The sequence below is a fragment of the Bubalus kerabau genome, chromosome 17 (genome assembly GCF_029407905.1).
Source record: "Bubalus kerabau isolate K-KA32 ecotype Philippines breed swamp buffalo chromosome 17, PCC_UOA_SB_1v2, whole genome shotgun sequence".
In the NCBI taxonomy this organism is placed as follows: Eukaryota; Metazoa; Chordata; class Mammalia; order Artiodactyla; family Bovidae; genus Bubalus; species Bubalus kerabau.
Genome location: NC_073640.1, coordinates 54,414,909 through 54,479,909, shown reverse-complemented (window position 1 = coordinate 54,479,909; position 65,001 = coordinate 54,414,909). Strand labels below are relative to the sequence as shown.

Genomic DNA, 65,001 nt, shown 5'->3' with positions numbered 1-65,001 from the left:
TGGTTGCTAGGCAACCCCATCCCAGGCCTCACTTGCCACCTTCCTGACGTCCCTGGTTCCCACAATCCCACGGGGAGAGGAGCCTGGACATCCGGGGTCTGGAGGGGAAAGTATCCGGGAGTTAAGAAACTTGGGAAGAGAAAGACACATGGAGACACACAGATGGAGACAGATGGGAAGATCCAAGGCACCTAAGGGGCTAAAAAAGAAAAAAGGGGGAAAAAAAGAGTAATGAGGGAGAAAGACAAAAACAGACAGAGAGAAAGAAAAGAGGCTGGGGGTGGCAGAGATATGAAGAAACTCAAGAAAGGAAAAAGGGAAAATAGGCCAAAATATAAGGGAACAGAAAGATGATGTGAAGACAAGAGAATTGGGAGAAACAATGGAGAGAAACATTTCTCTCGTAATGGGAAGAAACAGAGAAGGAGAGTTGTAGGAAGAAGAGGACAGGACTAGGAAAGAGAAAGAAGGAGAAGACAGAAGACAGGAAGACATGGAGACAGAGAGAGCACGGGCAGGGCAAGGAGAGGAAGAGAGTGGGCAGGTAGAAGAGAGGGAAATCAAGACACAGGAGGGGACTTCCCTGGTGGTCCAGTGGTTAGGACTCCAGGCTCCCAGTGTAAGGGGCACAGGGGAACTAAGATTCCACATGCCAAGCAGTGTGACACACACAAAAAAGACACAGGAGGGACACGGCATAGAACACGAAGACAGAATGGAGAGAAGACACAAATCTACTCGAGATGCCACCAGTAAGCTGGATGGAAGGAGTGAATAAAGCGGGGGGAGGGCACTATCTGCTGAATCGCGTGCCAAACTATGGCACCCCCCCGCTCTAGGGAGCTGAAGACTAGTGGGAGCCAGTGAGTCTCTGCTTCCCACAATTGCTCCAGTGCCCTTGCCTTCTGCAGGGGGACCACTGGGCAGGGATGAGTCTGGCCAATTGCATGGCTCCCCTGGTCAAGGGCCGGGCCCCATGGGAAAGGACACTTGGGTTTCCATGGGAAAGGGTTCCTAAGAGGCCTGGAGTGGGGTGATGTGAGCCTGGGGGACTCGCCACACCCCACTCATTCCCATGGGAGGAGGGCTTAGGCTGGGGAGATGGCAGAATGAGACCCACCAATGGAGGAGGCAGAAGCACACGGCAACACTTCACATCATCCCTTGTAGCCAGAAAAACCTAGGCCAGGGCCGCCAGAGACTCCCTGGGTCCCTGCTCTGCCGCCACCTCCCAGGTGACCTTGAACAGGTCCCTCTCTCTCAGGACCTCTGGGAAAGACAGGCTGGGGGTAGGAGGGCCTGCTGGACCACCTGGGGCCTCTGGACTATAATCTGCATCGAAGGTGAAGGCCTGTCAAGGGTGCAGGACCGAAAGAGGCAGGGTGAACCCAGAAGAACTCACAGGGACAGGGGTGTGCAGGGCGGGGCTAGGAGAGCGGTGCAAGTGAGGGGTCATCCTGAGCTCCAGGGGCTTCTGGGGACAAATCAGGGAGGAGACTAGAAACATAAAGACCAAGAAAGAGCCAGGGGCCAGAAGGGCAGGGACCCGCAGATGGCAGACACCGGTGGGAGCTGAAAGAGACAGTCAAGAGACTTGGCTGGGGCAGCAGATGGACACAGAGGCACAGGAAGGCACAGACAGAAAGACAGACAAACCAAAGGGAAGTGAGTGGGGCTCAATGAGGGAGAAGGACACACAGACATCACCTAGAAGTGAGACACCAAAGGGGACAGAGACAAGAGGGAGAGCACAGAGAGAGAGGAGGGCAGGGAATCGGGCCCAGAGACTTAAGCAGAGCCAGATAAAGATGGAAACACAGCAGCTGAGTGAGCGGAACGGGCCCTGCCAGGAGAGGAAGACAGACAAGTGGGCAAGTGAGAAATATAGCAAAGGAGAGAGGGCAAATGGGGTGAGGGATAGAGAAAAAAGATGAACAGGTACAGGAACAGAGGGGAGGAGAGAAATCACCAAACTCTGACAAGGAGGGCTAGTCGGAAAGAGAGAGATGGAGAGAAAAGGTCTATGAGCCACACAGCTTCTCTAGAGAAGAGGAAAGACCAAGTGGGAGAGACAGACACAAGATTGAGAGACAGACTCCCCAGCATGGAGAGAGGAGAAAGGAGAGTCAAGGAGGGAGACGGAGGGAGGGAAGAAGAGTGAGTGACCTGGAGGGGCACAGGCAGGGGATAAGCACCCACACATCCATCCATCCGCACAGAGGAGCATCTTGGAATCAGGTCAACCCTAGAGACTGCAAGCCCCAAGGCAAGGGGAGGACTCAGAAGGGGAAGAGAGAAAAGGGGGCCTGGGAGATCATCACGGAAAAGACAAAGTGGACCGCAAAGCAGGGCAGTGGCTAGGGAGTGAGGGATGGAGGAGACAGGATGAGGAGTGGATCTGGGGGAAGAAAGCAGAAAGTAAGAGAAGGAAGACGGCCTCCAAGCCCAGAGGTGGAGACAGAGGCAGACAGGTGAGGAGAGGCCCCAGCAAAGTGAACAGTGGACAGAGGGCAGTGGGGAGAGGGTGAGACCAGGCAGAGGATCCTCCCAGACAGAGAGGAGACAGGAGAGTTTTGAGAGACAGGAGGGAGGGGAGGGAGACCGGGAGATCCATAGAGACACACCAAGAAAAGGCTGGGCTCACCGCAAAGAGAAAGAAGTTGGACAGAGTCAGAGAGAGGTCCAACAGACACATGAAATGGGAGATTCAAAAACGGAGAAAAGACACTTTCAGGAGACAGAGACCGGCTGGGATGGGGCCCACGGTAGGTGGAGAGGATGAGGCTCAGGGGAAAGGAGAGAGAGAAGGGAGCAGAGTGAGAGAGCACAGCCGGGCAACGCGGACCGAGGCTGGAGCTAGCAGGGGCGGAGACCAGCCAGGAGTCCCGGAGGCGGAGTGAGGCCGCGAGTCAGAGCCAAATCAGCCCCTCAGGAGCCCAGCAGCTGGGGGGCTGAGGGGCAGGGCTGAGCTGGGCAATGAAAAGAAGGGGTGAGGAGAGGCTGAGGGGAAAGGAGGTGGGGAGATGGAGGGTGCAGGGCAGGCCCTTGGTGGGGGAGGGTGTCTGCCGGTCGGGGGGATAAGGGGGATGTGGGCCCCCCACCAGCCGCCGGCAGTGAGCCCAGCCTTCCAGGCCCAGGCCCAACCCGCACCCTGCAGACACTCACGGATCCTGGTGGGACGGAGGGCTGGGCTCCCTCGAGGCCCAAGGATTGGATCGACAAGGGGGAGATGCTCCGGCGCTGGGCGGCGTGGTTGGGGCGGGGGGGAGAGGGCAGTCCACAGGGCCCCCTCCCCCGCCTCTGGCGGTGGCCCCCAACTAATCCCAAACAGGGGGCTCCCCGGGGGGCAAGGAGGAAGGACAGGTGGAAGAGAAGAGGGCGGGCAGGGAGGGGAGGAAGGGGAAAGGAGAAAATGGAGGAGGGAAGGGGAGAGAGGAGAGGGAAAGGAGGCAGGAAGGTGAAAACGCAAGGGAGGGGGCACAGGCAGAGCCGGGGGAGGGGGAAGCCGGCCCAGGCAAGGGCCCCCGCCCCCTCCCCTAGCCGGGCCGGCCTGGGGGGGCCACGGGGGGCGAGGCCTGGGTGGCGACAGGGAAGCCGGCCATCAGGAGAGGTGGGGGAGGGGAGGGCTGGCTGGGGGGGGAGGGGGGCACCCCTTCCCCCCTCCCCCCTGGAGCCCGGGCCGGCCCTGGATGAGGAGGCTGGGGCCTGGAGTCCTCAAGCCCTCAGCCCGCGCCGGGAAGGCATGCTGGGGGCGGGGAGAGGCGGACGAGTGGCGGGGCCGGGGGAGGAGGGGGTGCTGGGAGACCCCGAGAAGAGCCGCCGCCGACGAGCCGGGCCGGAGAGGTGGAGAGATGGAGAAGAGGAGGGAGGGGAGGATGGAGAGGAGCAGGTGGAAGAGGAAGGCGGAGGAGGGTGGGGTGTCCCGGGGCGCCCAGCGCAGGGCCTCGGCGGGAGGGCCTGGCCACGGACTCCTGGTCCCTTGCGAGGAGCAGCCGCCGGCTCCGGGCTCCCAGCTGGGCCTCCCTCCCCGCCGCCGCCGCCACTTCTTCTCCCCTCCGAGGCCGCCGCCTGCCTGCCCGCCTGCCGCCCGCGCTGGGTCCTGGAGCGCAGGGGGGCGGGGGGAGAGAGGAGGGAGCGAGGGAGGGAGACAGGGAGGAGAGCGGGCAGGAGGAAGGGAGGGAGGCAGGCGGAGATAGAGAGAGAGGAAGACGGAGAGAGAGGGAGAGATCGGAGAGAGGGGAGTCGGGGGAGGGGGAGCCCGTTGGTCCGGCTGGGGGGCCCCCGCGAGGAGAATGCTGATGAGGGCAAGGCGCTGCATTGGACAGAGGGCCCACCCCTCGGGCCACCTCCTCCACCACACCATGCCACCGCCCTGCCCGGGCAGCCCTTGGGCACAGGCGCCCACAGGAGACAGAGACTGAGAGGCAGGGAGACCTGGGGAGAACGCCATGCAGCTGGGGGAGAGGGCTACGGAGATGAAGAAAAATGCAGAGAAACGGCAAGACAGCCATCAACAGCCACAGAGGTGGACCAGGGTCCACAAAGCCCACAAGGACAAGGACAGGAAGAAGCCCAGCGCAAAGAAAGGGCCATCGAGACAAGGGAGCAGACCACAGAGACAAGCTAAGGACCTCGGAGGCAAGGGCAGCTGGTGGACCCAGAGAGCCCCTCGTGAAGAGGCGGACAGAGGGAAGCTGGTAGACTGAGGCCCTAGGGCACAGAAGACATGGGGAGTGGTCTGGGGTGACCGGAGAAGAGGCCCACAGAAACTGGAACAAGGACGCACATCACAGAGACTGGGAGGAGGGCCAGGGAAAGGGGGAGTGGGTCATGGACCTGGAGGGAGGCCCACAGGGGCCAGAAAATCCAGAAAGGCAGAATGAGGACCCAAAAGACCCGCTGAGGCAGGCACATCGGGCCTGTGGGAAAGAGGGAGTAGCCCCTAGAAACAGGAATGCAGGGATGGGTGGTGAGTAGGGGAATTCTCCATGAAGCAGAGAAATCCCGGGGACCTGAGTGGGTGGGGAGGAGAGTCACCCACCCGAGCATAGAGGCAGTGGGCAAGGGCAGGGAGCTGGAGGGCAGAGCCCACAGAAGTGGGAGACTCCCTCCCTCTGGGAGAGAGCTGAGCAGGGCAGGGGGATGGCAGAGAGAAGCAGGAGTGGGGGTGGGTGGTGCACGGCTGGGTGGGGGGTGAAATTTGGGGGGAAGGAACATGACAGTTGGCGCTGAAGGCTGAGTCTGTGACTCACCACCACCCCCAATGCTCGTGATGGGGAGGAGACACTAACGCAGTCACTCACGTGCAGCCCCCAGCACACGTGACTGCATGCCTCGCGAGAAGGCACACAGTCGGCACGTGGCAACTCTCACATCGGCCTGGCACAGAAGTCCCTCGGCAGCTGGCATGTGGGGTGGCCCCAACATACATCTGACACATATATTTGACCCTGAAGGACCTCTGACTTTGCATGCCCCTCCTCACGTGATTTAAGGAACCCCAACACCCACTCTCAGCTCCAGCTAGGTCTGAAAGCCCAGATTTACAGTGGCCTCCAGGCCATTGCTTATGCAGGGATCCCAGCATAGAATGATATTCTCTCTAAGCTGATCCTGTCCCAGATGCCCTAGTCCCGTGCCACCACCTCCAGAAAAACTGATGCAGGCCTCAGCTTACTCCTGCATCATCTGAAGTGAAGCGACCTAGTCAATCCAGATAAACTGGGAATTCCAAGCTGAAGGTATAAGCAGAAAGATAAGTCAAGCTGGACCCTTCCGTTTTCAAGTGGGGAAAAGAGGCCGCTGAAGAGTGAGAATCTGCCCAAGAGCATGGAACCCCAAAGGCTGAGTCTAGCTTCCAGGTTATCTGGTTCCTGCCCCTGGTGCTTTCACCCTGTAGGCAATAATGGATTCATCTGGACTTCCCAGATGGTGCTAGTGGTAAAGAACTCTCCTGCCAATTCAGGAGATGTAAGAGACATTGGTTCGATTCCTGGTTCGGGAAGATCCCCTGGAGGAGGTGCATGGCAACCCACTCCAGTATCTTGCCTGGGAAATCACATGGACAGAGGAGCCTGGTGGGCTACAGTCCATAGGATCACAAGAGTCCGATACGACTTAATGACTAAACAACAACCATCTAAGGTTCATCCAACATCCCTTCTACCCTGAATCCACAGCCAAAGTTCCCTCTATGTTCTACACCCCAAACACTGTTCCTCTGTTGCATTTACTGGCTCTCTTTCTTCCCTTTTCTTTCTCCTTATACATGCATGTATCTCCAGGCTGGGAGGCGGGCAGAATCTTGTTTTTACCTGCCCAGTGCCCATCCCCATGGCAGAACTTGAACTTTCCCTCAGAGAACCACATGGTTCCCAGAACTGATTGATTCCTGACCCAGGATCAGAGAACCACATCGTCCTGGCCACAGGGATCAGTTCAGAGATGGGGAGGCGCTCAAACTAGGCCTTTGAGAGCCTTCTCCATAGGGTGGCAGAGTCAGACACGACTGAAGTGACTTAGCACACATGCAGTGCATGCATCCATTTGGTATGAGGCTCTGGATGTCCCACCTGAGTGGGACCTAAGACTGTAGATCTTGGAGTGCACTCCTGTGTTAGAATCCTGGTTGTGTCTCTTCCTAATTATGAGACATGTTATTTAATTTCTCTGAGCATCATTTTCTCTGTAGAGTGAGAACATTAGTTCCTCCCTCCTTTCTAGAGTTATTGAGAGGATTATGTTGGAAAATGCACGGAAAGCACAGAGCATAGGGACTTCCCTGGTGGTCTAGTGGTTAAGACTCAACGCTTCCAATGCATGGGGTATGAGTTCTATCCTTAGGGTTGGAAACTAAGGTCCTGCATGCTGCACAGCCAAAATAAATTGTTTTAAAAAGGAAGCACTTGAGATCCTAATAAAAATAAATCTTACACAACTTTTAAAAATTTTTAAAAAATTTTTTATTACAGTTGATTTACAATGTTGTTAATTTTTGCTGTACAGCAAAGTGATTCAGATATACATATATATGCTTTAATATTCTTAGTATTTATTATTATATATCTGGCTATGTTGGGTTTTAGTTGCAGCATGCAGGATCTTTCGTTTGCAGCGTATGGACTCTATAGTTGTGGTGCATGGGCTTAGATGCCCCAAGGTGTGTGGGATCTTAACTCCCCGACCAGGGATTGAACCTGCATGCCCTGCATTGGAAGGCAGATTCTTAACCACTGGACCACCAGAGAAGTCCCATCATATTCTTTTCCATTATGCTTTATCACAGGATATTGATATAGTTTTTATCTGCTAACTCCAGGCTCCCAATCTTTCACTCTCCCACCCCACCTGCTTGGCAACCACAGGTCTGTTCTCTGTATCTGTTAGCCTGTTTGCTTCATGGATATCTTCTGTTGTGTCATGTTTTAGATTCTATGTATAAGTTGTATCATATGGCATTTATCTTCCTCTTAGTTGACTTACTATGATAAACTCTAATTCCATACATATTGCTGCAAATTGACATTATTTCATTTTTTACGGCTGAGTAGTATTCCATTGTGTATATATACCACATCTTCTTTATCCATTCATCTATTGGTGGACATTTAGCAATGGAGGGAGGGGAAGCAATTAGAACAATTGAATCTCTTGCAGGTCCCCTCCTGTCCTTGGGGAGTAGAGCAGCTCTGGCAACTGCAGTGCTGGTTGGGGGGCAACTTGCTTCCAAGGCCCTGAGGGCCATCCATAAGGGGATGTGAGTAGTCCAGAGCTCCTCAAACATATGGGGATTCCAGCCTTCCTGAGCTTCTGGGCCATCAGCCTGGAAAAAGAGCACCCTAGAAGAAAGTGGAATACAGTCCAGACACTACAGGGTCACCACCTTCAGGTTCTCACCCTGGTTGTCTTTCAGGTCATCTACCCTCTACACATGGAGAAGGCAATGGCACCCCACTCCAGTACTCTTTCCTGGAAAATCCCATGGATGGAGGAGCCTGGTAGGCTGCAGTCCATGGGGTCGCTAACAGTCGGACATGACTGAGCCACTTGACTTTCACTTTTCACTTTCATGCATTGGAGAAAGAAATGGCAATCTACTCCAGTGTTCTTGCCTGGAGAATCCCAGGCACGGGGAAGCCTGGTGGGCTGCTGTCTATGGGGTCACACAGAGTCGGACACGACTGAAGCGACTTAGCAGCAGCAGCAGCAGCAGCAGCAGCAACCCCCTACACATCTTGTTTCTTCAAATGGAATTGCCAGAGCTAGCTGGCCTGGCCTGACACCTTAGTGACTCTTCAGTATGGGAGGTGGAGTGGGGGCCAGATTTCCCAAAAGGTAGGAATTCAGACCTCTGGCCTGGGCTAGAGGAAGCCTAGGGGTATCATGGCAGGGAGAGAAGGGGGCCCAGGAGATTCCCATTGCCATCTCCTCTCTCCTGGCTCTGAAAGCCTTGATAATGAAGGCAGGAACATCACTGTCCTGGACTTGGTTTACTTTGAAATTCTCCTGGACCAGAGCCTGAGTTGAAAGGAGTTTGGGGAAAAATGAGGATCCATCTGGGTACCTTTCCCACCCTGACAGCAGTCTCCTTCCTGGCTCCTTCCTGTCATTCCTCAGTGACCTCAGAGAGAGGCCCCCCTGCCATCCAAGATCAGTCCATGTCCTCTGTCCCCCTGCTTTATTTTCTTTACAACTACCGTCACTGGCTGTCTACAGCTACTTGTGTACCCTGATCTTTTCTTTTCTTACAGTATTTATTTTTGGCTGCACTTGGCTTTACTATATGTGGGCTTTCTCTAGTTGGAGGGAGCAGGGGCTACTCTCTATTTGCAGTACACAGGCGTCTCTTTGTGGTAGCTTCCCTTGGGGCAGAACACAGGCTCTGTAGTTGCTGTCCTCTGGCCTACCTGCCCCGATGCATGTGGGACATTCTCAGATCAGGAATGCAACGGGTGTCTCCTGCACTGGTAGGCGGATTCTTAACCACTGGTTGAGCCACCAAGGAAGCCCTGAACCTGATACTTTTATATTCTCAGAAATTAAAATCCAGGAGGGCACAGACTTTTCCTGTTCCTTCTCTATCCCTACAAAGATTAACCTTGACTTGGCATATTGCATCCGCTTATTAAATATTCACGATAGGAAACAAAACAAATGCCCCTCCTGGATTTTACTGTTTCTCCTTCCAACTTCCATTTCCTCCCTTACCCTTCAGATCTTTCTGGCTCGCTCAGATTTTCTATTCGTGCTTTTCCTCCGACATTTCTTCCTCCCCCTTCCGTCAAGGGTCCCTCGGTTTTTCTTCCCTTCTTTCTTTCTGCCTTTATTCTTCTCTAACAAAGTCTAGAGCCCTGATTTCCCCTTTTTCTCCTTCCCTTCGCGCTGACCAGAGCTTCGCTCTCTCCTTTCGCTCTTCAGGGATTCCTAAGCCTCAGCTCCCCAACCTCCGCCGTCCTCCTGGTGTTTGTGCCTCAACTTCCCCTACTTTCCCCTTGGAGAACCACCCACCTCCCGCCCAGCGGCCCCAAGATGGCGCCAGAAGCGTCGCTCCGCCGCCTGACGTCATCGCGCCGCCCTCCCTTCTCGAGCCGTCAAGAGGGGTCGAGGAGGAGGTGGAGGAGGAACATCCTTCAGAGGGCGTAAGGAGGCGGGCCCTATCAGTCGGAGGCGGGCCAGTGAGAAAACGTCGCTGGAGGATTGGTTGGGTGCTGCGGAGGGAGCCCAACGCCCGATACTATTGGTCCAGGGCTCGGAGACGTGAGCGTCGATTGGCCCAACGGCAGAGGCCAGACGGGCGATGATTGGGCGCACTCGGCCATCCGCGCGGCGGCCAAGGAGGAAGGTGGGAGGGGCGTTGCTGCGGGCGATCGGGGGCTAGAGCGAGGCTGCGGAGCAGGCGAGAGGTGACGGCGGGAGCTAGAGAGGGCGCAGCGCTAGGGTGGCCGCGCAAGGGGAGCTGCGGCCCGGGTCCGGGTCTGGCCCCGGGGCGTGCGAGACGGCGGAGGCGGGTACGTGCGAGCGGGCGCGTGAAGGGCCGGCCGGGCTCCCCACCCTGCCCGTGCGGCCTTCTCTCGCCACCTCGCCTGCGCACTGAGGACCGGAGGGGGGGCGCGCGCCGGGAGGTGGGGCGGAGCGGTACCAACGGCCCGCGGGGTGCGCGTGAGACCGGGCCGGGGCGGCGGGTCGGAAGGGGGCGAGAGTCGTGGGAAGGGCTGATTGAGGAGGGACGGGGCTCGGGCTGGGCGCTATCGGGTACTTGGGTGGGAAGGGAGGCGTTCGAGTGTCCCCGGGAGGGTCTCTAAGACTCCAGGGAGTACGCGGATAGGGGCTTGGCTGTGGGACAACCCAGGACGAAGGCTGGACGGTTAAAGGACAGCTGGGTGCCCGGGGAGGGGTTCCGGCCGTGAGAACGGAGGTGGTTAAGTTGACGTAAAGCGAAAATCTAGTTATGCCTGGAGAGTTAGGCTCATGAGTTAGGTCTTCAGTGTGAAAAGATACCAGGAAATGGATATGCCTGGTATCTTAGGGCGAGGTGGAGGTCCCAGTGTGAAGGATGAGGATGAGTTACATTAATGTGAAGAGTTAAACCAAAGTATGTGGGGCGGGAGGGCGAGCGGGGAGCGTTGGGCACTCTTGGAATGGGTTGAGACCTGAGAATGGGTCTCTGTGTAAAGAAGTTTTATCTTATATGAAACTGTGGTCTTCGTGTTTATCGAGTAACTTGAGAAGTAGTCTTTTTGGAAAGTACCAGGAATTAGGTCAAGGTGAAGAGTAGGAATTGGGGGTCCCTTGAGGATTTTAGGGTGGTGAGAACGATCTGTGTGTCTAGGGTGGGTCAGGGGGTCTGGGTAGCCCCCCAGGGATAATAGGCTGATGAGAGGGGCTTGGGTTGTTAGGAAGGAGGATCTGGCTGGCTATCAGGGTTAGGGTGCTGATGCAAGGTTTAGGTATTCTTAATGAGATTTGGACAGTGGGAGGAGTATGTGGGAAAGGAATCTAAGCCATTATGAAGGGTAGTCTGGATATTCTTGGATTGGATAGAGTATGTGTGGGATCTTTTTGCAGAAAAGAGGAATTTGGGTATCAAGAGGGGATCTGAGCATCCCTGGAGTGGGTTAGGGTGGGGTTGGGTCTTTCTGCGGAAAAGAGGGGCTTAGATTGATAGGAAGAAGGGTGTCTGGGCGTTCCTAGAATGGGTTAGGGCGGGAGGAAGCTGGTCTTTCTGCAAGGAAGAAAAGGTTAGATTAGTAATGTGTGTGTGTGTGGCTGAGGGGGGGGGGGGTCTGTCCCTGGAATGGATTAGGGTGAGGGTGGGTCTTTTTTAAAGAAGGATCTGGGTATCCCAAGAATAAGTTAGGATGGGAAGGGTCTTTTTTGTGAAGAAGAATATGTGGAGAGAGGTTCTGGGAATCCCTCAATTGTCCAGGGTGGTTGTCTATGAAGAAGTGGGGCTTAAGTCAGTACGAAGAGGGGGCTGGGTACCTCAGAGGGACTTAGAATTGTGGATGAGGTCTCAGTGCACAGAAGAGGTAGAGGATTAATGGGAAGAGTGTCTGGGTGCTCTGGAGACATGCGTTAGGGTGGTGGGAGGGGTCTAAGTGTGAAGAAAGTTCTGGCTGTCTTTTGTGATGATGAGTCTAGAAGTTCTGGGTAGGCTATTAGGATTGTGGGAAAGGACCTTAATGTGTAGAGGGAGTTAAGTAATTTGAACAGAGGGACCTGGGAATCGTGGGAAAGTGGTTAAGGTGGGCAAGGTCTGGGTGGGGAGATGGGTTAGGCCAATGTGAGAAAAGTTTATTGATGTGAGGAACCTGTGCACCAAAGGGAGAAGGTTAGTGGGTGATGGGCTATGTGCAGAGGAGGGAGGTTGAACCATGAAAAGGTGCTGAAAGTGGTCGGGCATTGGGACAGTTTGAGTGGTTGGGGTGTGAAGAGAGAGACCCTCGGGGTGGAAGCAGAGGAGGAGCGAGCTGTGAGAAGTGGATGGTCCAAGCCTGTGAGGACTCTCCTGGGCATCTGGGGTAGGGATGGGTAGTGTGTTGGTAAGGAGTCAGTAGAGGAAGTATTGACTGAAGAGGTTCCTGTGTGGTAGGTTGGCGCCTTGGGCCAGCTGTGGGGCAGGAGAATGAGAGAGTCAACAGGTTGCAAGGATCTGGTGGTGGGAATTTAAGATTCAGAGATGAGATTTGGGTAGATTGACTGGGAAGGGACTGGGGGAAAGATTTTGTGCTTGGTGTTCTTGTGTGTTCAGGAGAGGAAGGGAGTGGGGTGGGGGTAGAAATATGGAAGCAAAAAGTTAGAGGGGGAAATTGATCTAGGGTTTTGGTAGAGCAATGATAAAGGGAAAGAACTGTCCCTGGGAAGGACTGAAGAATCAGTGACTTAGATATGATTTGTCCCCACATCTCCCAGCCCAGGGTGTTGCCACCGTCATGACTGAGGAGTCAGAGGAAACGGTCCTGTACATTGAGCACCGCTATGTCTGCTCTGAGTGCAACCAGCTCTATGGATCCCTGGAGGAGGTACTCATGCATCAGAACTCCCACGTGCCCCAGCAGCACTTTGAGCTGGTGGGTGTGGCTGACCCCGGAGTCACTGTGGCTGCAGAGGCAGCTTCTGGCACCGGCCTCTATCAGACCCTCGTCCAGGAGAGCCAGTACCAGTGCTTGGAGTGTGGGCAGCTGCTCATGTCACCCAGCCAGCTCCTGGAGCACCAGGAGCTGCACCTGAAGATGATGGCACCCCAGGAGGCAGTGCCAGCTGAGCCACCACCCAAGGCGCCTGCCCTGAGCTCCAGTACCATCCACTATGAGTGTGTGGATTGCAAGGCTCTCTTTGCCAGCCAGGAGCTCTGGCTGAACCACCGGCAGACGCACCTCCGGGCTACTCCCACCAAGCCTCCGACTCCAGTTGTCCTGGGGTCCCCAGTTGTTGTGGGGTCCCCCATGGGCCAGACCCGTGTGGCTGTGGAGCACTCGTACCGCAAAGCAGAAGAGGGCGGGGAAGGGGCAGCTGTCCCGTCTGCCGCTGCCACCACCACTGAGGTGGTGACCGAGGTGGAGCTGCTCCTCTACAAGTGTTCGGAGTGCTCTCAGCTCTTCCAGCTGCCAGCCGACTTCCTGGAGCATCAGGCCACCCACTTCCCTGCTCCCGCCCCGGAGTCTGAGGAGCCCGTCTTGCAGCAGGAGACTCTGACCCCAGCGCCAGTGGAGGTGCCTGTGTCTCAGCCTGAGCCTGTGCCCTCCTCTGACCACAGTTATGAGCTGCGCAACGGGGAAGCCCTCGGGCGCGATCGCCGGGGGCGCAGGGCACGGAGGAACAACAGCGGAGAGCCAGGCGGGGCAGCCACCCAGGAGCTCTTTTGCTCAGCCTGTGACCAGCTCTTTCTCTCACCTCACCAGCTACAGCAGCACCTGCGGAGTCACCGGGAGGGTGTCTTCAAGTGCCCCCTGTGCAGTCGTGTCTTTCCCAGCCCTTCCAGTCTGGACCAGCACCTTGGAGACCACAGCAGTGAGTCTCATTTCCTGTGTGTGGACTGTGGCCTGGCCTTTGGCACGGAGGCCCTCCTCCTCGCCCACCGGCGAGCCCACACCCCCAATCCTCTGCATTCGTGTCCGTGTGGAAAGACCTTTGTCAACCTCACCAAATTCCTTTATCACCGGCGTACCCATGGGGTTGGGGGTGTTCCTCTGCCCACAACACCAGTCCCCCCGGAGGAGCCCGTCCTTGGCTTTCCTGAGCCAGCCCCAGCAGAGACTGGAGAGCCAGAGGCCCCGGAACCCCCCGTGGCCGAGGAGAGCTCGGCGGAGCCCGCCGCCCCAGGCACCTACCGCTGCCTCCTCTGCAGCCGCGAGTTTGGCAAGGCGCTGCAGCTGACCCGGCACCAGCGTTTTGTGCACCGGCTGGAACGGCGCCACAAGTGCAGCATCTGCGGCAAGATGTTCAAGAAGAAGTCACACGTGCGTAACCACCTGCGCACGCACACGGGCGAGCGGCCCTTCCCCTGCCCGGACTGCTCCAAGCCCTTCAACTCGCCCGCCAACCTGGCCCGCCACCGCCTCACACACACAGGGGAGCGGCCCTACCGCTGCGGGGACTGCGGCAAGGCCTTCACCCAGAGCTCCACGCTGAGGCAGCACCGTCTGGTGCATGCCCAGCACTTCCCGTACCGCTGCCAGGAGTGCGGGGTGCGCTTTCACCGGCCCTACCGCCTGCTCATGCACCGCTACCACCACACGGGCGAGTACCCCTACAAGTGTCGTGAGTGCCCCCGCTCCTTCCTACTGCGCCGGCTGCTGGAGGTGCACCAGCTGGTGGCCCATGCCGGGCGCCAGCCCCACCGCTGCTCGTCCTGTGGCGCTGCCTTCCCCTCCTCGCTGCGGCTGCGGGAGCACCGCTGTGCAGCTGCGGCCGCCCAGGCCCCGCGGCGCTTCGAGTGCGGCACGTGTGGCAAGAAAGTGGGCTCGGCCGCTCGGCTGCAGGCTCACGAGGCTGCGCACGCGGCAGCTGGGCCGGGGGAGGTCCTGGCTAAGGAGCCCCCAGCCCCTCGGGCCCCGCGGGCTGCGCGCACACCCATCGCCTCCCCGACAACCCTCGGGAGCGCGGCCCCTGCTGCCCCTGCGGCCCCCGCCCGACGTCGTGGCCTGGAGTGCAGCGAGTGTAAGAAGCTGTTCAGCACGGAGACGTCGCTGCAGGTGCACCGGCGCATCCACACCGGCGAGCGGCCGTACCCGTGCCCGGACTGTGGCAAGGCCTTCCGTCAGAGTACCCACCTGAAGGACCACCGCCGCCTGCACACCGGTGAGCGGCCGTTTGCCTGTGAAGTGTGTGGCAAGGCCTTTGCCATCTCCATGCGCTTGGCAGAACATCGCCGCATCCACACGGGCGAACGGCCCTACTCGTGCCCCGACTGTGGCAAGAGCTACCGCTCCTTCTCCAACCTGTGGAAGCACCGCAAGACCCACCAGCAGCAGCACCAGGCAGCTGTGCGGCAGCAGCTGGCAGAGGCCGAAGCCGCCGTGGGCCTGGCTGTGATGGAGACTGCAGTGGAGGCTCTGCCCCTGGTGGAGGCCATTGAGATCTACCCTCTGGCTGAGGCCGAGGGGGTCCAGATCAGTGGCTGACTGCAGCTCGTTTCCCTCTTCAGCACCACCAGGCCCGGTTGCTGAAGAACCTCCACCGCCCCCTTAGGTCTCTGTACATACTGTGCCCCTTTCCACTCCTCCCAACTGCCATGTAAGTTCTGTAACTGGATTTATTGTCTTCTGAGGGGGGTGCTGTAGGGTCCTTGACATGAATAAAGGTGGGCCCCCCCACACCTGTTAGCACTGGTGGCCCCAAGGTAAAACAGTCAATAAAGACTGAGTTGGACATTTACATGCTTTTGTCTGGCCTGACTATGTGGGATGGTGGAACTTGGTAACTGTGAGCCCCCAGGTTCTTGGTTCTGACTTGTCATGGCTGCATCCCCAGTGCCTAGAGCAGAGCCTGACAAGTGGTGGAGCTCATTAAACGGGAACCCAGGACCTAAGAGGAGGACTTGGAGTCCGTGGGCTCTCTGAGCAGCGATTTCCCTCTGGTCATAGGTCGGGGCAGTGTGGTTCTCTGACCACTAGAGGTCCCCAAAGCCCCATGGAAAAACGAAGCTGTTTCTGCTTGGGGGCAGGAACCTTTAGGAAAGTCTTCAGGTTGTTCTTACCACTGTGTTGCCCCTGCTCTGGCCTGATGTGAGCGGTCTCCTCCAAGGCCATCTGGTGTTCTCATCATGGACCCCTGAGGGCAAATGCACGTCTTGGAAAGGTATGATCTCAGGGGCAGTGGAGGAGGTGGCTTCTGGGACAAGATCCAGCTGTGGGGCTGGAGAAGATGAACAGTTTCTGGGGGTAGGAAGGTGCTTTGACACCCACCTGGAGTTAGCCAACAGTTGCTTGTTGTGGCGGGAGAGGTGGTTGGGGTGGCTGGCTGATGTTTGAATGCCTAATTTGTCTCAAGTGTTTGCTTATATTTTTTGGAATCTTCACCCTGGTCCTGTGACAAGAACATTTTGTAGGAAAGGAATCTGAAGTCAAAAGTAGTGAGGAGACTTACCCAAGGTCATTCAACCTGCACAAGGCAGAGCTTGAATTTCAGCGTAGTTTCATTTGACTTAATCACCTGTGTGCTTCCCTCTACATTCTGCTGTCTTCTACATCCTTGAGGGGGAGGGCGGTGGAGAAGAGATGGTGAGTGTGTGACTGGAAGTGCCTGGCTTCTATGCTAGTCTTTGTCTCTAACAGCCCCTCGCTCCCCCCTTCCCTCCCCACCCTCCCCCAGCCCCAGGGTTACCCCAGTCTTTTAGGATTCTTACTGGAACCCTAGGGAATGAGAGGTAAAGGGAGCTCTTTGCATTGAGACCAGTGGAAAGGGAGGCCTAAGAGCTGCCCCCTCAGCCTCTCCATTGCTCTTGATTGACTCCCTTCAGCAATCCTGTAGCCCTTTGTGGGCACTGGGGCTTAGGCTTAGGCTTCATTTTTTAAAAAGGTAAAGCTCTCAACCCTTTGATATCTTGAAAGCTCCTAATGAAGAACAGCACTTATCTGTTAAGCCGTGGGTTTTGACCAGAGTGTGTTGATCGTGGGCTCCATCTTTTAGTAACCTCATACCCTACAGAAAGGACTAGAACCATCTTAGCCGAGCATTCCAGAGCCCCTTAATCCACAAGTAAAGATTCATTCTCAAACTGCTTGCTTTCAAGAAGAGCTGTAACATCAAAAAAGTCATGTCAAATAAATACTTAGAACAATTAGAGGATTTCTCTTTGCAAAACCAGATAAAAATCAGGCTGAACCAAGGGACAGGAATGGAGGGAAAAACCCTGAGGGTTCTGGTTGACTCCACAATAAAGATGCTTTCAGCAGAGAAGCAAGCTCTGTAACAGTGCTGGGGACAGGGGTCACCTCTATTGTGGTTCCTTTCTAGAGCCTCCTAGTGCGAACTTTTCAAGACTCCCTTCTTGAGAAAAGTTTATGTGCACAAATGTGTTTATGAACAAGAATCATTGTTCACCCCACTGAAACTTCCAGAGTCTTCAGTTGGACCATGGTCCTAAAGAAGATGCACTAATCAAACCGTTGTTGGATGCTGGCGTTTGAGTTGGACAGGCAAAGGCTCTTGAACTTTATGTTTGGGAATTTCCCCAGAGATTTGGATCCAGCAGCTTGTCTTAAGACCGAGGAATCTGCATTTTGAACACAGCAATTTTGGTGGTGGTGATTTGACCCCACAAAGAACCTTGCGTTGCTAGATTTTTCAGATGTAGAAGCTGCTTCAGCAGAGCACTCAAGGGAACAGAATGGTGGTCCTCCAGTGACAACATGTTCTTCAGGGTGTGTGAGCCCAAGTATGGCTGTGCAGGGGGCGCTGCTTGGAACAGTTAAGCACATTTACGGGGCTGTAAGTGGATACCACCAAGTTCAGCTCTGGAGTGCTCTTGCATGTGCCATCTCTGATTGTCACAGACTGGCCTGGGAGACAGAGTCCTTTCGGGTCTATATGGCTCTGACTGCATCCCTCTACAGGCAGAGGACTGGAACAAAAGACCTGTTTTCCAGCCCAACATGCCACTCACCTATCCCTACTGACTTGGCTTGAGAGTTGGAGAAGCACTTTTCTGTCTTGCCAAAACAGTGCAGTTCGGGTGATTCTTAATTTTTTTGGCTGCACCATGTTGTCTGTGGCATTCTAGTTCCCTTACCAGGGATGGGACCTGTGCCTCCCTGCAGTGGAAGCGCAGAGCACAGAGTCCTAACCACTGGACCATCAGGCAATTCCCAAAGTGTTAATACTTTCTCTCTTTCAAAATGATCAAACCCTCTCCTACTCTTTTCCTTTCTCCTGTTCCCCTATCCCTCGCTATTGAATTTTGCAGAATTCCAGCACCTCTGAGTCAGGCATACATCAGAGGGTAGAATGATGACAGGAAGACCTGACGACAGTGAGATGACCCACCGATGATTTTCAGCGGTGAGATCTTAGGGTTCAGCCCATGGTCTGGTGTGTGAAACAAGTCGTTCTGCTGAATGACAAGCACGAAAATTTGAGTGAGCGCCCTAATGTCATTCTGAAAAAGAAGTCAGATGTGTATCTTGTATCACCAGACAACTTCAAAGTCAACTCTTTTTAAATGGTCTCAAGTCCTCTGTGGATGGAAGTAGGGAACTGCTCTCTGGCTTCCTGATTTGCTCATAGTACTCATTTATCGAAGTCTGTCTGCTGGAGATCATCTTGAATCCTTACCACCACCACAGGCTACATATTGTCCCAGTGTAATAGATGCCGACATTGAAGCTCACACACTGAAGGTCACATATCTATAAAATGGCATAAGAGATTTATTTCTTTTTGTGTCACACGGGCATATGGGATCTTAGTTCCCCAATGAGGGATCGAACCCGAGCACCCTGCAGTCGAAACACGGAGTCTTAACCACTGGATTGCAAGGGAGGTCCCCAGAAATGAAAATTTTTTTTTTAAAGCTTAGTTTATTGAAAGATAATTGAGTGAGTGAATTCGCTCAGTCGTGTCCGATTCTTTGCGACCCCATGGACTGTAGCCTACCAGGCTCCTCCATCCATGGGATTTTCCAGGCAAGAATACTGGAGTGGGTTGCCATTTCCTTCTCCAAGAAATGAGATTTAAAATCAGGAATTTGAATTTGTTCTAAGATTCCAGACTTGTTTTTTTAATTGGTGAAAAAAAATTGCTCAGGCCTTACTTCTGAACATTGAACAGAAGTAAACCCTTCCCCTCCCAGGCACACACACGCCCACCCCACACCCTGATTTCCCCACCACCTTTCCCAAGATAGGAGACCAAGGAGAGCAGGCAGTGTTTCTCTCTGTACAGTTTTTCATTTTTTATTTTTTGATGTTGTTCAGATGAATGACACACTCAAGTTACAAAAATGGGGCCTTAAAAGAAGCACATTGTACAATGAACAAGCAGATTGGAGTTAAGAACACTGAAACGCTAACCCGCTACCACGAGAAGAGACAGGGAGGGGGGTCCAGGGTGGAAGGGGAGGGGCTACATGGGACCAACAGAACTGAAAGGGGGGCTAACTTGGTGAGGACAAAGGAGAGGCAGGCCTCCTCCAGGGCCTGCTCCGTGTCTGGGTGAGACTCCTCGGTCTCCCTTGCCCACTACTAGCCACTCTTCCCCTCCCCATTCGAACCTGGTCTTTCAAAGGGGGGAGACACCCACCCCAGAAAGGGCTGAACCAGTTCCATCTTCACAAGGTGGGGTGGTCACCTTGCCCTCGTGAAACAGCCTTGGATTTGGGAGGTGAAGGTGGCAGCAGCGACACAAGCAGCCAGAAAGGAGCCCGCAGACAGGAACTGACCAAAGGTCAGGCTCCTGCTTTTCTCCAGACTCCTCGCCCCTTCCCCACCCTACCATGATCCAAAGGGCCTCTCCACAAGTTGCTGAGAGAGGCCCCCAGTCACCCTGCAATCATATAAATAAATAAATACTGAGCCCCTGGGCTTGGGGGGACAGGTCGGGGGAGGGACAGCGGGGACAGAGGAAAGGAGAGGAAGGGGAGGCAGAGGGGAGGGGTCACAGACATAGTAAATAGCTGTCTCCGTCCCAGCAACGCTTCTCTCTGGATTTTTCTCTCCTTTTTGTGTTTGTTTAACAAGGAGCTAACATCTCAAGGACAAATACTTAAAAATATACATTATTTTTTCTTTGTTTTGTTCCCCTTTCTCATCGTCATCTTGCTTTGGAGACTGCTGAGGTCAAAGTTCAAACCGCATGAAGGAACTGCGGCTTGGAGTTTTTGTGTATTTTTTTTTTATTTTTATTTTTTAATTTTTTTCACTTTTTTTTCCAACGTATAAAAAGGTAGCGGAGTTGTCTGTGGGTTTTTTTTTTTTTAATGGTTAAATCTTTGGTTTGTTTCTTTTTTCTCTTGGAGGCCTTTATCTCTCGCACTTGCCTTTCCCACTCAGAGGCCAGTGGGGGCCCGCGTGTCTCAGTCTTGCTCAGTCCGTTTCACTCTCTCTCTCACTCAGTTCTCCCTACCCTGGGCTAAAGGGAGAGAGGCACCCTGGGGTTTGGGTGGGGGTGGGGGTGGAGATCTAGCCAGGTCAAGAGGTGCCCTCACCACATGGCTAGTCCCTTACCCCATCTTCCCAGGGTGCAGGGCTTGGAGAGCCTCTCTTGGCCTTCCCAGGGAGGAGACCTTCGGGAAACTCAGAGCCTTACCCCTCCTCCTGGTCGTAGCCCCAGGTCATACAGAGCCTTGGTTCTTCAGCGCCACTGACCCTGCCTCCCCTCCCCCAGTCGTTCCTCCCACTCCCAGCCCCCGCCCTCCCAGAAGAGGCCAGAGAGAGGTGTTTTAGTTACTGGCAAGTTTTTTTTTTTTTTTTTGGCACAATTAAAAGGCCTACCGTTAGGTAGACCCAGTCTGTCCCTCCCTTGAGTAAGGAGGTCAGGTTGGGGAGGAGAAATTCAGAGGGTTCCCACTTTCTTCAGTCCACTCATCCTTCTTCCTAGCCCAGGCCCCTGGCCCCCCACCTCAGACATCTCCCCTAGCCCAGAACCTGGCCTGGGGTCTCCTTCCCCAACCCCACATAAAGTTCCCCAGCCCCCCAACTCTCTCGCTCGCACACAGACACACGGACACAGGCTCTGTACAGACCACAAAATAAAAACGATGAGATAGTTTTGTTTCCCGGAGTCGAGACGGGGGAGGCTGGAGTGGAAGGGGCAGAGGGAGGTGGGGGGCATGAATTCCCCCATCACCTTCCTAACCCTGGCTCCCTCAGCCCCCCCCAGCCCCTTGCCCTGGCTGGCCCCCAGCCAACGATATTTGGTTTCCATTTTTTAACATTAAAGTTCTATGAGGTATTTGGTGCCTTATCTCGAGTCCTCGGGGGAGGGGGCCCAGGGGGGAGACCTGGGGCACACTTGCCCCTCCCTCCCTCCCACCCCCTTCCCAATATTTGGTTTCACAGCTGTAGTTAAAGCTTGGGATTTGGTTATTTTTTCCCCCTCCCAGGAATTTTCTTTTTCTCTTGTTTTTTCTTTTCCCAGATAATGGGGGTTGGATGGGGAGGGTCCCCACCACCCTGGCTGCACGGGGGTCCCTCCACCAGTGTCAGGGCATCGGCCCATCCCTGCCCCCTGCTTCCTCCTTTCCTCTCTGCCCGCTTCCTACTGGGGTGGTGGAGCAGTCTGGGAGGCAGGACTTGATGGGGAGGAAGCAGGATGAAGTGGGTGGTGGTGAGTCCTGGATTTTCTTTCTTTTTTTTTTTTTTTTTTCCCCTTTTTTTTTCTTTTTTTTTTTTCTATTTTTTTCTATTTTTTGGTCTAGAATCATAGTTTATTGAGTCATCTCCACCATGCCTTCCATGCTGCCTGTCTTCTCGGAGGGGTTTTTGGTTGCAATTCCTTTCACTTGGCTCTGCTCAAACGTCCTTCCTATCCGTTCAGGAGCCCTTGGCCCCGTCTCAACCCTTGGGCTAGGGCCCCGGCCCGCTAGCCAGTCCTTTCTCTTCAGGAAATAAAAACGGACAAAATCAGAAGTAGGGTAAGGGCAGGGAGTCGGTTCAGCGGAGATGCTTACATTCTGGCGAGGATGGGTCGACGGCATGCCAGGCTCCATCGGTGCCCGGGTGGGAGGGGCAACCACTCCACCACTTCCCAGACAAGGCACCCGAGACCCCTGAAACAGCCGAGTCTCTGCTGCCTCCGTGGCCCAGCCTAAAAGTTTCATTTCCCAGGTCGGAGAAGGGAGACAACAAAGAAAGTGAGAACGCTGAGGCCTCAGGGCCCAGGGTGGCATCCGAGGCTCCGTCTGCCTCTCCTGGGAGTATCCAGCAGCCCCGCCAGTCTCCTGGGGCTCTCCCCTCCCTCTGCGCCTGCCCAGCGGCAGGGGCCACTCTGATTTCAATGGCTCGCGTCCTTCACAGCAACACTTTGGTTTGAGGAGAGACAGAGAAACAAGGAGATGGAGAGAGGTGAGATAGGAGGGGAGGAAGAGGGAAGGACAGCTCAGAGAAAGGAGGAGAGGGGGAGAGGACAGACCGAAGAGAACAGAAGAACTCAAGAGGAGGAATAAAACCACCCGAAAGTTTGTTAGTTTTCCTTCATCCATTCTTTTTTGCTTTCTCATTTCTTTTTTCCTGTTTTGTTTTTTTAAAGCTTTTTCAGTTGATTGGGGGGGGGGGAGGCGGGGAGCTTGGGGCTCTTCACCCCCGTCCCTGACACCCTCTCTCAGCCCTGCCCACCCGCTTCCATCCGCCCTGGCTGAGGGACAGGCCCGGCCCCAGCCGCCCCTCCAGCTTTCCCGAAGACGACGTCCATGAGGTATTTGTGAAGAGAAAGAAGCATCCATCCTTCCATCCGCCTCGGGGACCAAAGGCCTGGACCACTGGTGCAGGGGCCTGGCTCCACCTTGCGGCTCCTTCTTATTCGTTGAAGAGTCCTCGTCTTCTTTCCCTTAAATATATATATATCTATAAATTCTTTCTTTTTTCCTAGTTTTAATTTATTGTTTGTTTGGTTTTTTTGTTTTTTTTTTTTTTTTGGTTCAAAACTTTGTTGGCCTCCCCAGTAGCAGGAGGGCAACGTGGCTCCCAGCAGCGTCTCTCCTCTTCCGTAGAGATGCGTCCGGGGCTGGGCAAACATGGGGTCCAGCCAAGACTCGAGGGAGGTCTCATGGGAGTGGTGGTCACCACAGCGCCCACTCGGATGGGGACCACGGGCCATGGCACTGTCCCTGCCACACCGACCCTGATGGGGACGCCATCTGGAGGAACCCCACCACTGGGGTGCGTGCGTGTGTGCATGTGGGGTGGAGAGGGGAGGGAGAGGCATCTGCCAGGATCAGAGGGGCACAGGGCGGGAAGAGCGAGGTGAGTTCTCTTTTTGGTTTCTGGTCAAAAATGTCAAAGAACGTGAAGGATCCCACGGATAGGCACTGGAATATGAATTTTTTTTTCTTTAAGGGAAACTGACAGACGAGGATGGAAAAAAAGACAACTTCAACGCCCTCACCTTCTTCTCTCTTGCCTGAAACTTCCTCCTTCCCTTGGACCAGGGATAGTGGGAGGTTCCAGAACAGAGGAGGGTGACGGGTGGGCAGGGTGGGGTGGGGTAGGGGGAACATGTGAGAGCTAGAGCTTGGCAAAATGGCCCAGCCCACCCTTCAAAGGGAAAGGGCGGGGGAGGTAAAAGGGCTGAAAAGTCATCCCAGGCCTTGCCTGGAACTCTCCCCTGGGTGGGGGAGGGAGGAGGTTAAAGTGGGAGTCCCGGGGAGGGGGGGACACATGACAGGGACACATTCTGTCGAGCACAACGCTAAAAATTCTGTACATCCTTTGGATGAAGCTACTGAATATTTGGTGTAAGTTTGTTCACGCCCTTTCTCTTTCACCTTCTGGAAAAGAGTATTTGGTGGGTGGTTCTGAGCCCACCCCCCCTACCGCAGGCCGTGCCCTGTCTTGGCTGGCCCAGGGCCGGGGGTACAGGCTGGGAGGCTGGCACATTCTCTTCTTCCTTCTCTGGCCACCGCCCCCCCCAGGGGGGAGCCCGGGCCCTACAGCCAGGGGTCGTGTAAGGTCCACCCTACTGAGGCCGCTCTGCCCCTGGCTGGGTGCTTATTTGGTGTCATAGCAGTGAGGGTGAGCACGTTGAGGTCTGGCTCCAGACTGGTATTTGGTTTGTTCGGTTTGGTGAGGAATTTTTTGTTTGTTTTTTGGTTTTTGTTTTGAATGTTTGTTTGTTTTTTACCTCTGGTTCCTTTGGGGCAGCTGGTTTCTTTGTGATTATTTTTGGTTTTCTTTTTTCTGTTGGTTGATTTCTTTTCTTTTTTTTTCTTTTTGGTTTGTTGGTTGGTCTTTTGTTTTTTATTTTTTTATTTTTTGGTCTTTCCTCCTTTGTCACTCCTGCTCCGAGGACCCTCGGTGCCCCCACCGCCGGCCTCCTCACCTGCTTCCCAGGTGGGGGCGGAGCCAGGGGGGAGTGTCAGAGGAGTCGGAGGGGAGGCATGGCGGGCCCTCACTCGGGCTTGGACCCTACCTCGGGTCCCCCTGGGCCTCCAGGGGTCTGTGCTGCCGTCTCACTGCAGGTAGAGGAGGACGAGGAAGAGGACGAAGAGGAGGACGAGGACAGGCCAGGAGACTTGCTGGAGATGGAGGCCGCCACGGCCGCAGCGGCTGCCGAGACCAGGCCCACGCCAGGCGGGGCGCTGAGCAGGGGCAGCCCAGCGTGGTTCAAGAAGAGTGGTGAGGTCACCAGGCCCGGGCTCCCTGGGGCTGCGCCAGCCGCCCCCAGCACCAGGTTCCCGCTGCTGTCAAGGCTGGTAAGGGGCAGGGTTCCACCAGAGGCCAGGGCTGGGAGGGAGAGAGAGAGAGGCTGGGCTGGGCGTGCCTTCTAGCATCCAGCCCGCGATGCCCTCTGTCCTCCCATCCGACCCACGGACCCCGTCAGCACCCCTCACACCTTCCCCAGAGGTGAGATGGGTATGAAGAGATGAGCGATGCAGTGAGCGAGGGCAGGATGGCATGGCTGGAGCAGCAAAGGGGGGGCTCCAGGCCCCGGGGGACGGGGCTGGTGACAGTGGGAGTGACCTAAGGCAGCACGCACCTTGGATAGTGGCCAAAGGGTTGTTGCTCATGAGGGCTGGACTCAGCCCGGAGCTCAACCCCACCATTGTGCTTCTGCAAGAGGCAAAGCAGAGGCGTTAGCGGGGCAGAGACCCTCCTGCAGGACCGGGGGCGCAGCTCCCCACCCTGGAAGCAGCAGCGACCCTGCTCTCCCCCACAGCCTCCTACCTGCTGCTGCCCACTTACCCCGTGCTGGGGCTCAGGCCCGACAAACCGATGGCCGAGTGGCTGCCTTGAGGGCTGGGATTTGTGCTGTTGGTGGTGGCCGGGGGTGGGGGGGTGACAGAGGGGATGGAATTGAGGGGGGGCGCGGCCCCGCCCCCGGCCCCACCCCCTCCAGCTGTCCGGCTGGGGTGGAGTGTCCCCACAGCTGAGGATAAGGTAGTAACTGCCAGAGAGAGACAAAGAGATGGAGACTTCAGCTTCCACTCGTCCTCCACGGAGGTCGACGCCTGCCCAGTCCCGCAACCTCTCCTCAGTCGGAACACATTTAGGCCTTCTGCCCTTTTGTCCCACAGCCTCTGCCACAATGACAGTAATCCCAGCACAGGCGGCAGCCACCCACAGGGCCTGTGCCCTGAGCCCAGAGTGCGCTCACACCCTGCTTATCCAGCCCTGAATCTCACCTCTGGGCCCCTTTGTACAAAGAACCAGGGGTGCCCAGAGGACAGACCCCCCTATGGCTCCCTCTAGGGGCCAGGAAGGGGGTTGCAGCTGAGGCTGAGAGCGCAGAGCGCAGACTCAGGTCAGACACCCGGGACAACAATTCCCAGCTTTGCAACATCGCAGCTGTGCCCTTGGGTGAGTACCTTCACCTCTCTGGCCTTCAGTTCCCTCATTGGAAAATGGGGAAGATAACAGAGTCTAATAAAATGGGTGTGAAGTCAACACTCATTATAAAGAGTTTAGACCTAGAACCAGGCACACCCTTACTACTTCATAAACTTCCACTTACTATTTCTTAACCTGAGGGGGGGCGATTTGGTGTTTGTTTTTATATTATTTTTATATATGGTGTTAAACATGCCCTACCCCCAGGAAGGGGGCTTCCCAGGTGGCGCTAGCGGTGAGGAACCCACCTGCCAATGCAGGAGACCTAAGAGACGCCGGTTCGTTCTCTGGGTCGGGAAGATCCCTTGGAGGAGGGCAAGGCAACCCACTCCAGTATTCTTGCCTGGGAAATCCCATGGACAGAGGAACCTGGCGGGCTACAGTCCATGAGGTCACACAGAGTTGGACACGACTGAAGCAACTTAGTACGCACGCGCCCCAGGAAGGAACAAAGGAGGGCTTTGGGTACAAAAGTGTGTATGTGCATATGTGCATACACACTTTTGTATGTCTATATTCATGGATGTAGCTTCGGTATATATGATACATTCACAATCATTTTATAACTGAGACTCAGAGAGGTAAAGTTACTTCTGGAGTTCAGTTTATAAATGCCAGAAACAGAACCCAGACACATCACCTTTATCAGCCTCCTGCTTTTCTCAAATGAAATTATGGAGCAGATGAAGCCTGAGCTGCTCTGGCAGGTAGGGGTGAGTCTGTCCTCTTCCCCATCCCCCACCTCCAGGCTCAGTCTCGAGGCCCATAGATGCCCTGAGACACCGTGGCCTTGAGGACCTCAGGCTCGAGCCTGCCCTGCGTTCTCCCAGCACCCTGTCACTGCCCACTGCCCGCTCTGACCTGTTGTGCTCAGACTGCTGGAAGCTTGGGACAACGGCAGGGTCCCGGCGCCCCCTTGTGGTGTGACCTGGGGAGAGAGGAGAGAAGGCGCTGTCTCCCAGCAGCTCCCCAGTGCTTTCTGTGGGTCCTACCCCTGCACATGTGCCTCCAGGGTGGGGAAAGGGGCTGTGGTTGCAAGGCTGTGTTTCGATCATGCCAGAGGCTTTCCATCAGCTTTCGCCACATTTGCCCTAGGTGATCCTAGGCCCCCGACAGGAGGCGGTCATTCCCTGCCTCTCCTCCGACGCTGTCCCACTGCAGGTCTGAAGTATGCGTGTCTCCGCACATGCACGTGGTGGGGTAGGGGTGGTTAGGAGCGTAAGGTGTATCTCTGCACCACAGTGTTGAGATGTTATATTGCTTGATTTTGGGGGGACCATTCACCAGTCTCCTTCTTAGCCTCCCTGCCTCCAGTCTCATCCTAATCCCAGAAGCCTCACTGTAAATGTGAGCCAGTCCCTCTTAGGCTCCAAACCCATCCTGAGTGCCTCACTGCCTGTGGTTCAGGTTAAAGCTCTTTCAGCACTTGACTTGGTATCTGGCCCTTGCCTATCCTCCACCCCTCCCCCATACTCATTCATAAACATTCCAGCTCTAACCACACTAAATTGCACTGGAGTTCATCGAACTGGGCTCAGCACACTCTGGCTTCTAGGCCTTTGTGCACACAGATCCCTTTGCCTGTCCCTCACGTGGCTGGCTCACTCTCCTTGTCCTCATGACTCAGCTCAGATGGTCCCTCCTTCCTTCACACCCCTGGGTGGGGGGCTCCTCTGGGCCCCTTGCCCCTCTCTGTAGTGTCACATCGCCTTCCACCCTAGGTGGGAAAAAGGGATGTCTCGTGCACAACCAGGGCTGTACTGACGCCCTGCCAGGGTCTGAGTGGCTGTCAATCTGTGTGAGGGGGGAGCTCTACCTTGGGTCGTCCCCGTGTGGCTGCACCTTGGGGCAGTTCTGTGTGTGGCCACGCCAGTGTGTGCCGGTGGTGCCTGGATCTCCGTCAGAACAGTGTGTGCTGTGTGACTCTGCTCCACCCATGTGACAGCCTGTCCCCAAGGGTGGCTCTCCCTGCCTCCACCCATTCTAGGAACACTGTGGACAACCAGGTAGGTTGTGCTTCACACGAGGTGCCAGCCAAGGGGTGAGGGTGTGCCTGAGCTTGGAGACCCCTCCTCCCCGCGCGGGGCTCTTGGTACCAGGTGGGGGCTGTAGCTGGCCGGCTTGCCCGGGCTGGGCAGCATGGGGGCCGCGCTGCAGGGGTTGATGCGTTTCTCCTTCTGGCGCCGGTTGCAGAACCAGACGCGGATTACTTCCTTCTCCATGTGCAGCTGCTCTGCGATCAGCAGGATCTCCTCTGAGGTAGGCTTCTGGTTCTGCGGACAGAGGGCTCGTCAGCCCAGGGCGCACCCTCCCGCCAGCCCTCGGGGCCGCCCGGAGGTGGGACCTCACCGCTAGAAAACTCTTCTCTAAGGCGAAGCGGACGTTTGTCTCGATGCTGGTCCTCTTCTTGCGTCTCCGGCCGGGGAGCCCGTCGAAACCCAGGCTGGGGCTGCTCAGCTGGTTGGGGCTGGGCAGGCTTGAGTCCACAGACATAGTCTCTGTGTCCGGGAGGAGATGGGGGCGTGAAAGGGCGCCTCCCCCGGCCCGCCGCCCGTGCAGGAACCCCAGCCCAAGTCCCACCTGCGTCATTGAGCCACTTCTCCAGGAGGGGCTTGAGTTTGCACATGTTCTTGAAGCTCAGGTTGAGGGCCTCGAAGCGGGAAATGGTCGTCTGGCTGAAGTCGTTGCCATAGAGCTTGCCCATGGCCAGGCCCACGTCACCCTGGGCCGGTGGGGCGAAGGGACGGCGGTCAGGGCTGGGCAGAAGGCTCAGCCCCGCCCAGCATCTAACCCAGCCCTAACCCCGCCCATTAGATGATTCTACCCCCTTCACCCCGCCTACTAGACGCCTATGCTCCCCACCCCTCACCCTGCCCACCATCTGGCCACACCCCCTACTCCGCCCACCAGATAACGAGGCCCCACCCCTCCCGCCACCAAAGGGTCCCGCCGCCCTGTCACCCCACGCCCACCACCTGTCCTGGCGGGCGGCCTCAGACCTGTGTGAAACCCAGCTTGATGCGGCGTTGCTTGAAGGTGCGAGCGAACTGCTCCAGCTCCTCCAGATCACTGGGCTCCTCGGGGTGGGATGGTGGCTCCAAGCATTTGGGGGGCTGCGGGTGTGAGAGGTGCGGATCGGGCAGCGTGGGGCGGGTCACGGCCTGGTGGGGTGGGCAGGTGGGTGGGATGCAGGCCCGAGGACCAGGATGGGGCTCAACCTTGGCTGCTCGGTCCCCCTCCCTCCCTCCCTGCCATCCAGACTCTCCCTGCAGACTCCCCTCCATCTGCCCCCAGGTGGTTCCTCCCCACTCATGGCCAATCAAGCTGACCTCTGCTGCCCCACAAGGGCGCTCTCACTGCCCAAAATTCTCTGCACATTCCCTCCTGGCCTGCAGACTCCCATAAGGAGCAGCCATCTCCTTCCACCAAAGGCTGTTTCCACGGGGGTTCACGGTTTTAGCCTCCTTTCAGGCAGGAAATCAAGGACTGGCTCTGCTATCCAGTTGCTGGGGATTCAGGGAAATTTCTTAATCTCCCTGGGCCTCAGTTTCTCCCTCCGCGGAATGGGAACAATCATGGCTACTCTACCTACCCCACGGGGTTGTTGGGAGAATCAGGTTAAAAATGACTAGGCTGCAAATAAAGTAAAATTAAAAAAAAAAAAATAGGGAGGGACACTAGGGAAATTTACAAGGAAGCAGCAGTTCTCTCTGGAATGCTTCATTTCCCTAAAAATGAAACATCTAAACAGGTGATGGGTGCAGGGATGTTGGACACACAAGCCCTTGATCCATTATCCAAAAACCTCAGGGCCACATGTGTTTTAGAATTCAGAAATTTTTCAGGTTTTAGAAAGCCGGCATGGGGCATATATCACAGATAATGTAAACTCTCCTCTAATTAGGGTCAAGGCATTACCCTATATTCAGGCATATCAACAGCTGTCAGTTAAGGGTGAACATCACACAAGAGGGATAAAGAAGTCACACACTGCCTCAATTCAGGTTAAGACAGGTTTTGCAGCCAAATGACTTCCGGTCCCCACATTACAAAACCAACTTGATTTTCTGAGCATTTTGCATTCTAGTATTGTAGCCAAGCCCTGTATTAGCATTTAAACTTTTCAGGTTTTCTGAAATAGTTTAAATATTTTTTGAAAGGGCTGTTATGAAAAATAGGTAGGAGGGAACTTTGAAATTGTAATCATGAAAGAGTATTATCAAAGCTGGGGGGTTCCCGGGTGGCTCAGCGTCAAAGAATCTGCCTGTGATGCAGAAGACACAGGAGACGCAGAGAGTTCTATCCCTGGGTGGGGAAGATCCCCTGGAGGAGGGCATGGCAATCTACTCCAGTATTCTTGCCTGGAGAACCCATGGACGGAGGAGCCTGGCAGGCTATAGTTCATAGCGTTGCACAGAGTCAGACACGGCGGAAGCAACTAAGCACTCACGCATGATCAAAGTTTAGAACGCAGGCAGCAAACTAAAAGAAAGGCCATGGGACGAGACAGCCGGGAGAGCTCACATCATGCGGGAAGGGGCCTGTGCTCATACCCTCTGAATGCAGATCCAGCCTTCCCATAGCTTCTGCTTTGTCAAAAGAAGCTGGGAATCTGGGAATTTTGTTGACAACTAACTCAATTTTTCAGTGAGTGTGGGCCACCGTTTGCAGTCTCTGGTCTGGAAAGGGGACATGAACCAACAGACGCCTTCCTCAGGGAACCCCCCACCTACCCTGCTTGGAGTGCTGGAGATCTGAAGCATTTGTGATCTAAAGGCTTGTGAAGCCCCTGAAATTTTGTTTTGTGCACTTGTGCCTTTTTGGGGCAGTGGGAGGTCAGACTCAAATCTTCCATCAGATTCTCCAAGGAACCCATGTGCCTGCAAGGGTTAAGAGCCACTGGTCTGGCTGACTTCCCTCATTCTGTGGAGGAGCAAACCAACTCAGACAGAGAGAGCAGCTTGCCTAGGGTCCCACAGCAAATCAGTGGCAGAACAGCGCTGGGCCCTGCAGCTCCCGACCCCCATCTTGGCCCCTGTGGCTGTGGGTGGGCCAAATGGGAAGCAGACCCTCACTCCTCCAACTTCACACCTTTCACCCACACCCTGAAGTACTCAGTAGACTGCTTACCTGTGTGGGCAGCCCTGCCCGGGGCTGGGAGGTCAGAAGAGCTCCCTGGGTTTGCTGAGGTAGCTGGAATAGATTTGGCGTTGGTAGCAGGCCTGGGGAGACAAGAGGGACCACACGGGGTGAGGGGGGGAAGCGGGAGTCATATGGAGGCGTCGGGGGAGGCCGTCCAGGGTAGGGGGTCTTACCTGGCTGACTCTGCTGGGCCTGCGGCAGCAGGAACTGAGCAGGTGGCTGGAGGTGGTGGCCTGGCACAAGCACCAGCTGCTGGAGCTGGAGGAGCTGCTGGATGTCCTGGCAGGGAGGAGGGCGGACAGAAAGACAGCCTGAGTCCTGGCCTGGTTCCTCCCTCAGCATCCCCCAAACCCCAAGTGGTGCTCCACAGGGCAGGCTGGCACCAGTCATCAAGGACGGAGCACGGGTCGCTGGACACATCCCTGAGCTGAGGGCACCCGGGAGGCCTGAGCATCCTACATGTGTCATCACAGGAGAGCTCACTCTATATTTATCTTTTCTTTCTTGATGGGATATTTGCCTTGTCTTATATTCCCACAGAACAGATAGAATCGCTTAAAAATGTAAATCAGACCGAGTCTTCCTTCCTTTTAAAACACTCCCAGAGCATATGATATCATGTCTGGAATTAGCTTTAAAATACTCCAGCCCCTAGTGACCAGACTCTTGAGAGTCCCTTGGACTCCAAGGAGATCAAACCAATCAATTCTAAAGGAAATCAACCCTGAATATTCATTGGAAGGACTGGTGCTGAAGCTGAAGCTTTGGCCACCTGATGCGAAGAGTTGACTCATTAGAAAAGACCCTGATGCTGGGAAAGCTTGAAGGCACGAGAAGGGGGCTCAACAGAGGATGAGATGGTTGGATTGGTTGGATGGCATCACCAACTCAGTAGACATGAGTTTGAGCAAGCTCCAGGAGATAGAGAAGGACAGGGAAGCCTGGCATGCTGCATGCAGTCCATGGAGTTGCAAAGAGCTGGACACAACCTAGCGACTGAACAAGTGGCTGATTAAATTGGCACAATCACTTAGGAAAACTCTTTGGCATTGTTATGAGTTGAATTGTGTCGTTCCCCCCTTACCCCCCGAAAAAAAAGATAGATTGGAATCCTAACCTCCCCAGAACCCCAGAGGGTGATGTTATTTGGAAATAGAGTCTTTGCAGATGATCATGTTAATGTGAGGTCATTAGGGTAGGCACTGATCCAATATGACTAGTATCCATATAATCTGGGGAAATTTGCAGACAGAGACACACATGGATAGAGGGAAGATGACATGAAGAGATGCAGGGAGAAGGCGGTCATCTGCAAGCCAAGCAGAGAGGCCTGGAACAGATCCTTTTCTCCAGCCCTCAGGAGGAACCAACCTTGGCTACACCTGGATTTTTAAGTTCTATTTGCATGTGTGGCTCAGAGCATATAGAATCTGCCTGCAGTGCAGGAGATCCAGGTTCGATCCCTGGGTCAGGAAGATCCCCTAGAGAAGGGAATGGCACCCAACTCCAGTATTCTTGCCTGGAGAATCTGATGGGACAGAGGAGCCTGACAGGCTACAGTCCATGGGATCGCAAAGAGTTGAACACAACTGAGCCACTAACACTTTCACAGACCAAAAACAATCTTTAGGGGCTTCTAGAGGCCTCGCCATATTCAGTTTCTTGATCTGGGTGCCTGTTAAATGGGTGTGCTCGGTTTGTGAGTCTCACTGAGCTGTATACTCACGATCTGTGTTCAGTAGTTTTCATTTTATATTTATTTATTATTGTTTTGGCCACGCTATGTGGCTCATGGGATCTCAGTTCCCCAACCAGGGAACGAACCCAGGCTCAAGGAAGTGAAAGCCTGGAATCCTAGCCACTGGGACACCAGAGAACTCCCTGTCCTCTTTTCCTTAAAAGGCCCGGTGGCTCAGCAGTAAAGAATCCGCCTGGAATGTAGGAGACCTGGATTCGATCCCTGGTTCAGGAAAATCTGCTGGAGAAGGAAATGGCAACCTACTCCAGTATTCTTCCTTGGGAAATCCCTGGGACAGAGGAACCTGGCGGACTACAGTCCATGGGCTCGCAAAGAGTTGGACATGACTGAGCAACTAAGCAACACCTCACCCTTAGGAGAGCCTGGAAAGCCCCCATTCAGTGCCCACGGAATTGAATCCACAAAGTAAGGCCAGAAATAATCTTGTTAGTAGTATGGTTCTGATTTCGTATAACTCTCAGCTTATTGATTAAAATAAATAAATAAGAATAAGAATAAAAATATTTGCTAACTCCTGTCTCTGTGGGAGTGTGACTCTCAGGAGAAATCCCCCTTTATCTCCAGAAGGCTGAAAAAGAGGTCTGCAGATTTCTTTCTGAATCAGCAGGGAGAGGGAAAAGATGGGGAAACGCGTCGCAATTTGCGTGGGTCTCACAGTGAGGACTTGCATGAGAACCTTAACCAGTCCCCCACCCACCATTACTCAGACCACAGACTGGGGAATCAGCTCTGATTTCTCCCTCCTTTATCCATCCAGTCTACCCATAAGTCCTACCAAAAATTTTTTCGTATCTTTTTTTTGGCCAAGTGTCACAGCTTGCAGGTTCTTAATTCCCCAACCAGGGATCGAACTGATGACCCCTGCAGTGGAAGCACAGAGTCCTAACCACTAGACTGCCAGCGAAGTCCCCTACCAAATTTTTTTCTACACACTTCTGTGCTTTGAATGCTTCAACATCTGCCAAAACCTACACCCCTTCTCAGAATTAAAAAAAAATGTGCAACGTAAAATATAAACTTTAAAGCAAATCACATATTAAAATACAATCATCAAATATATTTTTGACTGCGATAAACAGTAATCAATGGGCTTCTTTGTTAACCCATTAAATAGGAGCAACAAGCTGAATGACTACTGTAATTTCAAAACAAAGATTGAAAATTATATTTTAAAAGATCTGCAACAACTGTAACAGAATATGGAAATATCTGTGCATTCTATAGGTGACAAAGTCCAAGCCCTCCCAATACTACTGTGCTCCGCTGCCTTTATGCACACCGGAAGGAAATGCTACATTTTAAGTGAGAGGATAGTGAAAACCGAGACATAATTTTTTCCCATCCAAGTTCATGGACTCTCACCCTTGAATTCTATCCACAGACCCCTGTTGGGATGGTCTGTGGAACCCAGGTTCTTGTTCTTAAATATTAATAGAGGGAATTCCCTGGCAATCTGGTGGTCAGAATTCTGCGCTTTCACTGCTGGGGCCTGGGTTCGATCCCTGGTCAGGACCGAAGAACTTGCAAGCTGCGTGGCAGCCAAAAGAAACAAAAAAATAAAGCCTCTACAACTTTCCATCGGATTTATTTATTTTAGCTGTCACACAGCTTTGGAGATCTTCGTTCCCTGACGAGGGAGTTCACATGAGGCAACTAAAGATCCTGCCTGCTGCAATTAAGACCTGGCACAGCCAAAGGAATACATACATACATACATCAATATATGGGAAAAAAGAACGAGAGAGGAGATTCTGGGAAGAGCGGTGAGCTGCCGCAAGACCAAGGGTTAGCCAGTAGGGGGCGCCGTTTCTCCACAACCTAGCGCCATCTGAACCGGCTCGCCATCTGAAGCCACTTGGGGGCGTGTTAGAACCGAAACAGGCCGTGGAAAAGTTAGAGTAAGCGGAGGCATGTCTGCTGGACCCTCGCTGGGATATTAGTGGATCATCTGCTCTGTCCCTAACCTTCGAGAAAAACCAGAACAGAGGGCTAGCACAGCCTATCAAAGCTGAGAAGGAAAGGGCCACATTCTTGGTCATCGCTGTTATCTGATCACTCCCCTGCCCCAGAGAAGGGCGGTACAGATGATACACGAATTTTCAGAGAATGCATAGGATAAATCTTAGGACTGATGGTGTCTGGGTGCCAACTGGTTTTGCCACTAGTAGGATCTTGGCAGCAGACTGGGGGCAAAAAGACTGAGACAGGGCAGTTATATGACCTATGGGTCAACTGCAGTGTAATCGCCCACTGGGCCGGTTCCACCTGGTGGGGAGGAGGCAGCCTTGAGAAGGAACTAGAGGCACCAGGCCGAGCCCAGCAGGTGCAGCGCCTCACTCCACCGCACAGGCCGACTTCCCTGCCCCCCAAGACTGGCCTCCACACACACCGACAGCCACCCCAAGGGGAAGGTGTCAGTGCGCACGTCTACACTGGCTTGCCCTCCCTGATAGGGCAAATTATAACCTGTTCTGGACACTGTGCTGCCAGAGCATGAAGAGCCTGAAGTGAGGTCCAGAGTGCAGAGGACAGGAAGGGACGGGGGCTGGGAACAGTGTGGAGTACACTGCAGTGACTGTGCGAGAGCCCAGCAGTGGAAGGGACCATGGGGGGCAGGAAGCATCCATCCTGGGGGCCACCTGGGTGACAATGCACCCCCACCTGCTCAGAACAGTATGGAGGGAGTTCCCATAACGGGTGGGAAGGTCACCTGGGGGTGCAAGGGCCCTTTCATCTGAGAACCGTGGCGATTCGAGTCTTGGATGTTGTGCCTGCTTCCTCCTTTTTTAGGGTGGGGGCACACTTCACAGCTTGTGGGATGTTAGTTCTCCAGCCAGGGTTCAAACTCAGGCCCTTGGCAGTGAGAGCACATAGTCCTAATCACTGGCGTGTGTCCATGCACAGCGGCTCAGTCATGTCCAACTCCGAGACCCCAAGGTTCCTCTGTCCATGGAATCTTCCTGGCAAGAATACTGCAGTGGGTTGCCATTTCCTTCTCCAGGGGATCTTCCCAACCCAGGGATCGAACCTGTATCTCCTACATTGGCAGGAAGATTCTTTTACCACTGAGCAACCAGGGAAGCCCCTTAACCACTGCACCACCAGCAAATTCCTGAGTGACTTGGGGGTAAGCCAGCTCTCTCTCTGGGCTGTACTGACTAGGGTAACAATGCATGGTGTCCTGGAATACCTGGGCTCTGGAGCCAGCCAGACACCTGACTGTCCTTTACACACCTAGACCACGGGCAGTTCTTTACCCTCTTTAAGCCTCAATTTCTTGAAATGACACCTCAGCAATTCTTATCTCATGGGGCTGTTAATTAAATGAGACAATGCATGTAGAACATTTAGCCTGATCCCTGATTCACTCAAGGGGTTCTCCTTAAACAGCCGTCATTTTTACTGAGTCATTTCTCTTGGGGCCTCAGGTTTTCACCTGTGTGTACATACATGCTAAGTCGCTTCAGTCGTATCTGACTCTTTGAGACCCTATGGACTGTAGCCCACCAGGCTCCTCTGTCCACGGGATTCTCCAGGCAAGAATACTGGAGTGGGTTGCCATTTCCTTCTCCAGGGAATCTTCCTGACTCAGGGATTGAACTCGTGTCTCTTACGTCTCCTGCACTGGCAGGTCGGTTCTTTACCACTAGCACCACCTGGATTCCTCTTTCATCTATAAAACAAGAGTAATAATGTCTAACTCTTCAATGGGTTGTTTTGAGGCCTGAGTAATATTATTATTCTCAAAGCATCTCGAAAACCAGAACATACTGCCCCAACACAAGCATTCGCTGGCACTGCACCCTCCCATCACCCGCCTCATGTCACCCCATGAGCTCTCGAGGGCAGGAGCCCCATGGGTCCATCCTCTTCCTGCAAAGTGACAACTTTCAGCTCCTGCCCAGACCTTCCACCGAGCTTCAGCCTCCAATATCCATCTGCCTATTTGATGTCTCTACTTTTGGGTGATTAACAGACTCTCTGAACCCTACCATGTCCAAAGTGAAACTCCTGGTTCCTCAGCCCCGCCCTCCAAAACACCCTGTTCCTCCCCTGCCTTCCCCAGCTCAGGAAACCACCTCGCCACTACCCAGTCACTGAAGCCAGAGTCCCAGGAGTCACCCTTGACCTACAGGATCCATACAAAATAGCATACTGGACCCCACCTCCACCCTCATCGCCTTCAGGGATGCCTACGAGGGCTTCCCACTCGGCTCCTTGCTTCTAGTCCATTCTACCCACAGCAGCTGGAAGGAGCTTTGTAAAGGGTCAGTTGGGGCACACTCCTAACCTGGTTGGCAACCCCCACTGCCTCCCATCATACCCAGCACACCTTCCCAACTCCTTGATCTTGCCTACGAGACGCTGCAAAAGCCAGTCCTTCTGGCCTCTGCCACGGCTCCTCACCTCCCACGTGCCCCCCACTCACTCTGTTTCACACACTGCACCGTCCTCTGTGCCCTGAACAAGTCAGGGTGGCTTCTACCTCAGGACCCTTGTACCTGCTGTTGCCCTTTCCCAAGCTCTCCCACTGCCTTCATGCCTGACTCAGTCAGGCCTTGGTTCTCAAAGGCCACCTTGTCAGTGAAACTTTTCCTGACTACCCATTGAAAGTGACTTCCTCCCGCGGTGTGGGGAAGAATGGATGCATGTGTATGTACGGCTGAATCCCTTCGCTGTCCACCTGAAACTATCACAACATTGTTAACCGGCCATACCCCAATACAAAATGCTTTTGGTGTTAAATAAATAAGGGTTCGATCCCCAACCCAGCATGTTGTGTAGCGCTGCCAAAAAAAAAAAAAAGTGGCTTCCTCCCTCTAGGGCAGCACCCTGTTTCATTTTCTCCATCACACTTATGCTAAAACCGTCTTGTTTGGCTGGTCTGTTGACTTGTTTACTGTCTGTCTCTCCACTAGAACATAATAACGCCCTCAAGGGCAGCCCCCTCTGCCTTGCTCCCAGCTGTCCCCTCGGGGCCACGAATGAGAGCCTGGCACACACGAGGTGCTCAGGAAATGTTAGTTGAATGAATAAATGACTATGATTCTTCCAGTCCCCTCCACTGGGGGAAGCTCTAAAGGTTGGGGTTGCAGGTGGACAGAGGTGGCTGTCTCTAGCACAAGATCTTCTATGTATACCCCCAGCCCCCAGAGGCTGGCCCTGCCATGTGGAGCAGCGACTGGGGCAGAACACCGTGGACAGAGCACCAGTCAACAGGGAGGAAAAACACCTACATGCCAGTTGCATATAATATCCCGTGCTGCTGTTAGTCACCAAGTTGTGTTGGACTCTTTGTGATCCTATAGCCCGCCAGGCTCCTCTGTCCATGGGATTCTCCAGGCAACAAAACTGGAGTGGGTTGCCATTCCCTTCTCCAGGAGCCCACCTTCTCAGGGGTCAGGAGACAAGGACTCTTGGCAGTGGGTGTGTTTTATGTCGCTGGGCACGGTGGCTGCAAGGCTAGAAGTGCTGGTATCCACTGTGCCCGTCGCAGAATGAAAAGGAAGACAGATCCCTGGGGCCAGGTCTGATGTTCTAGGCTGGGCCTTTTCAGTGGCCTGAGCCAAATATTCCCTCTTCCTCTTTAACTGCCTAGAGCGGGGGCTGTGGCCACACTGACACCTCCTCCCACTCCCACCTCATCCTTTATTCGTGCCCACCCACTGCCTCCCTAAGCCTGCTCTGCTCTCTCTCTTTGCATTTGCCATTCCCATGCCTGGAACCCCTTCTCCACTCATCCACCTGGCAAACTCCCGCCTGTCCCTCCTTGGTGCGGATGTCACTTTCTCCGGGAAGCCTGCCCTGACTCCCTCAGACACGCCGCTTTCCTTTTCCTCTGTCCCCACCACTCCCAGCAGGTTTCTCCCAGTCACCTTTCTTCACTAGGTCCTGCCTGCCTAAAATATTGTCTCGAGCTCTATTTGCTGAGGCTGTAAGATGGAATGGGGACATCCCCCCAACTCCCCGGGCCCTCCAGAGACAAAATGATGTTTGAGCAGTGAATATATATGTTCAATCAATGCCTCTCCTACCCCAGACATTCTGAATGACTCCCCTGGAGAGATGTCTTCCCTACCCTTGATTGAAAAGCTGCAGCAAAACATCTCTCATTGATTCAGTAAGTATCTGTGAGGCCACCTTGGTAGAAGGCACCGTGCCCAGTGCTGACCGCACAGAGTGTAAAAATTAGAGGGAGTTCTGCAGTGGCCCAGTGGTTAGGACTCTGCTCTCACCGCCAAGCACTCGGGTTCAATGCCTGGTCAGGGAACTAAGATTCCACAACACAGGCGGTGCAGCGAAAAAAAAAAGTCAGTGATAAAATGGTATTATAATCACCTCTTCATCTGTTCAAGATAGGAAAATGCAAGGAAGGTTCCTGCCAAGCTGACCGAGTTTACTTTTTGGAAGCTGGCATTACAGGGACAGAAGCTGGACTTTCTCTTTGTACTTTATATACAATTTCAAAGTGATAGGACTATGAATGCTTTTGACTTTCTTGCCTGCATGTGTGCTAAGTCACTTCAGTTGTGTCCAACTCTGTGGGACCCTATGGACCATAGCCCACAAGGCTCCTCTGTCCATGGGATTCTCCAGGCAAGAATACTGAAGTGGGTTGCCATGCCCTCCTCTATGGGATCTTGATGACCCAGGGATTGAACCCGCATCTCTTAGATCTCCTGCATTGGCAGGCAGGTTCTTTACCACTAGTGCCACCTGGGAAGCCCTTTAACTTTCTTAGAACTTCTCAAACATTTCTTGGTGGCTTATTGGTGTGTCTGTTTCCCTATGAGACTGGGAGCCCCTCCAGGGACAAGGCTCTGTGTGAGTCATGCCTGCTTCTTGCCAGGGCTCAACAGAGGGACATATCTGTGAAGTGAGGGCGGGACGGAGCTGAGCAGGCACGAGAAGTTAAATGGACCCGGCATACACAAGACACAGGATGGGAAGAGAGTCAAGCCAGGGCCGGGCCGGCTGTGACTGCAGCAGGGCAGTGAGCACGGGAGGACGTGGTGCCCACTGTGGCCTGAGCGCAGGCAGCTCGTTTCCCTGCTCCTGGGCTGCCCGGGATAAACATTTATCTGCTGGGGAAGTGAGATCACGGGGTGACGGAACTCCCAGGAAACCACCTCAGCCTAGCTTGGCACTTGCAGTGGACAGATGAAGATCAGAACTGGGGGAAGCTGGGGCAGGCAGAGCGAGAGGAGAGGGCTGGGCAGGAGGCGGCCTGGAGAGTCGGCGCGGGCAGGACAGTGGGCGGCAGAGGGTCAGCCTGCGTTCCCGGGGTCCGTGGGGAGCCTGGAGGCGCTGGCTGAACAGGAGCGTCTGCTGCTCCTGGGGCTGATGGCCTGGTTGGGTCTGCACTGGGCTGCCCTGTCCCTCCACCCTCCCTGTAGTCTGTGTTCCTTCAACAGAGATTTTCGAGGGCCTATTTTCACACAGCCTCTGGTGATCAGAAAGCAGAAAATCAAACCAGAGAGAGAAAGAGAAGTCATGGAAGACTTCCTGGAGGCACAGACTCCTGAGCTGGGACTTAAAGGAAGAGGAGGAGCTGACCAGATAAAAACAGGGGGCTGACCTCCAGGTAGAAAAGAGGACAGAGACTGGAGGAGCCTAGTGAGGAGCCCTGAGCCTCAGCACTGCCCAGTGAAGAGAGGTGTGCGCTGCGAGGCAAATCGCAGGGGTCTCTGGTGGCCAGGGAGGGAGGGGTGCCAGAGAGGGGCAGGAGCCCCAGATCATGTGGTTACAGCTCTGGACTCCTGGGCTGGCAATACCCCTTGAGCTCACGGTATGACCTGAGGCAGGCGAAGTCACTTCACTCTCCTGGAGCCTCAGGCATGAGGGTCTCTGGGTTCAGGCAGTCGCGTTAGCATAGTGCCTGGTACCAAGGCTGCATCCAACAGACTACATGGGGCAACAGTGGCGAGCCAGGCGTCGGGAGGCTCTGTTTGGGAAAGTCACTACAGAGCAGCGAGGCCAGATTGCTCTGTGTTTCTGAGGAGCCAGACCTCGTGGCAGGAAGCGCTAAGAAGGCAGAGATGAGCTCAGTGCTAAGCCCCAAATGAGAGTGCTGGCCAGCAGTGGAGCCGGGCCATCAGCGGCTAACGGCTGCCAAGGGAACAGCCTCGCCGGCGCTGGACAGCTCCCTGGTGCAGATAGCACAGGCCGCCAGGGGATTCCTAGGGAAGGGGCGGGGAAAGAGGAGGGTCCTAGGAACAGTCTCTGTGAGAAACTCAGGGCTGTGTGGAGTTCAACAGGGTCCCTTGTCCTAAGGCTTCCTAGGCCCTTCGCTGTCCTGCAACACCGGTCACAGACTCAAATGCTATATGGAAACCAGGTGAACAGCACAGATGGGTGACATGGGCAGGTGTGAAAGGAAGGGGTGCGCCGGAGAGAGCAGCCTGTCAGAAGAGGAGGCCTGCCCAGCGTCTGCTCAGCTCCTGTCAGGGGTCCTTATGGGAAGCCTGTGGGCCACTGCCAACAGTTGAATGGGCCACTGCCATGGTTGGACTGTGTTCCCTAAAAAGATATGGCGGGAATTCTAACCCCTGGTGCCTGTAACTATGACCTGGTCTGGAAACGAGGTCTTTGCAGATATGATCAAGTTAAAATGAGGTCATTAGGGTGGGCCCTAATTCAATGACTGCTGTCCTTATACAAGGAGGGGAAATGTGGACATAGAGACCGATATGCACAGAGAAGATGGCCATGCGATGAGAGGGGCAGAGATTGGAGTCATCCATCTATGAGAAAGCCAGTGATTTCCCACACCACCAGAAGCTGGAAGAAGCAAAGAGGGATTCCCCCGAGAGCCTTCACAGAGAGCCCAGCTCTGCTGACACCTTGATTTTGGACTTCTGGTCTAACATGATGCATTTTGGTTGTTTTAAGCCACCCCATTTGTGATACTTTGTTGTGGAAGGCCTAGAAGCTAATATGGCCCCTCATATGCATGATTCCACGTAGACCGGAAGTCTGTAGAATGGGGAGAGAGAATGTGGCATTTCCTGACCCATAGGTCATGGGCCTCTTTCTGAAAGAGGGTCTCACTGGATGAGCCAGGGGACATGATGTGGGGACACTGATTCTGATTCTCACCCTTTCATTCGGGGCCCACACACAGGTCCTGCCCACTGAGGTGACCCCCGGTTTCCTCTGCTCTAAACTGAGGATGACGTGTCAGCCTCCCAGGTGGCTGGGCCCCCGCAGCGAGGTGCACAGAAATTGGGGAGTCAGGTGCTCCCCTCACCTGGAGGGTGTGCTCCCTCCGAGCCTCGCTCTAGCCCCCCAGTGATGGGTGGCTGCGTGTCCCAAGGCTTCCTAGGGTTGCCGGGGGACTGCCCGGCCGGTGGCTGGTGGTCAGAATGGTAAATGGTACCCGGGGACCAGCCAGCCTCCTGCACAGTCTCGGGTCCTCGGCTGGGGGAGTGTGCTCCCCTGGGGGCCGCCCTTACCTGTGCTGTGAGCTGGATGGGCTGGGACAGGGTAAGCTGTGGGGTCCCCGGGGGCTGGCTGGCAGACTGTGGTGGTGGCAGGTCGCCTCCCCCGGAGGAGGAGGAGGCTGGGGCCTGCGAGGTCGAGGAGGAGGCGGAGGAGGAGGAGGAGGAGGAAGAAGAGGAGGAGGTGGAGGCGGCGGCGGCGGCGACGGCGCTGGACTGCTGCACGGCGGCGGCCAGGAGCTGGGCCTGCGCTTGCTGCAGGAGGAGCTGCTGCTGAGCCGGCATCAGCGCCGTGAGCTGCGGGGGGTGGGGGCGGGGCCGGAGCGGGGCCGCAGGAGGAGCGTAGGAGGAGCGGAGAAGGCAGAGATGGGTTAGTTAGCGCCTCGAGCCAAGCGGGTTACCGGGCAGAAGAGGCAGGCGCGGACAGAGTGGCCGTGGGACTGGAGGAGTAGTACCCCAGGCCACCGTGGGTCCTGTAACAGACGGGAGGCGGCTGGCGTGTCCCCTCCCCCCCCAGCCCCCGCACCGTCCCCCGTCCCTGTGCCCCGGTACTTACCCCGGCTAGCTGGCTGCCAGTCAACATGAGTTGGGCCTGGGGCAGGTGTGGCTGAGCCGGCTGCGGGAGCGGGGGTGCTGCTGGGGCTGAGTCGCCGCTGGGGTCTTCAGCCTTGATCTGGGGGGGAGAGAGGCAGGGTCCGGGACCCCAGAATGTTAAGTGGAGGCCAGAGAGAATGCCCACCTGCGAACCAAAGAGAGGGCACGTGTGTGGGTGGCTACGCCAGCCCTGCGCTCGCACGCGAAGGAGCAGACTGGGGGGCGAAGGCCAGGTCTGCAGGGGCCGGCTAGCCGCTCAGTTTAGCCTCAGTTTACACATCGGTCAGAAGGATTAACACACCCTCTGCACTCAAACTCCCGACAGAAGAGGGTCGCCTTCGGAGAGTGCTTTTACCCTCTTGGGGGTCAGTTCCCCATGTGTCAAATGGGAAATGATGCCTGGGGGACCCGAGGATTCTGGGTACCACATCCCTCATCTGCTTCAGCCCAAAGTACATCTCTTGTCTGTCCAGTGGAACAAGATTTTGTTGGAAGAAAGGGTCTTAAGGTATTAAAGAAAAATCACCGCCTTAGAATATGGGTCATGAAGTCAAAGCCGAAGGAAACAGGCAGATGGCGCAAATGGATGATTTGGGCAGGTGTGGACAGAGTGGGCTGGAAAGAGCATGCCCGCCTGCCTGAAGGGGGGCCTGACCAGCCCCCACTCTGCTCCCTGACAGTAAAAATCTAAGGCAGAAACGCAGCAAGGTCAGCATAAGGTGTCTGCAGGCCAGATGTGGCTCAGGTCTTTTGTCAGCCTCCACCCAAGTCCACTGAGCCCCTTCTCATCTCTCCGTGGAGTATACAGGTGCATCTGCATCCACCACGCACAACAGACCAGCTTACAGTGGTCCCTAGGTCCCTGCCTTCTTCCCCTCCTGAGCAAAAAGCCAGACAATGGTGGGCTGGCCTGAGAGGTCTGTTGGTAAAAGACACATGGGGTGGGGGTGTGCGCTTGATGGGTCCCACTCTCGGGCCCAGAGGGGAATGTTAGGCATCATCCTTCAGCCCACTATCCCAACAACATCTTGCAAAAGGAGGTTCATAGAGGGAAAACGACTTGTGCAAGGCAACACAGCAACTTGGCAGGAGCGAGCATGGCACTTGCAACACAGACTGAGACTCACAGACAGAGGCCCGGGAAAGGGCAAATAACAGAGAGTGAGTGGCACGCCCCAGGGGGTGGGATCCAAGGGTCAGAAAGTCTGAGGGGTGTGGGGATGCAGTGTGAAACAGCGGAACTAGAGGTCAGGGCCATGGCCGCCCTCCTGGGGAAATTAAGGGCCTTCTGGAAGTCTGGTCGTCTTCTGTTTTTTGATCTGATGCTGACAACACAGGTGTTCAATTTGTGAAAATCCAGAGTTGTATGCCAAGGATCTAAGTGTGTGTCATATTTTAATGAAAGGTTTTTAAAAAACTAACACCGTGTGTCATGGTGAGAGTCCGAGGCTTCTCGGGGCTCTTTCCTTCTCTCTGGGTCTTTTAAGAGAAGTCTTCATTAGGTGCAAGGATGTCTCTAATACCTTCCAACCCTGGCTCCCCTTCCCTTCTAACAAATAGAGAACTGGTCTCAGGCTTAGATCCTACAACAGGCAAGAGCCTCTGGGTAATTTTAATAATCATTGTCTTTATTTCCATGGCAAGTGATTCTGGTTTTCCATTCATAAAATTTCCATTAAAAAAAAAAGTTTTATTTTAGCTGTTGAGAAAGCAAGCCAGTTCATGAATTGATTATTGTTGAAGCTGAGTGACAGGTACCTGGAGGTTTGTTTTCGCTATGGTCTTCCTTCTACTTTTGTATCTGTTTCACATTTTCCATAATAAAATTTTTTTAAATTGAACCAATTTAACAAAATTGTGATGTAAATAATTATACAGGGTGGTGTGTGCATCTGTCTGACATCCTGATGGAAGCCCATGAAGGACTGCCCTGAGGGAAAGACTGACACAGAAGAGAGGCGGTGGGATGGAGCAGCAAGGGCAGGGAGCGCAGACCAGACGTAGACAGAGGCCTGGTGGGGAAGGGAGCGGGCCCTTTGCTCCCCTGGGCCCCACTGGTCTCCTAGGGGAGAAGCAGGGCTGCTGTGGGGCAGGACGGGAGGCAAAGATTCGGGGGCGGGGCTGGGGCTGGGGGGCGGGGAGGCGGGCAATGGATGCTCTTGGCTCTGAGGGCAGAGGCCAGAGCCCAGCTTGAGATCAGAGTGAAGCTGGTCAGAGTCAGGGGCCTTCTCCTTGGGGTCATGTCCGCGCACTCTGAACCAGACACCTGTCAAGGGGTCATCTAATCTGCCCGCCCCCACTCCCAGGCTGGAGGAGACTGAGGAGCCCAGAGTGGGAGGGTGACTTTCCCATGGTCTCAGAGCACCTCCTGGCCCCCTACCCCGGCCTCCAGCCACCACTGGTCAGAGTCAGGAGTCCTGCCCGGGCCCCCTCTGCCCCTGTGCCATCTTCAGGTCTCTGGATCGGCCAGCCACCCCCACCAGACTGGAGGGTGGAGACCCAGGCACCAGATACCCCCTGAAGCCCAGCTGTGCCCTGCAGCAGGGCCCATCTGGATGTGCTCCATCTGGCCCCTTCCGGCCTGCCCGCTGGCCTCTCCTGCAGCATCCTCACTGGACCTGCCCGCCCCCACCTGCTCCCACTCCTGGCCTGGCCCCGAGTGTGTGCGTTGGGGGGGTGGGGGTGGGGCGGGCCCCTGTTCAGTCAGGGAAGTTGGGATGGGGGCGGGGCCCTCAGTTTCCTGTTGTTCATCGCACTGGGGCTCTGGGGGGGATTTCCCTGGCCACCCCCACCCCCCCAGGGAAGGGGAAGGAGCCCTGGTGAGTCACAGGCCTGGGGCGGGAGTCTGAGGGTGAGAAGGGGCGGGAGGAGTCCTGTCACCAAGGTGCCAGGCCCTGGGCCCACAGCAGGCATCTGGGACCCTCCATCAAATGTCATACCTGAGCGGTCACCCTGGCTGCTCTGACCGGGGCTTACCTTGGTGCTGGGGCCAGTCGGGGACACCGAGAACGGGGAGGTCTTATTCTGGGGGTTCTGCAAAGAGCAAGTGGGGGTGGGCGATGGGAACAGTGAGATGAAGCAACTTCTGATGCCCTGGCCCTGCCCCACAGAGCTCTGCTCTGCTCTCTTCTGCCCCTCTCCCCGATACCCATCCCCTGCCTCCTGACCTGATGGTTAGTGTCTGGTCCATTTCTTTCAGTGTCTGCAAAGAGAGGGGCGAGGGGTGAGCTGTCACTAGCCCCTGACCCTAAAGCCCCCGAGCACCCCTGCCCTCTGCCCGTGGTGACCTCTGCCCTCCCTGCCCCGTTCCCCACTTACCTGGGTGCTCTGACGGGGAGTCCAGACCTTGCTTCTCGGCCTCCAGGGGCTTAGACATTCTTATTTCTGAGGACAAAGGAGGGATGCCAGTGAGGTGAGGGTGCGGAAGCCAGTAGGGCTCTGGGGCCGCTCCCCCAGCACCACCCAGCCTCTCCCCCATATCCCCACGCCCCCTGCCACCTTGCAAGTGTCTCTTTCCTGGAGACATGCCCTCTGCTCCAGGCCCCTGCCCTCCACCGGTAGGACAGGAGAGAAGCCTCTTGGCCCCTCTGGCAGGTGGCACAGGGAGGGTCACCTCCAACCCCCCGAGAGACCTGGGGCAGGGCGGGAGGTGAGGTTGGCCCTTGGTCCTGGCGCGGCTCTGGCCGCCCAGGGTTGGGGGAGGCTGGTGATGCTCCGAAGGAGCGAGTCAGCCTTGGGCCTCCTCACAGCGGCCGCCCAGGCGCCCGTCCTGCCCCACCAGGTTTCGGTGAGGCGTGTTTTCCACTCTGAGTAGGGCCTGGGAGGTGTGAGGGACGGCAGCATCCCCCAGGAGCGAGTCCTCAGATCTCTGTGTGTGATTCAGCGCCCCAGGCCCCCTCCCCGGCCCACCACTTTCCCGTCCACTCCCCCCTCTGCCTCCCTTTCAGGCTGGGCGGCCCCGCTCTCATCTCTGTGACTCCAACTCCAACCCCATCCGCTTCTGCCCTGACCTTGTCCTCAGAGCTAACGCTAGACTGCAGCCTTACCTGGGACTGCAGCCCTTAATCCAACCTGGAGCCCCCACCCTACTAACCCCATCCCACCCTACAGTCCCGCAGGCCCAGGAAATGGAAAGAGGTGGCAAACAGGGGACCCGGAGCAAGGGAAACAACCCCATGCTCACAACGCTCCGATTCTGGTCACGGGAAGGTGAGTGCTACCAGCACAGCGCGAGATATGACTCAGAGCTCACGTTGGCAGCTGGTGCCAGTATTACCCCCATTTTACAGGGGAGAAAACTGAGGTTCCAGGCAGATGGCACCTCCCCAAGAGCCCCGTGAGACAGCAAAGGCACCCAGGTTGGACCGGGGTCCTCGTGACTCTGGGGCTCCCGCTTCTAATCAGTATCGCTACGGTCTGATGAACCCGTTCTGATCCCCTCCATCTCATCTCCACAGTGACTCCAATCCAGGCTCACCCTGAGAGCCATTCAAACCCAGCCCTTCCTGGTCCTAGACTCCTAGTCTGGGTTTCTGACCGACGCATTTGCAATTTTCTTACCCATGCTGATCCCCAGCCCTCGTCCAGACAGCCCAAGTCCTTCATCTGACTTCGACTCCCAGCTTGGCCTCAGACCTTACTCCCGACCCTGACTCTGATCCTAACATTTCACAACTCACTCCAAATCCCCACCAAGACCCCGTTCTATCAAAGGAGCCATCCAACGCTAACATGCTCTGTGTCCAAGACAGTTAAAGCAGGCCAGCTAGAAAAGAGACCTGAAAGAGCCTCTGCAACTGAAAAAGAAGTCCAGATATTTTGCAACTGAGGGTCACTTGACAATGAATGCCACTCTGATTTGAAACTCCTGATTAAAAAACCAGCTCAGGGCTTCCCTTGTGGCTCAGTGGTAAAGAATCCGCCTGCCAGTGCAGGGGACACGGGTTTGATCCCTGATCCAGGAAGATCCCACATGCCTCGGAGCAACTAAGCCCAGGCACCACAACTACTGACGCCTGGGCTCTCGAGCCCGCGCTCCGCAAGCAGAGGAGCCTGTGCACCGCAACTGGGCAGCAGCCCGTGCAGCAACGAAGGCCGGGCGCCAGCAAAGGGGAAAAAGGGGAAAAAGCCAGGGCGCACACTGCTGACGGGGCTGTAAACCCATCCAAGCACAGTCCAGGAAAGTTAGAGGCACCGCTTCCCAGCACATCCTCTCCCGGCATCCACCCCAGAGGACGCAGCGTCCTGCCTACCACCGCCCCAGGCACATGTGTTCCGGGCAGCAGCCCTTTTCTAACTGCCCCCCCCACGCTGGAAACGGCTCCAGGGCCCGTTAACCGGGGATGAGTTAACACACTGGTATGTCTGGACAGTGAAATACTCCACAGCCCAGAAAAGAACCAGCTCCTGCATCACACACACTGAATCTCGCAAACCTGCTGCCAAGGGAAAGACGTGAGACAACAGAAGTGGACAGACAGCAGGACCCCAATTAAGGGAAACTCAGAAACAGGCAGGATGATCTCAGGTGATTAAGGTCAGATTACTGGACACCTTTTGAGGGGTGCTGACCTGGAAAGGGTGTGAAGAAGCCTTCAGAGGGTTAGAAATGTCCTGGGAGGTGATCTGTTTGGTGGTTTGGCAGTGGTGGGGGAGGGGTTCTGTACATATGTAAAATTCATCAAACTGTACAGTTAAAACCTGAGCATTTTACTATATGTATGTTTTCACACACAAAAAAGAAATAAAACAAGCTAATAATAATAAGCCAGCACATAGTCCTACTAAGGCATAAGCTTATGAGGTGGGGGTGGGGAGCAGGTGCCCAGCTGCTCCCAGAGTTCAGGCCCTGTTGCCGGGCACTGGGGAAGGAGCATTGAGTGGTTAAGGACCCCGAAACCCAGGAGGTCACAAAGGGAGCCAAGGAAGGAGTCCCCCTGCCTCCTGACCCTGGGGCATCAAGAAGCAGGAGTCCTGCCTGATCCTGGCTCTAAAATTCCCAGACTCGGCTTCCTTGGTGGCTCAGTGGTAAAGAATCCACTTGCCAATAATCCTCCTGTCACCTGCAGGAGACACAAGTTCAATCCCTGGTCTGGGAAGATTCCACATGCCGCGGGGCAGCTGAGCCCATGTGCCACAACTACTGAGCCTGTGCTCTAGATCCTGGGAGCCCTAACGACGGAGGCCTGAGTGCCCTAGAGCCCGCGCTCCACCACAAGGGAGGCCACTGCAATGAGAAGCCCGCGCACGGCAACTGGAGAGCGGCCCCTGCTCACCGGAACTAGAGAAAAACCTGTGCAGTGACGAAGTCCCAGCACAGCCAGATAAAGAATAAATAACATTTTAAAGCCAAGCAAATAAATCTCTCAGCCCTTGGCCCTGCTGCAGGCAACCACAAACCCGAGAGTGGCCCTACATCCCTGCCAGCATTCTGGAAAGCCATGCCCCGGCCACCTCCGCAGCCCCTCCTTCCAGCCAGCGACCATGCTGCCACCAGGAGCCCCTTCCCCAGCCGGGACCCCTTCCACGGTTCCCCGTCTCCTAAGAAAAGCCCAGGCTCCCATCTTGGTCATCAGGGTGTGACCCTCGTCACCCTCTGCTGCCCATCTCTTAGCACTCATGCACCTTTCTCTTCAGTCATGCTGGCATCGCCCTCTGCTTGACGAGGGGCAGGGGGCAGGGGTCCAGGCCGTACAGGTTCTTTCCTCCCCACCTCGCCAGTGAATGCCCCTCCTGCTCACGGACCGGGGCGGCCTCGGGCCCCACCTCCACCCCAGAGGGCCCGTGCTCATCCTCGGCCTCTGCTGTGTGCTGAGCTGTACCCCTTGACATTCCTCTCTTGGATTCATAACCCCAGTAACTCAGACTGTGACCATCTTTGGAGACAGGATCTTTACAGAGGTAATGAAGCCAAAATGAGATCAGGCCCCACGTACGGATCAGGGCCTCAGGCTAGGCCCTGATCCAGGTTGACTGGTGTCCCTAATAAGACAAGAAGACTGGGACACGGACAGGCACAGAGGGAAGACCAGGTGAGGACCCAGGGAGCCGACGGCCACCCCAAGCCAAGGGGGAAGGCCTCGGAAGAAACTAACCCCAATGACAGCTTGACCTTGGACTTCCAGCCTCCAGAATTTTGAGAAAAATAATTTCTATCGTGTAAGCCATCCTGTCTGGGGGTACTTTGCTATGGCAGCCCTAGCCAACTAAGGCAGCCTCTCCTCACCAATCAAGCCCCGAGCCTACAGGGCTGTGGTCCCCTGTGCCCTTGTCCTTCCCCACTGATCAGAGGACAGGCCTGGGCTGACTCACTGCTGGGTCCCTGGCATCACCCAGCTTGGAAGCCCAGGTTATAAACGCCTGTGCCTCTCTGCGGCTCCCTGTCTCTTACTGGTGCCTGCCTCTGTCCTGCTCTCTCTCTCTGTCACGTAAAGAGCCTTGGCGTGGGCTGGTCCCTCGGCCTGGAACGCTGTCCCCCTCTGTCTGCCTGGCGACCTCCTACTCATCCTTCAGGACCCAGCACAGGCTCCGTTCTCTTTGAAGTCACCACCATGATGACTTCAGGTGGGGGGTCTCTGCCCTCTTCCCTCCACCCTGGCTCCACCTCCCCATCACTGTCCTAAGGGCTGCAGCCATCTGGGCCCCAGAATATCTCCCCCATCAGGCTAGGAAGCCCTCGGGGCAGGGCTGACTCATCTGGGGTCCTCAACAGGCCGCGTGGGCGGGATGAGCAGGGCCGCCCTGCTCCCTCCCCTCCAGGCCTTTGCCTCTGTTCCCCTCCCACATGGGACGACCCCTTCCTTCTTGACTAGCAAACTCCTGCTCCTCTTTAAGGCCCCACCTCCACATCACCTCCTCTGTGAGGTCTTCCTGGACTGCCCAGATGGTCAGTGCCTCTCTCATCTGGGCTCCCTTTGCCCCAACACGCCCTGACTGCCTGGGCAGTGACCCCTACTCTAGACGGTGGGCTCCTTAGGGCCCAGGCTGGAGTCACCACCGCACAGTCTGGGACTCTGTCTTTGGAATGAACGAATGCAGGAAAAGATCCTCTCTCTGTGGTCACCTGACCTTCGACCCTCAGCCCCAGGCCCCCAGGGGCTCCCACCTGACCTTAACCCTTTAAGGTCACCTCCCCTCTGGAGGAACGGTGGCTGCAGAGGCAAACGTGGTCTGAGGGGAACTCTCTACCACTGTTTCCCCAATCCTGCCCCCGCCCCCAGCTCCCACACAGCCCACACACCCCTGCAGCATCGGCTGGGCGACAGCAGAATGGCCAGAGCAGCCCATTCCCAGGCCTCTGCCCTCCCCTCTCCTCTTCCTTCATCGAGCCCAACCCAAGAGGAGGGTCTCATCAAACCATCCCCACCAGGGATGAACTGGGGGCACTCCATTTCCACCATGGACCCAAAGCTTCAGTGATGTCCTCATGGGGACTCAGGGTATGGTGACCCTGACAAGAGGCTCGCTGAGACCCCATCCTGCAGGCTCTCTCGTTCCCTCTCTCTCTCAACTCTAGACAAAGACTCATGCCCAATCCCACCCCATAATACTCTGGCACAGTGTTATGGCACAAGGTGAAACCTAAGTGTCCTAATTTTTTCAAGCCCCCTTCCAGGTGACTCTAATTTGCTCTAACATCCCCCCCCCCTACCGCCAACCTTCAGAAGTGCCCCCTCAAAGCCTCATTCATCTGCACAGAAAGTCTGGGTGGCTGCTTAGGGTCACCCTCCCTCCTCCCAACACAGGAAGCGTGCGACTTTTCAGAGGAAAGGGCAGGAAAAAGCCCTGTAGGACCCAGCGGGGCCCCTGGGTCTCACCGCCTGAGGGTCAGACCCGCCCAGGGCTGCCCCGCCCCTGGGCTCTGCCCGACTGCCCCAGGCCTGGGGCCCTGGGTCCCCTCTGCCCCCCCCTCCCTCCCCGGACTTTCACTTCTCCTCTGCAGTTCCCCCAGCCGGTTTTAGCAGACTTGGGCCAGCTTCTCGTTAGCACTTACCGAAAACCGGGCTAAATATAGAGGGCCCAAGGGCTGCCCCTCACCCCTCCCAGCCCCGCTTGGCCTGTCCCTTGGGTCCCCGGCCTCCAAAGCCCACAAGCAAGGCTGGGGCCTGGGAGCCCCTGTGGGCTGGGTGGGCGCTGCCGGGAACCTCTGCGCGCCCACTGGCCCAGCCCGGCCTCCCCGGGAGCAGCGTTTCACACCCACACCCCACAGCTGTCCCTGGGGCGGCCTCCAGGGAGCGAACACTCCTGGGTGTCAGGGAGGAGGATGCAGACACAACAAGAGCGGTGGCCCCGCAGCTGTGCTGACAGGAGCCGCCACGGAGCGTACACACCACAGCCCCAGCCAGGCGGGGCCCCGACACGGACTGAGCCCCATGCAAACGCACAGGGGACAGGTGCGCGGATCCCAGACGGGAATGTGTGCAGATGAAGACGCGAGCCCAGACACAACGACACCAGCAGATATGCAAAACGCACGCCCAGACGTGTGTGGGCACACCTGCCTGTACACACACTCGCACACCAAGTCACCCCAGACACGTACACACGCACATCCCAGAGTCACTCACAGACAGAGGCACAGATAGACACAGACGTGCATACACACATACATACCCAGGTCACTCAGATAGACACACACCAGATGTACACACACACAGCGTGACAGAGACAGGTACACACTCACACCCAGGTCACTGAGATAGACACACCAAGATGTACATACACAAGCTGTGCACACTCACTCAGACTCATTCAGATACACATACAGACAGCTACACACTCACACACCCAGAGTCACTCAGACACACAGAGAAGTACACACACATACACGCACATCCCAGAGTCACTCACAGACAGAGGCACAGATAGACACAGATGTGCATACACACATACACACCCAGGTCACTCAGACAGACACACACCAGATGTTCACACACACACACACACACAGTGACAGAGACAGGTACACACTCACACCCAGGTCATTGAGATAGATACACCAAGATGTACATACACAAGCTGTGCACACTCACTCAGACTCATTCAGACACACAGACAGCTACACACTCACACACCCAGAGTCACTCAGACACACAAAGAAGTACACACACACATACACACACCTAGAGTCACTCACACATACAAACAGCTACACAGTCACACACCCAGTCACTTACACAGACAGCTACACACACACACACACACACACACACCCAGAGTCACTCACACATACAAATAGCTACACACTCACACCTCCAGAGTCACTCACACATACAAACAGGTGTACACACACACACCCAGAGTCACTCAGACACACAGAGAAGTACACACACACACACCCAGAGTCACTCACACATACAGACAGCTACACACTCACACACCCAGAGTCACTCAGACACACAGAGAAGTACATACACACACACGCACATCCCAGAGTCACTCACAGACAGAGGCACAGATAGACACAGATGTGCATACACACATACACACCCAGGTCACTCAGATACACACACACCAGATGTACACACACACACAGCATGACAGAGACAGGTACACACTCACACCCAGGTCATTGAGATAGACACACCAAGATGTACATACACAAGCTGTGCACACTCACTCAGACTCATTCAGACACACAGAGAGCTACACACTCACAACCCAGAGTCACTCAGACACACAGAGAAGTACACACACACATACACACACCCAGAGTCACTCACACATACAAACAGCTACACACTCACACACCAAGAGTCACTCAGACACACAGATACAGATGTGCATATACACACACATCCGGGTCACTCATATAGACAAAGATGTACTCACACAAGATATGCACACACACATACACCCAGAGTCGCTCAGACATAAAGGTAGACTCAAATGTATACACACACACAGTCACTAGACAGACATACAGAGATGTGTACACACACACAGGTCACTCAGACACACACACACACGTGCACCTACTCACACTCCCAGAGTCCCCTCCTCCTGGGAGATGGCCAGGGTGCAACCCAGAATCCAGTCCAGAGATGTGGAGGCCACGACCGAGCAGGAGGCATGACCTGCTCAAGACCACACATGTGTTAATTCATGTCCAGGCTGGGGCGCCCAGGCAGGCCTTGCAGGCTGGGCGATTCTCTGAGAAATGCCAAATAAAGGGGCTAACCCAGTGCCTGATAAAGCCGCCACTGACCCCAGACAGGGAAGAGACAGTATGCACACGTTATCCTGTGCGGATGCCCTGGGTCGCTGTGTCTGCGCTGTGCACACATGCGAACATGCGCGCACACACACACACATCCATAGTTGCACATACAGTCACTTCAGTAAATCATCACATCACACAGCATCCTGCAAGTAACCTTCCTTCTACCTCAGCCCCCGCTTGCCTCCCTTGCCTACTCATACCCACTCATCCTTCATCTCAGACCAGACATGCCCTCCTTCAGGAAGTCCTTTCTGATGCCCCATTAGCCGAATTGGGCAAGTTTTCTGGGCTCGCCCAGTGCCCTGTGCCTCCTGCATCCCAGCTCTCACCCGTCTGCCTGTGCTTCCTCCCTTATCTGGTGACAGGTCTGTCTCCGTTCCTGAACCAGGCACTCCAGGAAGACAGACCCAGAACTGCCTTCTTCAGTAGTATTTCCAACATCCAGCACAGAACTGCTCCGTAAATACGTGTTGATGATGGATCACAGGACACCCGCAAAAGCTGATGCACACAGACGCAGGCCAAACCAAGATTCAGCCCCACAGACACCCACAAATGGGACACATCCCCACGGTCAGAACTATAGGGCCGCAAACAATACACCCTTGAAGTATGGACACTGGCCATGGTCCAGGCCCCACTATTACTGTATTACCTCACTTAACTCTCCCATCCGCACTGCCTAGAGCATCATTATGCAGAGATGGACATGTTATGCCAAATGAGTCAACATGTACAAGTCACTTTGTACAGCCCTTGGCGGACAGTGTTCGCTCAGTCCGCTGACACTTGGTGAGCAAGGCGGTTCATAAACACACAAACGTATCATAAATTTTCAGGGGTGATGAGTACCATGAAGAAAAGACAGAACAGGGTGAGGGGCCCGAGAGTGACGGGACTGGCTGCCCGTTTAGATGGGGAAAGCAGGGGAGGCCACCCGAGAAGGGGACATCGGAGGTGAACGAAGTGAGGAAGTAAATCAAGAGAGCCTTGCCAAGGCTATCCCACAGTGCCGCACACACAGCCCCTTGCACACGCACACCTAACAGTCATATATAGAAAACGCAGAACCACTGTTCACAAGCGCGTACACAGAGGTCCAGCCTCCAGGCAGTCCTCTCCCAGGATCACCCACGTCGCCCACCCGCTGGTCCTGTGTATGAGAGCAGGAGACCAACACCTGGCTCCATCCTCCTCCCCCGGACCCCTCAGGACAGGGAGCAGCAGAGGAAGAGAAGAGGGCTGAAGCCCCCCAGGGCTGATGCGAAAGGGGAGGGGAAAGAGGAGCTGGGGGTGGGGACGCAGGATGGGGAAAGGGGCAGCTGCTGAGGCACAGAGTCAGAGAGCAGAGGAGCAGCCGGAGAGGAAGGGCAGGCCGAGCCAGAACGAACCCCAGGGTGCTGCCTGTGCGCCCCGGCCCCTTACCTGGAGCCCCCATGCTGGAGTGAACCATGCTGCCCGCCCCGCAGGGCTGGGGGAACAACTGTGTCATCTCCCCGCCCTCTCTGGGGGCCAAGCTCTCGCTGCCGGAAGTCACCCAGGGAGGAAACCACAGGGTCCGCCCCCTTCGGAAGGGAAAATACCCGTGCCCGAAGGCCCACCCCAGCCGGCAGCGGACCCCAAATCATGTTGTGTGTGTGTGTATGTGTGTTGGGGAAGTGGGGGTGGGGGGAGGTAGCGCGCAGGGAAGCTGGAAGAGCTGACTCTGCAGCTGTGCCCCCAGGAGGTGCGTCCTGCCCCTCGGCCGCCTCCACCCGGCCGGCACATCTGGAGCAGGGCTTGTGGGTCTGGGAGAGAAGGTGGACCCAGAACACGACACTAAAACACTGGCTAGGAGTTTGGGGCGGGCCTTTCCCAATGCTAGGCCCTGCCTATCACACCTGACAGGCATCATCTCTGAAGGTGCTATTTGCCCCCATTTTACAGACAAAGACTGAGGACCAGAGAAGTGAGGTGGCCTCTCTAAGGGCTCAGAGGCAAGAAGCGTTGAAGCCAAGAAGCAGGGCAGGAGGAGGCTTCCGCAGACTGTGGCCAACGGGGAACCCAGCCGCGCCTCTGCCCGCAGGTGAGGCGTCCGCGGCCACCATTGGGAGAAGAGGTACCCATGGGCAGTGGTAGGGCCGGGCCTTGCCCTGGAGCGGCAGGAGGTCCGCCAGAGGGCAAAGCAGGCGCCGGAGGTGGCTGGGGTGGAGGGAAGTACCGGGTCCCAGGGCCACGGGCTGGCCCTTCGGGCTGCGGCGCTCGCGGCCCAACGCTTCCCTCCGTGGCCGCCAGAGGGCGGCAGCGCCCAACCAATTGGCCAGAGGGCGGGGCCGACTGCGGAAGAGGCGCCCCGCCCTCCGCCCCTCCCCTTCCCCCTCCCGCCCCCGCGCGCACACCTGCGAGGGTCACACAAAGGCGCAGGACTCCCCGCGCGCGGCGGCGCAGACAAAGGCGCGGCCGAGCCCGCTGCCCTCTTCCGTCTCCCCGCGCGCGGTCTGAGGCTGCTGGGCCACCTGGTGCCTCCAAACAGCCCACCTGCTCGCTCCGGGCCCTGCAGGGCTCGCTGCGCCCCTACCCTACGCTGACGGACCCCCAGAGCACGCGCGCGCACACGACGGCTGGACTCCTGTACATACGCTCAAGTGTTTTTACACAGGGACCCCAGCACTTCACACACACGTGTGCACATCCAGACACATGGAAACACTCCTTGGTGCCCAGGCCCTGACAACAACTAACACTACCCGCGTGTGCCCAGAACCCTCTGCTCTGTCATGCGGGCACACGGGCACGGCTATACAAGTGTACCCAGGCATACTTCCCGGCCATGTGTGCCCACGTTCACACCCATGCACACTCATGCAGGTTAGTGTGAGTGCCTTCAAGAGTGCCTTTCTGCCTGTACACAGGCCCTGTGCAGCCCAGACACGCCCAGGCAGGCAGGCCCACTCCATGAGAATGATGGTGGTCCTTAAATCTGCACAGAGGGGACAGTGGCCCCACCAACTACACTCATAACATTCCATATTGTGAAGGCCATTCCTCTGAGCAGATTCGGAGACCCTGCAGCATCCGCTGGCTTCACCTCAGACCTCCTGCCTCCGGGGCCCACCTCTTTGCCTCTCTCTCAGATGGCAGGATTTCTATACGGGAGGATCAGGTATCTGGTGGATGATGGCACTGGAGCCTTGTCTTGAAACTGCATTTGCCCGCTAAACTCTTTTATTTAGGATTTATGTTTTGGAAGACTTGGAAATAAGGGTAATAAGGACTTTATAGAGGGAGCAAAACCCCACCAAAACACCCCCCGTGCTCCACAGTCAACAGCATCCTTGTCAGGAGGGAGCTCCGGGGTGGTAACTCAGAGAAGGGAGAGATGCACCCTCTGTTTCTGGTGCTGCCCTCCCAGGCCTGCGGCTGAGAGGTGGAGCTGGGGACAGCCTTTCATGGCCCCCCTACCTGTGGTGGGTGAAATCACCCCACCCCTCTTGCCTCTCAAGCTGACTCCACTATTATCGCCTCTGGCAGACCAGAATTAAGTCCCTGAGCTGGAATTGAGGCATCTTGAAGAAGGATGGGCCTGAGACTTCCACCTGCCCAGGAGAAGACAAGAGGGGCTGAGTTAGGGGCACGCTGGGTGGGCAGGGCCTGGCAGCCAGGAACGGGGAGGCCCAGGCACGGGAGATGGTGGCTGTTTAGCTGGAGACGAGGCCTCAGGCCAAGTTGAGCCAGGCAGGTAGGCCCTGGGAGCTGGGGAGCAGCGGGGGCTACTGGGGGTGCAGGGAGCCTCGGAGGGAGGCGGCGCAGGGGAGACCAGGCTGGGCTCAGGGCTGAGCGGTAATTAAAGGAGACGTAGGGGGCTCCCCAGGGCCAGCGGGGCTGGTAACTGACACGCGGGCCCCATTGCTCCGCTCATATTTCTCACCGGATCGATACGTTTGACTCCCGACAAGACAATAATCGCTTGTACGCGGCCGGCGAGTCGATCAAATACATTATTAGAGCGAGGTCCCCTGGGGGCCCGGCGGGGAGTGGTGGGGGGAGCAGCCAGCCCACCGGGGACAGCAGAGTGAGATTCTTCACCCCTCAGGGGCCCCAACCATGGCCTCTTCTTCTCGGCTGCCCCGGGGGACCCTCTCTGTGGCTTGGCTCCCCAGCCTCTTTCTGCATCCCGCTGTGTCTGGCGACCTCTTCGCTCAGCCCCCGCCCATGTCCCTGCTCCGCGTGGGGACCCCCAGCCATGTCCCTGCTCTGCGTGGGGACCCGAGCAGGGTTTCCTTGAAGTGCTGCCTCATCTCTGGGGCTGTAGCATGTCGAAGCTCAGAGAGGGACCCAGGTTGGCAGGAGACAAGGAGACCGGGTTGCCTATGAGTTGACAGCCGAGCCAGAAGGTAAGCTCGGGTCTGAGATTCATCGATATTAACCTCCCTTTGCATCTCAGCGTTCTGCCTTCAGCAGAGCCCAAGGAGGGCCGCCTCTGCATGGTGAGGCGGGTCGGTGGGGGGACAGTCAGGGAAAGCTGACTTAGGAACCCAGACACAGAGGAAAGCAGAATGAGGGGTGGCAGACAGACACATACACTGAAGTATGTCTGGCTGGTCCTGCTGCAGGGTCGTGCAATCCTCCCAGTTAGGCCCCCGATACTCTGGAATCAAACCCCGCCTGCCCCCTCACCCCGGGCACTGCCTGTCCACCTCTTCCTGACTTCTGGGCTCAAGCCTTCGTTTCCTGTTTACACACCTCCTTCATTCTCAGCCTTGCATTCAGAGCTGCACAAAAACAGACAGTAAGTCAGATCTGGCCTGTGGGCCATAGTTTGCCAACCCCAGGCTGAGACCATTTACCTGCAGTATAATCAGTGATATTTGTTTGATGTATTTAATTGCTAAGTCATGTCCAAGTCTTTTTGTGACCCCATGGACTATAACCCTCCAGGTTCCTCTGTCCATGGAATTTTCCAGGCAAGATTACTGGAGTGGGTTGCCATTTCCTTCTCCAGGGGATCTTTCTGACCCAGGGATTGAACCCATGTCTCAAGCATTGGCAGGTAGATTCTTTACCACTGTGCCACCTGGGAAGCCCCCAAGCTTTTCCTGTGTGTTCCTTAGAGCCAAGCTGTGAGCTGGGTGCTGAGGACTTAGAAGAGAACTGGATCTGAAATCTGCCCTCAGGGAGCTCAGAGTCCAAGGGGGAGACTGGATTTGATGGGAGTTTTCTGATATTCCACAAGTGACTCAGAAAGTATCCGATAAATGCTAGTCAAAGATGAATCCCAAGACATAGACTTGAGGCTGGATTTGATGTTGTAGGTGGAAAGATTCTGAGCAGGAAGAGTCTGTATAAGAGAGGTCCACCGGGGACTGGTGTGAGAGCAGGCTAGTGGGTAGAAGCTGGAGAAGATGACCAGAGGAGAGGCTGGGACAGTGGTCTAGACAACAGGAGAGAATGTGGCCATGAGGATGCAGATGAGAGTATGAGTTTGAGTGAGAGTCTTGAGGACTTTGGTGGACTTGCAAGCAGGCAGCTGAGCAGGGTGGGTGGGTGGGTGCTCAGGCCATCACTGATGGACACTGGGAAGGGGAGCAGATTTGGGGAAGATGCTTATGTCAGTGCCGGGGATTGGGGGTTGGGGGGAGGTCAGCAAGGTCTATGGACCAGGAAGGCAGCAGATGCTGAATAAATTCACATTTACACAAATACTCCTCACGCATCTCCTGCCTACCACCAGTTTCCCAGACCCACCAGAAATCCCAGAATTCACCACACACAAAAAGAAATTAGGAAGCATCATGGCCCAAAGAAGATAAAAGTCAGAAGACCAGCAGCTCCCCATTCTGAACTTGGCCATCTGGTGGCACAGGGCCAGCCCCCTACAATCTCCGGGCCTTCGTTTCCCCACCTAAAAGTGGGAGGTGGGCTGGAGGAGCATTCTAAGACTTCTTCAAGCTGTTAACATTCTGTAGCTTGAAAGGGACAGGAACAGCAAGATGGACTGATGGCTCCATTAGCAGCCACGTTCACACAGCTGGCCTGGGTGGACCCTGAGTCTCTCTGACCCCAAAGCCTGCGCCAAGACTGCTGTTCTGGGCTTGCGGCTCCTTACTTGGGCTTGTACGTGTCCCAGGCTGTAGGCTGTCCCGGAACAGACCCACCGGGACATCGAAAGAGGCAGGTGCCGGGCCCTGGGCCTCCCCTGAGGAGGCTCTGCCCTGGGCACAGGAGCTCCCCCACCCCACCCCTAGGCTGCAGACTCTGCTCCAGCCCAGACCTCCCGCTCACCAGCACCAGCACTGACTGCAGGCTGATGGCGCTTTCCTTCCTCCCAGCCCAGGGAGCTGTCCAAAGGCTGAAATGCAAGGGCCCTCGGAGTAGTCCAGAAGCCCTCCAGTAGTAACCCTGCTGCTGTCTCCAGGAAAGCCCGGCCTGCTCACCATGGATGGCCTCCAGGCACCCGCGGGACTTCACTTCTCCTAACGAGAGCACTGTGTGCCTGCCACACCAGAGAAAGCCAAGTCTGTTCCCACTTGGGGCCTCTGACCTTGCCGACCCCTCCCCTAGGACGCTGTTCCCCATCTCTTCCCTTTCCTCTGACCCTTCAGGACTTAGCTCAAAGGCCGCCTCCTCCCAGAAGCCCTCCCTCGGCCACTCTCCACTCCAGCTATTGCTCAGTTGCTAAGTCGTGTCCGACTCTGCGACCCCATGGACTGCAGCACGCCAGGCTTCCCTGTCCGTCACTGTCGGCCGGCATCTGCTCGGGCTCACACCCCTTGAGCCAGTGGCCAGTGTTGTTCTCTTTGTAGTGCTGTCTGCAGCTCAGGCGCTGTCACCTTGCCTTACTGTTTCCCCCTCTGAAATGTAAGCTCTCTGAAAGCAGGTGGTTTTTTTGGTCTTGTTTTCTGCGGTATTCCTTTCTGAAAGGGACACACCACGCGCTTAGATGCTATTTGTTGAATGAATGGATTCTTCCAGGCTCCCACAGCCCACAGAATGAAATCCAGGGCTGGCTTTCCAAGCTCAAGTGGACATGGGCCTCTGCCAATCTCCATGGGCAAATCGCCTTCAGAGCTCACCTTCTTCCTCTGGGTTCGGCAACTTGGGGTTCCCTATGTACCCATCCTCCGAGCTTCCTGTGTTCATTGGGCAAATTCTACTGGCCTCTACAGCCTCAGCTCAAATCTCTCCTCTCTGGAAGCTGTCTCTGACTCCATGGGAGGCCTACTTAATAGTGATGGCCTCAGTCTTCCCACAGTTCAGGCATCTTGGGCTTAGCACTAATCGTACTGCATTGAAATTACTTCCCAATGAGGCTGCCCTCACAGGCAGGGCTGGAGGGCAGGGTGGGGTTTCATTCATTTTTGTAGAATGGAGTCCAGCACTGGTCTGCAGATAAGCCCCGTTGAATGAGGACACCTGCCCCGCAGACTGACACTTTGTAGAGCTGGATGTAAGCACTAGCGCTTCCCAGGTGGAGCTAGTGGTAAAGAGCCCAGCTGCCAGTGCAGGAGACATAGAGATGCAGGTTAGGAAATGGCAGCCCACTCCAGCATTCTTGCCTGGAGAACCTCAGGGACAGAGGAGCCTGGCGGGTTACAGTCCACAGGGTTGCAAAGAGTTGGACACGACAAGCAACTTAGCATGGAAGCACTGATCTGGGAGTCGAACATTTGAGAGCCTGGAAACCGGTCTTTCCATTCACTTGCTGTATGACCCTGGGCAGGTGATTTCACCTCTCTGAGCCTCTGAGGATTCTCATCTTTGAAAAGAGGGCAGTAACATGGGCTGATCAGTAGTAAAGAATTCACCTATCAAAGCAGGAGATGCATGAGACCCAAGTTCGGATCCCTGGGTCAGGAAGATCCCCTGGAGAAGGAAATGGTAAACCACTCCAGTATTCTTACCTGGGAAATCCCATGGACAGAGGAGCATGGCAGGTTACAGTCCGTGGGACAGCAGAGTCAGACAAGACTGAGCACGCATGCAACGTGGGCTGACAGGAACTTCATTCATCTTTTTTTGTTTGTTTGTTTTTAACGGTTTCTTGTGCTATAGAGTAGGACTTGTTATCATTAATCTTAAATATAATACTGATTACCATGCACAAGGAGTTCAGAAAGTTCAGTGTTTATCACACCAAAGTTTGAAATAGAGAAAATCAGAAATAACATAGAATGCTACCATAGGACAGTGGCTAAATAAAGCGTGGCATATTCATACTCAGGAACAGTATGTGATCATGAGAGATGATGGAACTGATCTATGAATAGGACACGGAAAGTTCTCCAAGACTCTGCTGAATGCAAAGACAAGGTGCAGAATGATTGACACAACTTAACATTACTGATATAAATCACATACCAAAACCTCTATGTGTTTTCTTTGGGTGTGCAGGTATTGACAAATGCAGAGAAAAGGCCCAAAGGGTAACTAATCAGCTAATGACAACTACCTCTGGTGAGTGGACCAGCAGTGGGCAAGCACACGAGTGTGTCCCCGTGTGTGTGCAGGCTCAGTCGTGTCTGACTCTTTACAGCCCCGTGAACTGCAGCCCCCAGGCGCCTGTGTCCATGGGATTCTCCAGGCAAGAATACTGGAGTGGGTTGCCATTTCCTCCTCCAGGGGATCTTCCTGACCCAGGGACCGAACCCACGTCTTTTGTGTCTCCTGTGTTGGAAGATGGGTTCTTCACCACTGAGCAACCTGGGAAGCCCCCTGGGAAAGCAGAATGGACTCAAATGGGATTTTTTAAAGATTTTTTTTTTATATAGAACATTTTCAAAGTTTTTACTGAATTTGTTACAGTATTGCTTCTGTTTTATGTTTTGGGTTTTTTTTTTTTTTTTTTTTTTTTGGCCACAAGGCATGTGGGATTTTAGATCCCCAACCAGGGATGGAACCCCCATCCCCTGCATTGGAAGGTGAAGTCTTAACCATGGACCACCAGGTAAGTCCCTCAAATGAGGTTTTAACCTTTTCTGCTATGGTTTTGGTTTTTATAATGAGATTGTATTCATTTTTGAATTAACATTAGTCTATGAGCTATAGGTAGCAAACTACAAAGTGAAACAAAGGGCTGATGTCCCCCACAGTGAGGAAAGTGGTCACCTTCAGCAGGGAGGGAGGGACAGGGCAGGGGCGGATCCTGGGCTCTGGCTGCCTCCTGTATACAAACCTCGGTGGCAACCCTACAGACGTCCACTTGATAAAGATGGACTCAACTGTGCATTGATAACTCTCTCAAATAAGCGTGCTTCCTGCAGGCAGGGCCAATTCCCACTCATTTTGGTATCATCTGCTCTGCACCCCCAGTTCACTGCCCAGAAGCAGATGTTAATAAAAGGCCAGATTCGGTAGCGTGCACCCTAGGCTGCTAGAGCTCCAAGGGGCCAAGGCTGCTGTCCAGGGTACTAAAGTCCAAAGCCTGGGAAGCCTCAGGGAGGCTGGCCAATGAAGACAGCTTCCAGACCCAATATCCTAATTGGCCCCTCTGCGACCCGGCTCCTGCTCGCCTCTAACACATCACCTTCCATTGCTCCCCAGGCCTTCCCAGGTGGCGCTAGTGGTAAAAAAACCTGCCTGCCAATGCAAAGGACATAAGAGACGTGGGTTCAATTCTTGGGTTGCAAAGATCCCCTGAAGGAGGGCATGGCAAACCACTCCAGTATTCTTGCCTGGAGAATCCCATGGAACAGAGCCTGGTGGGCTACAGTCCATGGGGTTGCAAGGAGTCAGATACAACCAAAGAGACTGAGCACGCTCGTGCACACACCCGTTGCCCCTCGCCATTCGCTCACGTCCTCCAGGCTGAAGCTCCCATGTGCCTCAGGACCTTTGCTCTCTCTCCCTGCCGGCTGGTGCTGTCTTTGTCCAGGTATGGCAGTGGAGCATGCCCTCACTTGTTCCAGGAGTCCACTGACACATCCTCTCCACAGAGAAGTCTTTTTGATCATCCCAACCCACACAGCCTTTCCCCTCCTCATCACTCTCCATATTTCACTGGCTATCGTTTTCTTCCAGCACTTGTCACTGACATTCGAGTTTCTGTGTGTTCACGTGCTTGTTCATCATCCATCTCCACCCACTTGAATGTTCACGCTGGGAGGACAGGGAGCAGGTCTGCTCTGTTCGGTTTCACCCTCCTATATAAAAGGGCCTCAGGTGCACAAAATGGCATTAATCACAACCCGTGGTTCATGGCTTTCTCCCATCACTGGGATGGGCAGAGCCCTCTTCTATTCTTTATTTGCTTGTTTATTTAATTTATATTTAATAAATTATGTGGACACATTATTATGTGTTCACGTAAAGCCACTACTCACCATATAGATTAGAACTGTGACAAGTCACACTGACTCGTGTCTGACGTGTGCACTGCTGTGTCCCTTGTACCTGCCAGCGAGGAGGATCTGTTTGCTGCAGGAATTAAGGGGCACCACGCAACAGGAAGCTCACAGGAGCGCCCGCATGGCCTCACAAGGAGGGGGAGGAGAAACCAAAGGCCATGCCCTCCCATAAGCTCCCCCCTCCTCCCTGGTGCTCCCACCCCCTCGTTCAACCTAGCCAAAGTTTCTTCAAGACAATTCAATCCTACACTGTCATGGATGGCCCACTGTGCCAGACCCTGGGCCAAGAACTGGGGACACAGAGGGACTTCCCTAGTCGTCCAGTGACTATGACTCTGAGTTCCCAATGCAGGGGACCCAAGTTCGATCCCTGGTCAGGGAACTAGATCCCACATGCCACAACTAAGAAGTCTGCATGTCACAACTAAAGGTTCTGCACGATACAACAAAGATCAAAGATCCCGCACGCTGCAACGAAGACCTGGTGCAGCCAAATAAAAAAATATTTTAAAAAGATAGAGAGTTGGTTGGTGGTTTAGTCGCTCAGTCGTGTCCGACTCTGTGATCCCACGGACTGTAGCCCGCCAGGCTCCTCCGTCCATGGGATTTACCAGGCAAGAATACCAGAGTGGGTTGTCATTTCCTTCTCCAGGGGATCTTCTCGACCCAGGGATCGAACCTGGGTCTCCCTCATTGTGGGCAGATTCGCAGATTCCTTACTGACTAAGCCACCAGGGAAGCTCGAAAGAGCTGAGGACACTGGGGTAATCAGCCTTGGCCATGCCCCTGAGCATTCTCAAACCTCCCGGTGCCCTCATCTCCCCCCACCCATCCCACCCCTTCAGGGTCCCATGATTATTGTAAGTTATAAGAGCAGCTACCGGGAGGCGCCTGTTCCAGGCAGCCCTGGGCTCTGTACATCCTGTCTTGGCATCGTCCCAGCGATCCAATAAAGCAGGTGCTGTTATTACCCCCCGCTTTTCAGAGGCACACCCTGAGGTGGACCGTAGCCTGCAGGTCAACCCCAGAGTCTGGCTCTCCT

The 65,001-nt window shown here is 55.3% G+C and overlaps 2 protein-coding genes and 1 long non-coding RNA gene across 12 annotated transcripts; 2 read left to right on the top strand and 1 right to left on the bottom strand.

The window, feature by feature from the left end:
• The first annotated feature begins 9,848 nt into the window (after positions 1 to 9,848).
• Positions 9,849 to 15,375, top strand: ZNF574 (zinc finger protein 574). Of its 2 annotated transcripts, none has more exons than XM_055552856.1 (2): positions 9,849 to 9,902; positions 12,412 to 15,375. In XM_055552856.1, the coding sequence occupies exon 2, from the start codon at positions 12,432 to 12,434 to the stop codon at positions 15,120 to 15,122; it is 2,691 nt and encodes an 896-aa protein (XP_055408831.1). In that variant the 5' UTR covers positions 9,849 to 9,902; positions 12,412 to 12,431; the 3' UTR covers positions 15,123 to 15,375. The 2 variants fall into 2 exon arrangements, with proteins under 2 accessions (XP_055408831.1, XP_055408830.1); XM_055552855.1 differs by having other exon boundaries at positions 9,850 to 10,007.
• An 8,478-nt stretch (positions 15,376 to 23,853) lies between these two features.
• POU2F2 (POU class 2 homeobox 2) lies at positions 23,854 to 55,090 on the bottom strand. Of its 9 annotated transcripts, none has more exons than XM_055551947.1 (15): positions 55,063 to 55,090; positions 45,735 to 45,800; positions 45,584 to 45,618; positions 45,393 to 45,449; positions 42,379 to 42,561; positions 30,797 to 30,902; positions 30,612 to 30,703; positions 28,481 to 28,642; positions 28,062 to 28,203; positions 27,831 to 27,979; positions 27,578 to 27,754; positions 26,343 to 26,409; positions 24,837 to 25,038; positions 24,631 to 24,704; positions 23,854 to 24,377 (listed from the first exon to the last, which is right to left on the bottom strand). In XM_055551947.1, the coding sequence occupies exons 1-15, from the start codon at positions 55,088 to 55,090 to the stop codon at positions 24,043 to 24,045; spliced, it is 1,875 nt and encodes a 624-aa protein (XP_055407922.1). In that variant the 3' UTR covers positions 23,854 to 24,042. The 9 variants fall into 9 exon arrangements, with proteins under 9 accessions (XP_055407922.1, XP_055407923.1, XP_055407924.1 ...); XM_055551948.1 differs by having other exon boundaries at positions 28,481 to 28,594; XM_055551949.1 differs by having other exon boundaries at positions 28,481 to 28,594; positions 42,379 to 42,495.
• Positions 55,091 to 55,199: 109 nt separating this feature from the next.
• On the top strand, positions 55,200 to 60,485 carry LOC129631951 (uncharacterized). Its single transcript, XR_008704242.1, has 3 exons — positions 55,200 to 55,278; positions 55,564 to 55,702; positions 59,946 to 60,485. It is a non-coding gene; the product is annotated as an uncharacterized LOC129631951 (long non-coding RNA).
• Positions 60,486 to 65,001: the final 4,516 nt, after the last annotated feature.

Bases quoted from the DNA above. Each gene is read 5' to 3' on its own strand.
- ZNF574 (XM_055552856.1), top strand. From the start codon at position 12,432: ATGACTGAGGAGTCAGAGGAAACGGTCCTGTACATTGAGCACCGCTAT.
- POU2F2 (XM_055551946.1), bottom strand. From the start codon at position 45,792: ATGTCTAAGCCCCTGGAGGCCGAGAAGCAAGGTCTGGACTCCCCGTCA. The intron at 27,980-28,061 runs GTGGGACTTGGG...TCCCGGACACAG, and splicing joins GAAGTGGCTCAATGACGCAG to AGACTATGTCTGTGGACTCA. The intron at 26,410-27,577 runs GTACCAAGAGCC...CTCTCTCCCCAG, and splicing joins CCAGCTACAGCCCCCACCTG to GTCACACCACAAGGGGGCGC.